The sequence below is a fragment of the Artibeus jamaicensis genome, unplaced genomic scaffold, assembly GCF_021234435.1.
Source record: "Artibeus jamaicensis isolate MK-2021 breed Jamaican fruit bat unplaced genomic scaffold, CSHL_Jam_final scaffold_847, whole genome shotgun sequence".
In the NCBI taxonomy this organism is placed as follows: Eukaryota; Metazoa; Chordata; class Mammalia; order Chiroptera; family Phyllostomidae; genus Artibeus; species Artibeus jamaicensis.
This window is the reverse complement of record NW_026522057.1, coordinates 6,782,961-6,852,902: the sequence shown is the minus strand read 5'-3', so window position 1 is coordinate 6,852,902 and position 69,942 is coordinate 6,782,961. Positions and strand designations below refer to the sequence as shown.

The window sequence follows — 69,942 nt, the reverse complement described above, 5'->3', positions numbered from 1 at the left end:
GCGTAGGGGAGGTGGGTGCTCAGGCCCCGACGCTGCCCACCTGTTTTGGCTCCTGAAGCTACCCCAGTTCGTTCTCCAGTGAAGGGGACAGTCCCCCAGGCTGGGAGTCTGCCCAAGCTGGAGCCTGGTGGGCTTGATGCAGACCCCCTGCCCTGTCCGGGGAGCTCGGGGCCTGGACAGCAGCTCCTCCCAGAGGACGCTGCGTTTATTATGTGCTCCGGCTCCCTCGCTGTGCAGGCAGGCAGCGGCCTTCATTAGCGCAGGAGCTGGGGTCTGTTTTGGCTGCCTCATCAGCATCAGTGAACTGCGTCCCTGCGAGATTTGATACAATTTAATTAACCTAATTAAAAGCTCTGATTGCAGAGATGATTGGGGTAGCGCCAGCAGCGACTGCATATTTATAATGAGCTGCAAGGTGTGGGACCGCAGCCAAACGCCACGCATCCTAATGAGCGGGAGCCGGGAGCCAGGGAGCAGCGGGAGAGGGAACGTTTATTTTTGGCAACAATGCCCAGTTCCTCCCTGCCAGGGAGTCAGAGACCCGGGGAGCAGAGGCGGACCTGCCCGCTGAGTTCTTCTGAGCAAGGTGGAAGCAGGAACGAGTGTGCGTTCCTCACAAATTCTTGTGCCTTTGGACGTCCGCATGGACGCGCAGTGCCCGTGTTCTCTGCCTGCAGAGTGGGGGCCAGGGCCCCAGCAACGCGCTTTTCCTGCCTCTCTCCCTCCCTGGGAGTCAGGGACTGCCTTCTGAACTAGGAGCCCTGGTATGAGGAAACAGCCCAGGGGAGCCACCTTGATTTCAAGACTCCCAGGTCTTTGGGCTGCTCTCTTGCCAAGGAAGATAAGAGACTGACAGGATAAAGCTGAAAGGCTGGGTGGGGCCAGAAAAGGGGCTGGGATGTCAGAGAGACCCTGGTGAGGCTCCGGGGCCTGAGACGGACGGGAGGAATGCGGGAGATGCGCCTCCTGCTCATCCCGGAGCCCCATCTCCTGTCTTTCTTCTGATGACCCTGCCCCAGAGAGGGCCGAGTTCCGTGGACTCTCCTCTCCTCTCCCACTCCCTCTGCCTGGGGAGTCTTGGTTTGTCTGACTAAGCGTTTCCGCTGCAAATCACATCTAATAATAACGAGAGTGAGAGCTGTGGCAGAGATGCTGTGGGTGAAGGGGGCACTGGTGAGAAGGGGCATGCTGCCCAGGTGCAGAGGGGTGTGAGGCGGGGTGGGAGCTCCGGGTTGGCAGGCATGAGGGCTGGGCTCTGGAAGCCACCCTCGGAGGCCTTGGGGGAAGAAGGTGGGAGCAGGCCTCCCCCCGCCCCCAATCCCTGCTGGGAACCCTGCTGGGAGCTTGTGTGGGTCATGAGCTGTCTTGCTGGCCTAGCCCCCCAATGCTCTGAGTGCTGCCGGGACAAGATGAGATTTGTCCCCAGCCCACCTTGCAGAGCTGCAGCTGCTTAGCTCCCTTATCAATCTTCTCTGTGGGTTTAATCATCTCTCTGTCATCCTGCTGGGGCAGCCCTCCCCCCACTGGAGCCCCGGCTTTCCTCCAATCCTCCTCCCCCAGACACAGCTATCTTTCCCCACCTGACTTCTCCTGTGGGAGACAGAGGGTGGGCTGGGCTGGCTGTGCCCCAGGTTTAGTGCCAGTGGCGGTGGTAGGGGAGTCCCTGCTTTTGAAAGGAATAAGTGTGGATTAGGGATGGGTAGAAGTGGCACCGCAGAAATCTGTTCTAGCTGGGTCCCCGAGATCTTTGACTCTACTCCAGGCCAGGTAGGACAGGCCTAGAGCCAGGCCATGGCAGCCATCAGCCCAGATTCGAGAGACTGTGGGGTAGGGGCAGCCTCTGTCCCTTCCTTCTTTTTCCCTCGTGCTGCCTCAGGGGAACTGTGTACATCCATGGCCACCCATCCAACCAGCTCTGGCCTCCTTCCCTGGGTGGGCCCTACGGGGCCCAGGGCCTGTGGGCAGGAACCACGGGCCCACGGCTTTGCGTGCATCTTGGGAAAGAGGGTGTCCAGGAGTCAATGGAGCCTGTGTTGTGGCCCAGGCCGGGAGCCAGGGTGCAAGGGGCTCTGGGCCCATCCCAGTGCTGACGTGGAAGGTGACCTTCAGGGCAGCTCCTTGACCCCCTCTGCTTTGCTCTCTTTCCCTCCAGAACATTTGGGGAATGGGCAGGGGCAGCTGGCATGGGATGGTGTGTATGCCCCTCAGAGGAACATGAAAAAGTGTGTCCTTCTGCTCCCTGCTCTTACTCCGGGTACTTTCAACATGAGTGGAAAGCTGCTCTTTCCCATTTTTCAGAAGGGGATAGAAAGTCCCAAGGAGGGATAAGATCCAGCTGAGCATCACCCAGCTTGTCCTCAAGGTGGGGCTGAGAGACCCCCTCAGCAGGTCCCTTAAGGCCCAGGGACCTTAGCGGCACTGACTAGCCCTGGGCTGGAGGGGGCTTGTTCCCTTCAGCACAAGGCTGGGCTCTGGAGGACAATGGTGTGTTGATGAGGCTTTGGTCCTGGTCTCACATGACCCGACGGGGGTGGATGGATTGCACGTGGCTGAGCTGCCTGGGCTGACCTTTGGTTGCTGGCTAGGGAAGAGAGGAAGCCATGGAGTCTCCTGCCCACTCAGTGCCCTGGGCACCCTGCCACCCCCACCCCAGGAACTGCCCTCTGGGCACAGACACTATCTTCCCCCACCTTCTTTTAGTCCTTCCCTTCCCTTCGTATGTGTGAATACGTGTGTACGTTGTGTGTGAGCATGTGTGTCTGTGTGAGTGTCAGAAAGGAGGCACCCAGGATGAGGACAATGAGAGAAGAAACTCCCTTGATCAGTTCTTTCCAGTCAAGGGTGAACCTAGCTTCTTCCACTGTAGGCACACCACCAGGGCAGGGCCACAGTATACGTGTGTGTGTGTGTGTGTGTGTGTGTATTCACCAGCAGGAGTTGGTATGTGTGCACAGTAGGGAGCTCTGCCTCCTACAGTGCCTTGACCTATGACCTGTGCTCTCCTCTGGTGGGAGGGGGTGACTTCCACGGTCAGCATCTTCCAGCTTGGCCTGGAGCCACGCCCCCTCTCTGGCACAGGGCCAGAGCATCACTTTCAAAAGAAAAAAGGACAACTTTTGAGGGTTGTGTTATTATTGTAATCAGTTGAATTAACAAAAAATTACCATTCAGCGGGGTGCACGCACATGCACACACACATAAGAGTTTCATACGAACACGGGCACACAGAGGGCTAGTCAAGATGGAGACAGGGATATATATATATACTCACAGCACACCAACGGCTCTTTTTTTAAAAATTGTTAAAAATTTATTGATTTGAGAGATAGAGAGAGAACATCGATTTGTTGTTCCACTTATTCACGCATTCATTGGTTGCTTCTTGTATGGGCCCTGAGCAGGGCTTGAACCTGCAACCTTGGCCTATTGGGAAGATGCTCAAACCAACTGAGCTACCTGACCGGGGCCTGATGATTCTTAAAGGGGGTAACTGGTCCTTCCTCCTATTCCTCACCAAGATGCTAAATAGCCACGGGGCGGGGGGGGGGGTTAATCTCAAGGGAATCTTTCCCTAACATGCCCTGGGGGTTGAGGACCCGGGCCTCTGAGATGAGGGGGGAGCTGGCACAAACGATACAGCACTTTGAAAGCCAGCCGGTGGCCTGACCTTGTTGTGTAACATGGCAAACGTGACATGAAGATTTTCAGTGAACTTTTCCTTGGGAGCCTGTATAGTTTTTTCACTAGGGCTAGTCACCCATACCACCCTTGGTGGCGCTGGGAGTATGTGGAGGGAAGTTAAATTCCCAGACCTGGGTCTGGATGGCGTGGGGAGGCCTCGGGCGAGAAGGGGAGTGCATGTGTGCCCTCAGACTTAGTCTCCAGGTGTCTCTCAAATGAATAGCTTCGAGAGGTTTGACCTTGGAGTATTTCTGGACAACACCCCCTCCTTCCCCAGATATAGTCCTAGTAATCCCATCGGATGCCGGGAAAAAGTACAGGAATGGTCCTCAGCACTGAAGCAGAGGGACGGAGCCTGGAGGGGCTGGGCTGGAGGCCGGGGCTGAGGATGACCGGGGGCGGGCGGGGGCTGGAGCCGAGCTTGGAGGTGAGGTCTAAAGTTGCAGCCAAGGTGAGCATGAACTGAAGAGGGGCTGTTGGAGGTTAGGTTGGCAGCGCATCTCTCAGTCTCGACAGGATCCCGAGAAGCCTATTTTTGGAGTCCAATAAAGAGAATGTTTGGTGTCTGCTCTTGCCTGGAAGCAGCAGGACAGGTCCCCTCCCCCTGCTCCCCTCAGCTGAGAGGAGTCATACATCACCAAGGGGCCGGGGACTCCCTAGATGTATTGCCCTAATACGTCGCTATAGCAACCCCATTCTAATCCTGCATTATTCTAATGTGGTCCCCCTCCCCACTGTGATGTATAGCTTGGGTCTCAAAGCTTCAAGGCCCCTTCTCTGAGTCTGCTCCCAGTACCCCAGGGATGGCTGGGTTGGAGGCCGGCTTGGCCTCCTTGGGTCCTGCCTTGCTTCTTCTCACCCTGTGGACGGTCCTTTGTGAGGCTGTGTGGTGGAGGTGGGGTCTGGCCCATCGGCCCACCAGCCTTCCCGCCCAGGGAAGGGAAACGGCAGGCCATGTGTCCTGGCCCTGGCACACGAGCGCCTGACGCACCGACCCACGCCAGCCGGCCCGGCCTGGGGACCTGAGGCCTTGGGGTTGGGGGCCAGGGCAGGACAATGGCTGCATTCCGGCTGTCAGCCACAGGCCCCCATTGTTCCTATGGACACTGCCTGCTTGAGGGCAGTGATTCTGGCCCTCACCCCGCAGGGGGCGTAGGATGCTCCCTGGACCACTCCCCCAGGGGACCATAGAGGGGTGATTCATGGGGTGGCCAGGGCAAAGCAAGCCCCAGCTGTGCCCAGATTCTGGGGGGCGGGAGGGGGAGGTGACTGAGGGTTGTTTGTGTCAGGGGAGGGAGGGTTGAATAGCCAGAGGACTCAGGGCCCTGGACACCGACCACGTCATCTCCTACCCCTCCTTGTGTGTGGGCCGGTCAGAGAGGCTCCATTGTCAGAGGGGCAGGCCCACCCAGGCTGGAAGGGATTTGAGAATCAAGAGGGGCTATCTCAGAGCTGGGAGGACCCACAGACCACCACTCACACTGCACTGGTGGGGAGATCGAGGTCCAGAGAACGGTGGGGACGTGGCTGGCGGTGACAGGCCTTGGACCGAACATTTCACCGCACCTCCCTTGTGCTGAGATGCTGCTGCCATTTCTGGCAGGAAAACCGAGTCCCAGTGGGGGTCTTCAGTCTCGGCAGAAGTTAGGCTCAAAAGCTCTTTCCTTTCCCCTACTTCCTTTCAAGTCCCTCTGGTTCAGGTCAGCACCTGGCATCTCTGGAGTGAGAAATTAGAGGCCAGGGCAGTCCTAGGCCATGCAGAGGCCATACTGACCACGTCCCCCGGAAGGCCCTGGAGAAACGAGCAGGGCGTGGAAGTCCCCAGGGCTCTGACCCACGAGAGTCATAGATGCGACAATAGACTTCATTGTTTCCTCCCAAACAATGGTCTTGCTGGGGCCCTCCCATGCCTACCCTACGTGACTGAGAAGTAGGGAGGGGAAGAAGCTAATCTAGGAGGGTTTTAAGGCTGGGGAACTAAAAGTTTTTATGTCTGTGTCTCTGCTGCTTGACATAGGTACTGACACACTGGCTGGCTGGATGGGGGATGATGGCGGGTGGCTGAAGAGGTAGTTGAGGGTTGCATGGATGAATGGGTGAGTGGATGGGTGAGCAGACGGATGAATGAATGGTTGTATGGATGGTGGGTGAGTTGATGAATGGATAAATGGATGGACGTAGGATGGACAGATGGATGTTTAAATGAGGGAAAGGCCATTTCATATATTGAGGTCCGATGACAGATGAGCCAACTTGGGTCAAACTAAGAACGAACAGCGGAGTGAGGCCTGGACCCAGGTAACTGGTCACCTCTCCCCTTGATGTCAGAATGCCCTGTAGCATGGTTTGGTGGTCAGTCCCAGGGTGGGGGTGCCGTAGAACCAGGAGTTGGTACCTGCAGGAATCGATAGTCAGACTTTGTATCATATTAGGTGGCCCATGGGGTCTAGAGCCTTGATCCTGAGTTGAATCTTCTGTGCTGAGATCAAAGGAGGGGGTGGAAGCCCACTGGTGGAAGGTCCTGAGCAGGGCAAGAAGAGGCGTGAAGGTTCAGGAAGGGGGAATGAGTGGGGTCTGAGGCCACTGGGGCTGTGTGGTTTTGCCTCCTTGGGATCGGGCCCTGAGCTGGGAGCCCCTGAGGCAAACCCCTACTCATTCTTCATGACCCAGCTTGGACCCACTGTCTGTAAGGGCTTCCTTGGCCGTCTGGGGACTGTTTCCCCAGCATCCAGCACAGAGCCTTGGGAGAGGCTCCGTGGGCATTACGGGGACACGAGGTTGCCCAAAAGAGGGAGGAGTAAGGAAGAGGTTGAAAGACCGCACCTGTCACCAACTTTCTGGGTCATTTTGGGCGAGTCCCTCAACATCCTGGGGCCTCCATTCCCTCTGTGAACCGTGGATGGACAGCTTGGCCTTTCCAGGGTGGTTTCAAGAATAATGAGAAACAATCTGGCGGGAGGGGGGAAAGCACCAGGTATTATTTTTCTGCACCGCTTCGGCCCAGCAAAAATGTAATAATATATGTTATACATGTAAAATTAATTTTATAGCTAACATTTAACGTGTAATTACAATCTAGCAGACTCTCCCGTAAGTGTTTATGTATATCATCTCTCGTCTAATCCTCACAGCAGTCCTACCAGGTACTATCTTTATTTTATTTTGACAGAAGAGGAAACTGAGGTATGGCAAGCATTTAATAGCTTGCCCAAGGTCCCACGGGTAGGTGGTGCAGTGACGACGAAAGCCTGGGCGGGGCCAGGACCAGCATTCTTGGCGAACGTCTGGGTTATTCAGTGTGCAGTACTCTGAATAGATGCATCAGAGGGTTTACTGACCTTCTTTTTAAGAAATAGAGTTATTTATTTTTTTAGAGAGGGAAAGGGAGGGAGAACAAGAGGGAGAGAAGCATCAATGTGTGGTTGCCTTGAGCATACCCACTACTGGGGACCTGGCCCGTGACCCAGGCACGTGCCCTGACTGGGAATCAAACCAGTGACCCTTTGGTTCACAGGCCTGCATTCAGTCCACTGAGCCACACCAGACAGGGCTTACTGACCTTGATGACCCCAAGCAAGTCATCAACTTCCTTGAACCTCATGGGATTTACCTGATGGCAGCGTGGTGGGGAGCGGGGCAGATCCTAGCCAATTAGCCCAACATCCTTGGTCTGCAGCTCTCTGCCCTGGCCCAGTCCTGAGTTCTGAGACCTTGTCTGCTTTGTGCGTATCCCCCAAGCACTGGGCACTGCTGCCTGCCTTGGGGGTCAGTGGGGGGGGAGTGTAAAAAGAACACTGTTTGGGGGGTCAGGTAAAATGAGTTTCATCCCAGGTTCTATCACTATCTAGCTTTGCAGCTCTGCACAGGTCACTAAAATGCTCTGGGCACGAACGTCCTTATTTGCAAAGTAGGAGTAACTAATGTGAGTTAATGAAACTAAAGAATAAGTAAGTGGTGGAGAGGTATTACATCTGCGTGACCGGGACAGAGTGGGGTCTGTGGTAAAAGTGCATTATATTTTGGTTCTCTTCCCTGTTCACCTGTTTTCATACAATGCCCTGCCCAGGGCCCACAATCAAACAGCTTTCGCCCATTCGTCACCTACTTATGCTAAGCACTCTCTGCACATCCTCCCACTTAACTCTCAAAATAGCTCTGTGGTCTAGGAACGGCCATGGTCACTGTATTAGGGAACTGAGGCAAGAGAGCACATCTGCCTGAAGTCGTAGAGTGGATAGGACATGGAGCCAGGATTTGCACCTGGGTCTGCCTGGTCTCACAGCCCTTGCATTTCACTATTCAGACCTCTGTCTCCCCCGAGACAGGAAGAGCTTCCCCAGGGACTTCGGTGACAATGGGAGAAGGCAGGTGACCCACAGTGGCTGGAGGGGGCCTTTTGTTGGACGGTCAGGTCTGTCTGTGAGCCACTGGGGTCAACTGTAGCAGCTTTTGCATGGAGGGAGCTGTCTGTCCGTCCCAGGCCAGCTGGCCCCAGGGAAAGGCTGAGGATGGGGACCATTTCCCACCCTAAGCCAGGGTAGCAGTAGCAGTGTGGGGTTCCGATTGCTCCTGTTCAGAGCTGAATAATCTGGAGCCTTTGAAGAAGGATTTCTGAAAAGCCATCAGGAGTGAATCATTGACTTAGGGAGGCGATGAATCAACGGGGAGTTCATAAAACGGCAAATGAATCGGGTGTGAGAGCGACGGAGCCACTGCTATTCCCCAGAACCCTCTGGGGACGGAGAGCCGAGAGAAAAGAAATAAAAATAACACGGGCCTTCCTTCTGCCTGCTACAAACCTGAGTCAGCCCCTCCTTCCATGTGGAAAGACAGAGGGGACAGAGGGATGAGACCCACTGGTGGGCGAGACCCTCCAGTGGGAGGCTCCCTGGGTCCAGGCTGCAGGTGCAATTAGCAAACGCTTTCCCCCCTTCTTTTCAGAAGCCCTCACAAGAAAGAACACTGATTTTGACGAACACCCAAAATAATGTGAGATCAGGCACCATGCATTATGCATGAGGTCTGATTTAACATGAACATTATTTCTTGTGTACGAGACCATATGCCTCCATGCTGTCTCCACAGCCTAATAATACCCAGACCCACCCTGGTCAGGCTCAGCCGGAGACACGTCCACTGGGTGTGTGCGCGCGGGGGGCCGTGAAACACAGCCCGCCCGGTACTCAGCTCATCTGAGGGGAGTCCTCTCAGATGACCTGGAGGTGGGTCGCGCCCCTGGAAAAACACCAGGGAGCTGGCGGTGGGTGTGACTGTGTGAAGTGCGTGTGTGAGAGAGAGACAGAGAGAGACAGACAGACATCAGGAGCCCGTGACTAGATGCTGCTGGGTGCATCACGTGGTGCAGTGGGGACGTGTGAGTAGCTGAGGTTTCACTGCACAAGAGGAACGATGGCAGGAACGGAGAGATCTAATTGCTGTGTGTGTTTGTATATATACACGCATATGTATGTGTGGGGGTGTGTGTTTAAAAAATAAGATCACACATACATACAAACACACAGCCCAACTTTAATTATCTGAAGGGAGTAGGAGCAAGCCGGGAGGAGCTGGGAACAATGACGGGCAGAGATGTGTTTGGAAAGCGGTTTGTGGGGTAAGTGCTTGGAAATCCTGGGAGTAGGGCAACCTCGACGGATGCTGCAAAGGAGGACGGTGCGTGCTTCGTCGAATGTTACAGGTGCCAGGTGCCCCGTGACCCTGGAGAGCCCAGCGCCAAAGCTCACAAAGCTGGTGCTGGACAGCCAACAAACGGTAGCATGGGTGTGACCACGCATGTGTTAGCCTGAGTAAGTGAGCAAGCTGGTGAGAGTGTGCATTGGGTTTCAGCTGGTTGACAGAAGTGGCGGGCATGGGTGTGAGTGGGAGACAGACAGAGGAGGCGGCTGCGAAGGCACATTCCAGAGAGTGGCCGTGGGAACGGCTGGGCTGATAGATGGAGTGAGAGGGGTCTCCGGCAGGCCTATGTGAAGTGTGACTGCACCCTTGGAGGTGACAGCTGCCTCTGTCTACCTGGTGCTCCCAAAGAGTAGGCAACTTGAAGCTGACTTTTTGAGGGGACATACAGCTGCGAGGTGGCCCTGGTGACTGTTGCCATGTCCCAGTTCAGGGACCAATAGAGGGCAGTCCTCCCACACGGAGGCCTCCCAGGCAGCAAGAAGAGTCCCGATCGGCTGGCCAAACGCTAAGGGTAAGGTTTTCAAATATGTCAGGCAAGGACAAGATTGACAGCTACTCTGGCTTCAGTCGCTAAGCCGGCAGTCTGAGTGAATCCTCTACTTAAGCTTAGGAGGAGCACCTGGGACAGATAACAAACCCTCCTCTTGCTCTTTCCTCCACTCAGGTGGGTCTCCTTTCTGGAGCTCAAGCTCTGCTGGGGGAAGCCTGGGCCTGGATACATCATCATTGGGGGCTGGACACTCCCACACGCAGGCCCAGAGCCTCTGCAGAGGAGGCTCTATTCCAAACAGCTCTAAGTGGGTAGCTGTGTTTGTGGGTCACTGGGGACATGCAGTCAAGTCCTGGGGTCGAGGGATGATCGCACCAGACCGAAGCCAGGGAACACATAAGCTAGTGCAAATTCCTGGTGCAGGAGGTGGGTGTCCTTGAGGTACTGCACAGGACACCTTCCGGGTTTGCCTGGACAACCCCAGGTGACCACGGCGGCTGCCTGCCTTTCTCCTGTTGTTGGCCAACCCCCACCCTGCAAATATTCTCCCAGATGAAAGCATTAGCAGTGTGGCATAGGCTTGCTTTCCCCGCTCCTACCTCTGGGAGCAGCTATGGATTTGCAGGCGCATGGCACACACAAATTCATACGCTGACACATGGAAGTTCACACGGGGAGAGTAGAGCTCTAACAGGACATGTGGCCACATGATCATAGAAAGTAATTTTGTTCAAATGGGGAAGGAAGATGGGATCAGAAAATTCCAAGCGAGCTAGGGAGAGCTTGGGCTTCCTCCGAGGACGATGCCGGGGACTTCTTCCTCTCTCGAACGAAAGGCAGTCCGACGCTCTCGGGAGCGAGCGGGTAGATCCGCACACACGTGGGGCCGGGGAACGGCTCTGTCAGGCTCACAGCTGACTGTGCTTTTTCCAAAGAGTAAGATTTCAGGGTAAAATACTTCTCTCCCTATGGCTTCTCCTTATATGGTCAAATGTGCTGCAGTTCCTACCCTCCATCCCAGCTGGAGTCTGGGGAAAGGAGCCCGAGGGGCCTTTGGTGACCAGAGGTTGGTTACTGGGTAGCTGTCCCCGGCTGGTGTCTCATTAAGCAAAATCCTCACAAAGTGGAAGATTTTCTTCCGTCCCCTTTTCTACTTTTTAAAAATCTTTTTGTTCCACTCGTCAGCTGCTGCTGGTTCTTGGGAGGCCACATTGTTTTGCTGTTTTTGAGTTGACTTGCTTAAATAATAAATCCACCCTCTTGTGCAGGATTAAGCAGATAATTAGGAAATCAATCAATCAATTGGTGTCAGCTGCAGGCAGAGGCCAGAGAAAGGCCCTGTCTTCCCAGTCGCCCGTTCCAACCTCTAAACCTGCTGAGGCTCAGGGCAGCGCGGGCCACAGGGAGCTGCTCTGAGCTTCGTGTGCTTTCATTTGGGGCACCAAGGCTGGGCCACATCCAGGAACGGGGATGGAAGGAGGGAGTGTGGGGCTGCTTTGAACAAAGTTTCGCACATTGTGGAGCAGGAAGTGAGAGGCCAAGGTAAGGTGGCCTGATGCTCTGGGACATGGTGTCACCCTGCTGGCCCGTAAATTCCTGACCTCCTCTGCAAGAAGCATGGGGAGGCTCACTGGCCTGCCAGTGTGGGGACTGGCTGGGACAGGGTGCCAATTACAAGGCTAATTGCTCACTAGGCTGGAGTGAAGGAGAGAGAGAGAAAAAAAAAAATAACGCAGTGAGTGAGAGGCTGAGCATTTGAGAACCGTGGTGGCTTTTGTACTGGCAGAGACAGTTCTCCCAAGACTGAAGGGCAGAGTCCAGAAAGTCACCGAAACTCTCAACATGGCACAATCACCCTGAGGCCCCAGGCTGGCCTGGGACCGCCAATGTGGGGATCTGGGAACACTCCTCTGAGCATTCTAGATGCCGTGGGCTGGAGCCAGGACCTCTCACAGGCCTGGGTGTGGGCAGCTTCCCTGGTGGCAGTGGGGCACACCTACACCCTCACTGGGACACAACTTTCTCCCCAATCAAGCAATTGTGCCTTCACGCATTGTCCCCATGCAGAGTAAAAGGAACCTCATGTGGTTTCTCCCGAGAAGGGAAAAGAATGAATCTACAGAGTAAACAGGGCTGTTCTAATAGTATTTTCAAGGAGAGTTGTTTTAAAGGCCGATCTTGGCTGGGACGCAGGTGGTTTGAGCTGCGGGCCTGGAACGCTGATCTGCCTCCACCGTGCTGACTCTGAGGAGGGTGTATGTTGCTGCAGATGGGGATGTCTTGAGGGGCCTGCATCCTCCACCCAGGTGACTACACAGCTGCGGGGCCCTTCCTCAGGCACAAGCTTCACTCCCTGGGGGAATGTGGTCCTTGAGTACCATCCCTAGAGAGGAGATGGCGGAGCTTTTGACGGTACGGTTGTTTACACCCCCGCTCCTCCACGGGAGAAGTTGAGGCAGGTGGGTTTTTTTGGCTGAGAAGTAGGACAGCCGTTGCTGAAGCAAATGGATAGGGCTCCCTCGCTAGACCCACTCATCTCCTGAAGGACCACTGTGGGAACTGCCAGTGCATCCAAGTAGGTTTAGCACCGCCTGCTTGAGGTTGGAGAACCAGCTGGGAAGGGCTGGTGGGGCCTAACCTCACTTCCTGCTGCCCCAGGACGTGGAATGGTGAAAACTGGCCCAGACCCCACATGAGGAGTGCAAAGTGAAACCAAAGGCAAGGGCTGGGGTGGCGGGTGGGGATACCAAGATGCCAAGCTTAGCGTGGTCCAGGTCAAGGCAGGCTCAGCAGTGGAGCTGTGCCTGAGGAACAGATGACCCACGTTCAGTGTGGTGTCTGCAGTTCACTATCCTGGCCCTCGTCTGGTCTTAGGATTGTCTGTTTATGGGAGTAGACCCGAGGCAGCTTCATCTTCCCTAAACTCGCCCATCAGAGGCAAGGGCCCAGCTGTTGCCCAAGTGAACAGGCTGTGCTGATACTGGCCTGGAAGGAGGTTTGTGTGGTCACCTTTCTCTCCAATAGTGAGGCTAGGGGAGGGGAGTCAGGAGACACTCTACCCACGATCCGCCCAGCCCTGGTAGTAAAGAGGACAGGAGACAGCCCTGGGGTACATGTTTATGTGAGTAATAAAATATTTACTATAACATAAATATAAAGGGAACTTCCCAGTCTACGTTATTATTATTTTTTTGCAATAAAGATACAAAGAGAATGCACCAAATCATTGTTCCAAAAAATAATAAAAATAACAAAATTTAAATTCAAACTGTAATAAACAAAACAAGAAACGGAGAAGGGGGAAGCTCCAAACACATCCAGAAATAAATAGAGATGGGTCAGAAATCTGGAAATCATATTAAAATATCTTTTTCGGATTAGTCGGTGTACAAAATCCTTTAGGATGGGGACAGAGGGCAACCCGGAAAACCAAAAATAAAAATCAAGCACAAAATGTTTCTTTCCCCCGCCAGTGTGTACATATCTCACATATTTACACGGTTCCCACCTCACCCCCAACTTGGGTAATTTCTCTCCCAGTCTCCCGCATCCCAAGGGGCTGCAAAGGGAGCAGACGGAAGCTGCTGGGACTCAGGCAGAAGGCTCTCAGGGAACGGCTTATTTCTACAGCTGGTTAAAAAATACCTCCAACTTTTCCAAGTTTCGTTTGTTTGTGGCCAGCAGGGCAGGGCCCCGCGGGGGGCAGGGGCCTGCTGCGCGGTGGTCGGTCTGCAGTGGAGCAGAACCCCCTTCCCCTCGGGGTGTGGGTGGGAGCGCAGACCCCTACAGCGCGGCCCGAACCGAGCTGAAGCTCGGATAAAACGAAACGAAAATGAGCACTCAAAATTTTTTTGTTAGGATTTTTTTTGTTGTTGTTTTTTTTGTTTTGTTTTGCTCTTTTTGGGGTAGGGTAGGGAAGGTAAGAGGAAAAAATAAATTAGGCTAGATTAAAGCTTTGGCTATTTCCTGCTTTTTATACACAGACGCGGCTCTCGCGGCCTCCCCTCCGGGGCCCCGATAAATACAGTATACAGCGATTTAAATTAAGGGCGCGGGCGGAGTTAGAAAGACCCCAGGACCCGAGGGGCTCCATGAATAAATAAAAACCGTAAAAAACCAAGCCCGGAGGAAGGGTAAGGGGGATGGGGACCAACCTTATGGGAGAGAAAAGGCATGGAGCGAATAAAGTGACAGTCCCCCACTCTCGATCCGCAGGCTCTAGTATCCGCGCGGGGGAGAGGGGACGGGAACCCTTCTCTCTTCGTCCTCTCTCCCTTTCTCCCGGGGAATTCCTAACCCCGTACCGCGTTACCTGTCGCTGTGGGGAGGCCGCTGCCGGGATCCGGCCCGAACAGCCCGGGGATCAGGGGCGGGGGTCGTCGAGGGAATGGGGGCAGGGAGCAGGCACCGGGCAGGATGCCCAGGGTGAGTTGGCGTGGTCCGGATCTTCCCTTCTTTCCCCCCGGGGTTCGGGCGACGCAGCCTATCCGTCGTCTTCGCCACTCGTTGGAGAAGGTCGTCCGGGTGTTTGGTTTTGTTCTAAAGTTTCTGGGCTTTTTGTAAAATCCAAAGCAACCGAACAAAAAGAGTACAGGCCGCGCTGCGCCTCGCCGCGCGCCGGCGGGGGCCCGGCCCGCAGGGTCACTGCACTGAGCCGGGCAGTGTGTGGTGGTGGTGGTGGTGCAGCGCTGCCGACGGGGGAGGCGGGGGTGCGGAGGGCGGCGACGCACTGCCCCCGCCTGGCCCCAGCTCTCCGGGTGCGTAAACGTCGTCCATGGGTGGGTGGCCCGCACCGGCAGCGGGGGTCATGCGCTTCTCCTTCTGCCGCCGGTTGCAGAACCAGACACGCACCACCTCCTTTTCCAGCTGCAGGCTGTCGGCCAGGCCAGTGATCTCGTGCGCCGAGGGCTTGGGGCACTTGAGAAAGTGGCTCTCGAGCGCGCCTTTGACTCCCACCTCGATGGATGTGCGCTTCTTGCGCTTGCGGCCCTGAGCCGCGATTTTGTCCAGGTTGGTGGGGCTACCGCTGGATGAGTCGGTCTCCTCCAGCCACTTGTTGAGCAGTGGCTTGAGCTTGCACATGTTTTTGAAGCTCAGCTGCAGGGCCTCGAAGCGGCAGATGGTGGTCTGCGAGAACACGTTACCGTAGAGCGTGCCCAGTGCCAGCCCCACATCGGCCTGCGTGAAGCCCAGCTTGATACGCCGCTGCTTGAATTGCTTGGCGAACTGCTCCAGGTCGTCGGAGCTGGGCGCGTCCTCGTCCGAGTGCTCGCCCACTGATGACCCACCACCGCCAGCTCCTGGGTGCAGGTGCGCTGCTGCCGCGTGCAGGCCGCCGGCGTGCGCATGTCCGTGTGCATGTCCGTGTGCACCCAGGTGGGGTGGAGGCGACGGCTCCAGCTGCGCCTCGTGGCCGTCTTCATGCAGCGCATGGTGCAGGCCCGGCCCTGCGCCGCCGCCTGCCGCCAGCATCCCAGCCAGGCTGCTGCCGCCGCCCCCCGGGTAGGCCGCTTGAGCGTACAGACCTAGCGGCTGGGGCTGGTGGCCCCCGCCGGCCCCTGGGGACGGCGACATAGCCGGGCCCAAGTGGTGCGCCGTGCCGCCCTGCGCCCATGCTGCGCCCGCGTGGGCCGCCCCCTGGTGCACCAGGCGTGCGTGGAAACCGCCACCGCCGCCGTCGTCGGCTCGACCAGTGCCGCCGCCTCCTGCCTTGCCGTGTTCCAGGTGCGGGCCGCCAGCCCAGTCGCCGCCACCGCCTCCTCCTGTGGGTAGCCACTGGGGGTGCGCTAGGCCCACGGGGTGGCCCGCGCCCGCGCCCAGCCACTCGTGGTGCATTAGCTTCTGTACTTCGCGGTACGCGGCCCCCGCGTGCAGCCGCTCGGCGGCTGCCGCCGCTGCCGCCGCTGCCGCCGCGTCTGGGTGCATGAGCGGTCCCGTGCCCCCAGCTCCGCCGCCAGGGCCCCGCGGCAGGTACTGCGCGGTGGTGGCCATACCGCCCCGCGCCCCGCGCTGCACCGCGCCGCCGCTCCGCTCAGCTCCGTCTGCGGGCCCTGCTACCGCGCTCCGCCGGCTTAAAGCCTAGACCCGCTCAGCGCTCCGGAGCTCCACCCCACCCGCTGCCCATTGGCTGCCCGCAGAGACACCTCCCACCCCCCAGCCCGGCCCCCCGCCCCCTGCCCCCGCCTGCTGCTCAGCCTGGCCGCCCAGAGCTCGCCATTGGGTTTCGCGCCTGGGGTCCCGTCCGCCGGCCTTGCTGATTGGCAGCTGGGACATCATTCAGAGACCCCCACCATCTGCGTACACACTCACGCCCTGGGGGCGCGGCCGCCCCGCCACGTGGGGAGTGCAGCGGGGGTGGCACTGGGACCGCGCCCCCTCTAGTCCTGGCTGCGTGGGCCCCTCTTTCCCCCTGCGCTGGTGGCTCGGAGCCCTTAGGGTACCACTCTACACGCCAGCTGAATTCTCCTCCGTCTTCTGCCCAAGCTCCCAGAGGCGGCAGCGATGATTGAGGGCTCCGGGAGGCGCTCGGCCTCCGAGAAGCAGTTCAGCCCCTCGCTCTTCCCTCCGCTGTGCCGCAGTCGGCGGGCCAGGAATCCTGCGTGTCTTGGCGGCTGCGAGCGGGAGGCAGCGTGAGTCCTCAACTCGGTTAAGGCGCGGCTGCTCACCTTGCCCGTCTTGCTCCCGCGGTTTACAGCGGGAATAGAGCTGCCATCTGTGCACCTCCCCGTGCGTCTCCTTTCCCTTCTCCTTTGCGCCGACCTCAGTTGCCCTGACAGCACGTCCAGCGCGGACAAAGTCGGACCCAAGGCGGCTTCATGCCTAGCACGGAATCCCCTTCTCCGGGGCACCGTGGCCCAGGTAAGTACCATGTGGAGGCTCGGGGTGGAACGGCCGCTGGCAGCGATGTGATCAGGCTGCGCGGGGTTTTCTGGTTTTAGAGTGAGAGGTATTTGACTGTGGCTTCCGGGATAACAACGTGGACGGGGGTGGTGGATACGCCGGGGTCATCGGTATCTGCCCCAAGCCACCTTCTCCCTCCTTTTTCTCCCTGCCTGACTGGCTCATTGGCCAGGGTCATGACGGGGTCACGCCCGGGGAAGCTTGCTGTGGGTGAGGAGTGGCAGGAACTTGGGGAAAGGCGTCTGCCACTTCAGAAATCTAGCGTGTCTTCAGTCCGGGAGCTGTCCAGCCTGCAATGAAGCCTTGGGACAGATCTAACTCGTTTTGCTTGGGGCTACCAAAAAAGGAATTGAGACAGAGTAGGCCTTATTGGCAGGGGGAGGAATGCAGTTCGGGTACCTCCTCATCCCTCCCCATTTGAGGACTCTGAAGGAGCCTGAGTGGCCTTGGACTTCAGCATTAGCTTGTCTGTGCCTCTAAACCCCACGTTGGGTTAGAGGCTGAGCAGAGTGAACTGTGGCCTCCACCTCTTTTTCACACTGAGGTTTGACTGGAACAGTCTTCTAGCGCTAGCCCACCTCTTTTCTGTCCCTGATGTTGTCTCTGATGCGTTCATAGATTCCAGGGTTCTGGGGTCCCAGGTCACAGGACTGAGCTGGGGGCCCAGCAAGGGCTCTACTGGGCGAGTCAGGACTGTGGAATAAAGCCACAGAGAGCGAAGAAGGGTGATGGAGATTTAGTGGTGGTGGCCATGGGGGTGGTCCCAGGGGTGGCTGGGGCACAGTCCAGAGCGACAAGGGTCATCTTGGGCATAGGTTTTGCGCACCCAGGCTCTAATACACTAGCACTAGCCTCTGGCTGGTTCCCAAGGGATAGAGTGGGACAGGGCAAGGTCCTTCTCTGGCCAGTTGCCACTGTCCTGAGCAGGCTCTTTAGTGATCACCCTTGCTGCAAGAGCTGTGTCTGAATCTAGCTAGGGATGGGGAGCTTCCTTGGACTCTGGTCCAGGAAGTGGTCACCTTGAATCACCTTTCCTTCATAAGATCATAAAGCAGCAGACCTCCTGGTCCACTTGCCTTCCTGGCCCCTCCCCCAAGCCCAGGAGGTAGGACCAAGGCTGGGAATCCTGTAATGAAGGCTCATTTCATGCCAGCCCTAACTAGACCTGCATGACCTTGAAGCTTGGGCTTTCCACCTGGACCTGCCACTCTCCTGGGCAAGAATAGCTTTGGTCCAGTGTCTCTAGCTCTTGCTTTTTCTACCTGTAAATTGGGAGTAATAGTACCATAGGTAGCCTACCTGTCTCACTAAGGTAAGTGGAAGGTGGTTCAAGACAATGGGGGTGAAAGAGTCCCAGAAAGGGCGTTTACTTTGCTTGTTTCTGTTGTTAGTACTCAGTGAGTAGGCAAGTTACTCCCCTGCTCTAACTAAATCTTGGTTTCCTCTTTTTTAGAGGGGCCTATAGAGTCTTGGGCCCGCCGACTCGCAAGGCCCTTCCAGCTCTGATGGTCTGATTCTATGAATTGGCTCAGTTTCTGTTGCAGGAAGGGAAATGCCTAGACGGTGGATGGGTGTTGTGATGTCCAGTCTTTAGAACTATCCCTGAGACGTGAATGATGATGGCACAGTGCTTCGCCAAGTGCTTTTCACCGTTGCTGTGCCTGTACCACTCAGCCCTGTGAAAGTGCACTGAGGCTGTGGTCACCCCGCACAGCTGAGAGAACCGAGGCTTGTCCGTGGGCACAGAACCCGAGAAGGCCTCCGCTCCTTACCCTTCTCCCAAGGGAATGGGCCAGGGTGCCTGTGGAGGCCGTGGCCTTGGCCACTGAAGCAGGGATAGCCCATTGCCCTACCTCTGGTGGCTCTCTGGGAGAAAGCCAGGGCGAGCTGGAGCCCCAAAGCTGGATTCCCAGGTCTGTGCTGAATTGAGGGGTGTCTGCAGCAAAGCCAGGCTCCTAAGCCGCCACCAGCTTGTCAGTCAGCAAATCTCAGTCCCAATTCCTTTACTCCTGTTAGCAGCCCTGCGACTTTGTGCTGGTGGCTTTGCCTGTTGGAGCCTCAGTTTCTTCATCATCAGACGAGAACAATAATGCCTGCTTCTCAGGATTGCTCTGATGCTCCGGAGATGAAGCGGTGCATGTCATTTAGATGTCCTCTTGATGTTAGGTGCCGACCCTGTGGTGAGCAGCAGTGTGACCTAGGGAGAATGACATCCCTTTCTCTGATTTGGGAGTTTCAGACCCTTTCCAATGATCAGGATTTGGGATTGAGTCAAAATTTTCTTGTATTTGGGAGTTTCATTCCCCAGGACATCGCCTCATCCTCTTGGCTCTTGCTTCAAAAGTTCTGTGTGGGACACAGTGGGGACTGAGGCATGGCCACTGGCAGAGACCCTGCTGCAGGACAACCCTTCCCTCCCGGAGCCCGAGCCTCCCAGACTCTGGGCAGAATTTGGCACACAGAAGTCAGACACCCAGCTGACCCACATGGACACAGAATGGGTTAGACATGTGAACAGATGTATGTGCACACACACATTCAGATACACACGTGCATTTTCACCCAGGGACAAACAGTAGGGACACAGACTTGCATATTAGGTCGGGCACTCACAGATACTCGTATTCACACAGACCAACACCCAGCGATAAATACAGGCATGTGTTTAAACAGGGACATATGCAGAGCCTACATACAGGCTGAAGTAGGCTCCAGTCGGCATTCCTTCTGCAGCGACACAGAAATACACGCGACCTACAGGCCCTTCGGGGCCCCAAGCATGGAGCCCCTCAATGGCGTGCCAGTTCACATAAATAGGCACACCCTCATGTTCGCACACGTGAACATAGAGCCAGCCACGTCCGATCACCACCCCCCTCACTGCACAGATACAGAGTCCCACTTCACACATCCGTAGACACACACACACATGCACCTACACCCTGTGGGAACGAATTCATCTGCGCAGGGGATCGGAAGCAGAGTTTGGGCCATGTGGTTTGGCAGCAGTGCTAGTCCCAAGGAAGCAGGAAAGCCCTTTCTTTTCCTGTTTTTTCACTCCCCTTGTCTGTGGGGGGCAGCTCCCAGCCAGGCTGCCGCCAGTCTCGGAGGCTCCCAGGCTTCTCTCCCCTGCGGGGCCCCTGCTCAGCCCACCCCCAGGCCAGGAGCTTCCAGGGTTTTCCCAGAGTGGCTGGGCCTCCCCCAGGCTCTGGAGTGTGACCGAGCGCCTGCTCATTTGACACAGGTCACCGAGCCTCCAGCAGATGGGGCCCTCTCTGTGGGGGGTCTCCAGGCGAGAGGGGTTGCAGGGGAAGGCTCTGCAGGGATGATGGCAACCACACAAGCTCCAGCCCTGCATCCTCTCCCTGCAGAGCCCCGAGTTACAGACACAAACCTCTGTCATCTGTGTTCGCACTCCCTCCTGAGAGATTCAGACCTGGCCTCTAGAACACAGCCACACTCCCCATCAGCACCCTTCAGCCACACATGCACTGTGGTATTCCACACCCACACCCCAGACAGGCGAGCCTGCACAATGGTACACCGAGCAAGGTTCGGGAAGGAAGAGGGAGCAGCTGGGTCTGGCTGCCTTTCCCCTCTGGACCGGGAGCCCCTGTGCTGTGTCTTGTCAGTTGGTCAGTGCGGACTCAGAGTCCAGGGATCGCTGAGAGCAGATGCAACTGCAGACCCAAGGGCTTTTTAGTTCTGGGGAGAGACAGGTTCTAGCATACTCCTCCTGGACTCTTTGAAGTCAGGAGTGTTGAGAAGAGGTAAAGGGAGGGAGATTGGGGCCCGTGGGGAAGGCTGCTGGAGGAGCTGGTATCTTTAGGATGTCCCGTGTGCCTCTGTCTTTGGCCAGGGCGGACCAGGCTTGGGCGGGGACAGGATGGCAACACTCGCAGCTCACCGCCTTTCCCTTCTGCCCGTCTTCTCCTCATGCCCTAGATCCTGTGTTTTCAGACTGTCAAGAGGTCTGGGTTCCATCCTGGCTCAGACTCAGCCCTGCTGGGTGACACTGGACCTGACTCAGCCTCGTTATCGCGGTGAACCTCAACATCCTCATCTGTAAGCTGGGCAGGACGGCTTCTGTTGGTTTCTTGTGAAGGCGGGGTGAGATCACTGCACAGATGGAAACTTGGAAGGGGAAAGTGTGGCTTGGTTTTTCTCCCCAGGTGCCTGGGGTGAGTAAGAGGCTCTGTGAGCAGGATCAGAACCTGCCTGCTCCCCCGACCAGTTCTTGCGAAGCGATGTCAGGGGTGACCACGCCTATACCCTCTTGTTTGGACTGGACTGTGTTTCTGACTGCAAGAGCCTGGTGGGGTCCTGGCCGTCACAGATTCCCACCTGGGGCAGCACCAGAGTCATCTTGTCCATCGGCTGCCTTGGTGCAGGTTGGTGTCAGCTAAACAGATTCGTAGTACTCACCATCATCCAGAAAGTTCTTCCACGTAGGATGTGATTGCTGTTCGGAGCTCTCAAGTCCCCGCCTGCTCTACCTGTGCACTCAGACCCTCCAGGTGTCTGCACCTCTTCCGTCCTTCCTGTGCTCAAAAGGGCCTGTAAGAGAGGAGCAGGGGTGAGGAAGGGCAGTGCTGCCTTTGAAGAGGAAAAAGGAGCTGTCTCCCTTCTGTAACCTAAAGTTCCCCATCTCTCAGCCCTGCTGAAGGCAAGGTGAGCTGGAAGGTAAAATATCTCCTAGGGTTGAACCATTCCTTGCATTTCTCCTCCCGGGCCTCTGTCCCTGGGCTATGGGTGGAGGTGGGGGTCCTCCCAGTGCATCAGTAGAATATTCTATTGAGGGGTGGCCAATTGCTCTTGAAATTTACTTTCATTTCTAGCAGAGTGGCAGCCTCTGAGCTGGTGTTAATGCGAACAATCCGGTTATGCAGAACACGCTTTCTGCAAATCGGTAAATCATTAGTGGGATTAATCACTCTGAAAGGCTGGGACTAGGTTTGAGGGCTTTTTTTAAAAAAAAAACAAAAAACTTTTTATCTAGATGCCTGCAAAATTCACCACCACAGGATGGGTGGGAGCAGCTAGTGATAATTTAAGTCCTCGTCGCCAATGTTAGAAGAGTGAGGTGCCTTCCTGGGCTGATGTTGACTTTGTGCCCAATAATTGGGGACGGCCTGGGCAGCTTGGGTTGGGTAGGATGGTGGGGGGGAGTTCTCTAGCTTTTGTGTGTGGTAGCGTTTATAGTTGTGTGTTGCGGGCTTGAGGTGCGTATATGGTGACTGTGTGTCAGCATGCTTGCATGGGTTCCTGTGTTTGTATTTCACAGATGCCCATAAGTATTTCAGGGTGTGTGTCCTTCATTTGTATCAATGTTTGCAGCTGTGTCTGACAGTGCTTCCTTCTGAGAGTCGTTTTAAAGGCCACAACTCACCTCCCTCAGCCTCCACATGGCTCTTGAGGAGACGTAGGTAGAAATAGAGGGAAGTCCCAATAGGACCTGCTGGGGAGGGGTGGGGAGTGGCTCAAGGTTAATTTACATATTCATGAGCCATGCCTCCCAGCTCCCCACCAGAAGAGACTGAGTCCAGTGGAGGCTCTCACTGTACCACCTCTGGTTCCCGAGATCCCAGGTCTAAAGGCTGCCTCCTCTATAAGCCAGAATATCCAGCAGCCCATGGTTTCTGAACCCCAGTTTCTGTGTAGTTCCTGACAGGAGCTGTGTAGCCATGAGGGGAAGGCTCTTTTTCCTTTCATGCTTAGGGTGCCCCTGTGAGGGCTCCTGGGGAAGGAAGGTCATTCTTCCAGCGAGGGCCACCCAGGGCCAGCCAGCCTCCTTATTCCTATTTCTCTCTAGCTTAATGCAGCCCAGCTTTAGAGCAGTAATTACCTTCGAATGACCCAGTGATGACATTCTTAGTTACTGACCAGAGGTATGACTCCTCTCCAGTCCCAGAGGACAGGGTTTCAGGTAGGACATAGTGCACTTGGCCCTTATATCAAACCACTCCTTTCTCTTATCAGCGGCCCCCACCTCCATGTCCCCTCGCCTCCCTGCAGAGTCAGTTCCAGGAGCCCAGGTGGCACGGTTGGCTAACTCTGCAGATGGTGCGGATGCCCGGCACTCCTGTTCACGCGCTTCACTCACTGCCCCACAGCGTGCGCCTTCTTCCTGTTCGTGCACTAGCCTGGAGTCGGGGAGAAGATCCAGCTCCTTGACTGTCACCAGTGGGGGGAGTCTGGAGAGAGCTGGCTGGGCTCCATGCTGGCTTTCCTCGGCTTTCTTGGGAAACAGGTGGAAGGTGAAAGTGGAAAAGGAAGATTTAGGAATTATGTTTTCCCAGGGACCTCTTAGCATCTTTATGTATCTCTGGTGGCAGACATCTGTCTGAGCTTAGGGTAGCATCTGCCTGGGCTGGAGACAACATCTGTTGGAGGCTGGGACACCTGGCTGAGCCCAGCACACTATCTGGCTCCGGGACAGCTTCTGTCTGGGCCCAGGACATGTGTCTGAACCTGACACAGCATCTGTCCGGGCCTGGTGCAGCATCTTCCTGGCTCGGGGGCAATGTCTGCCTGAGCCCTGGACATCTGTCTGACTTGGGGGTGTCTGCAGAGCCCGGAACAATACCTGTCTGAGCCTGGGGGTGGACTTGTCACTGCAGATACGATTACCCTTGAGTCTCAACTTCAGTATGTGGCTGAGAACAGAGCATGTGCCACACTCGCATCCCTGCCCCGCTTTCTACCAAGGAAGGGCTTTTAGGTAGAATGCCTCAGTTTACCTCTAGTTGTAGGCCCCTGGACCTGCTTGCTCTGGGCATTTCAAGGGACAGCCAGAGCCTACATTCCATCGGCCCCAGCAAACCAAAGTTAAAAGAGTGCTTCAGGGGAATGGCTAGGTCATGAAATCTAGGGGCTGGTTTAGGACAGTTCTCCCTTCTTCGGCCCCTTTGTTGAGTCAAGCCTGAATGCTCCCCTAAGACAACTGAGACATGTTGCTTGCCTCCTGGGAAGCCTTCCATTGCTTGCTACTGTGTATGTCATCGGGTCCAAAGCCCCCAGTGTCCCTGCCCCTGTCTACCCCTGGAATCCAGCAGCACGGAGCTCTTATTCCTGTGTACACACTGGGCCCTCACGACTCCCTGCCTTTGCACATGCAATTTCCTCTCCTGGGAATGCCCTGTTTCTCCCTATCACATCCTTAAAGTCCTAGTTCAAGGGACTTGAAAGTCCTTTTGCTCCCTGTCTGGACTATGCCACGACCTCTGCCCTACTCTCACACTGTGTTGTGAAGACACCTCAGTGTTGCCATTTATAGGCCTGGGTTGTCATTACCCTTTGTGTGTCTCTCTCCCATGGGACTGTGAGCTCTTGGGGGCAGCAGGCTCTGTCTTGTCTCTGCCTCCCGACACCTGGCCCAATTCCTGGTCTATAGTGGTACCGATAAAGAATACCTATTGATTGACCGTATGGTTGTGCCACTGTGATCTCATTTCCTTCTTCTTTTTGAAATGCATTGGGGGAGGTACTGGCTTTCAGTCTCAGAAGAAGTGAGCTTCAGAGAAGAGGGTGTGTCTTCTTATTCACACCTGGTGGGTTGACAAAAGCCAAAGGGAGCTGGGCAGTGGGCCCAGAGTGCCCTGGACAAGGGCCCTTTGGAGCCGGTCCTGCCCATGTTCTTTATTATCCGTGACCTGGATGGAGATGTACAGGATCCAGAGATCTTATACATTCATTGCTGACAGGAGCAGGGAAGAACAGTGAAGGTCGGGGGCAGCACTGAATCCAGACATAACAGCCTCTCTGCGGCCTGTGGGGATGGGACTAAATGTAGGCAAGAGAACTTCTACCTGGGTCCAAGCCCAACTCCTTGAGGGCCAGTATGAGAATCGAAGCTTGGCTTAGCTGGTGTGGAAGCGTTCCAGGGTTCCTAGGTTTGCTCTTCCTGCCGGAGAAGGAGAATCATATAGGTTGTTATTAATACTATAAATGTCATGTCCAGAGAAACCTGCTGTCCCTGATCAGGCCTGCTGGCACTTGGCCAGGTTTGGAGGAGCACGGGTCCCCAGGAGAGCATATGGAGACAGGGAAGGGTGCAGGACTGCAGGAGGTAGCTGAGACAGGAATGCTGCTGTTTATTCCCCAAATAGAATATCTTTATTGTTTTTGCTGATGATAAAAGCAGTACAAATTCCTATGTCAAAACTCTTTACCTCAGAAATGCATCTTAGATAAATCTTTATCTTAGAGACAGAGAGGAGAAGTCCTTCCTCACTCTCTCTGCCTCGCCCCTCCTGACTTCCTCCTATTGGCTGTGTCTACCCGGAACTTGTTTGTACGGACACATACAATTTAATAATAATGGCTAAGATTTATTGAGTGCTTACTATGTGCAGGAATCGTGCTAAGTGCTTCTACCTGGGTTTATAGGCCTTGCATCCTCACTGAAACGTGAGCAGTTAGATGGAACTATTGTTCCCATTTTACAAATGAAGGACCTGAGGCTCCGGGACGATATTAATAATAATAGTCCACATATATTGGGTGCTTACTATGTGCCAGGTACCATTCTAAGTACTTAACATGGTATTTCCTTTAATGCCTGTAGAAGCTAGTGGGTAAGAGGATGCCTGGCATGTAGCCGGCAGTCCGTAAGTGGAAGTTTGAGAATCTCAGGTGATGAGTCTGTGGTCATTCAGTGGGCCCCTAGATGGGGGCGGGGCCCTTGTCCCAAACCTGCCGAGCTACAAGCAGCCACCCCAGTAAGTGTCTGGAGATGCCAACTCAGCAGTGAAAGATGTAAATTCCTACCTTGGTTTGTATGTGATCTACACGTATTTATTTACGTGTGTCTCTGATTCATGTCAAAGCGCCTTGGTGATTTTTCTGCCAGGCTGCAGGGCCTTGCAGAGGGCATGGCTCGGGCGGATGGCCGCAGGCTCTGAGTGGGTACGCATGGGGATTGTTGGGTGGGGGGCACGTGACAGCGGTGGGTAGGTGGATTGTGGCCAGAGGGTTGAGTAGCGGGCAGACTGGAGCCTGGGACTCTGGAGTGGGTGGTTTGGGCAGCTGGTGCGAGAGAGGGGTGTCTGTCAGCGTATCACATGGTCCAGGTACATGGCTGGGACAGGGTCAGAGCTGCAGGGACAGGGTCAGAGCTGCAGGCACTGGGTGAGGGACTGTGGGGCCTCTAGGTGGCCATGATCTCGGAGAAGCAAGGATGCCAGTCAGACTTTCCAGGTAGGTGCTCAGACCCAAAGAACCAGCACAGGACCTGGGGTCCAGGTCAAGGCACGTGGTGAGGGTGAGGGCTTGGCAACCAGGGAGGAGCTCAGAGGCCAGAAGGGGCCGCCTCCCAGAGGCCGTCCCCCTGGCGCTGCCCAGGGCAGGAACCCCCTGCTTTGGCACTCGGGGAGAGGGCGTGCTCTCTGCAATTAAGGCCTTGGGAAAATTTGCCAATCAGCAAGAATATTCTGTGTGTGCTGACTGTGCCCAGCCCTGTGCCTGGCACCAAGGGGAGACCAGTCCCAGCCTGCAAACTTTGGCAGGGGCACTGGTGAGATAAGGAGGGAGGGGCAGGCTCCGACCTTGATTGAAGACTGCAGGCCTGGCACCACACAGCACTTTCATCCATAATCTCCTTTGATCCTCTCAAGGATCAAAGGCAGCGGCTGTCTTATCTTCTCCTTACAGAGAAGCAGCAGAGACTCAGAGAGCTGCAGTGACTTGCCCAAGGTCACACAGCAAGTGAGTGGAAGAGTCCAAATTTGAATGCAATTCTATCTCATCCCTTAACCCAAGCACTTGGCCAGTTTGTTCTGCCCTGGCCAAGGGTGAAATAAAAATAATACCTACCTTGCTTATTTGTTGTGAGGGTTAAATGAGCTCAAGCATTGTAGGCAGCTTGGCACAGTGTCTGGCACCCAGCAAATGCTCAATAGAAAGTTTTTTTCTCCTTCAGTGTTAGAGCTAAGATCCTTAAATCCTTGTCCAGTGGACTCTGCTGGTACAGAGGTTCTTGCCAGGCTAGTGGTGAGGGGGGATGGTTGGGGGTGGGGCGGGACAGCCCGTGTGGACTAGGCAAGCCCTTGTTGTTTGTGGACACAGATGCCGTCAGCCTGTGGGAGGAAACACTTGCCAGGCCAGAGCCCTGTTGGCTCAAGTGCTAGCCCTGGGTGGTCTAGTTAGAATTGTTTGTGTGTGTGTGTGTGTATACATACTTGGTAAGGGTCTTTGACTGGGGAAAGAGAGACGACTTGGGGGGGGTTGCTCTGTCAGCAGGCAGTGGTCAGGGCCCTTTCTCATGTCCAGTGGCAGAGATGTGAATCCAATAAGGGAGTGAACCATGTGAAAATGTGAGGGAAATCACTCCTGGCGGAGGGAACAGCAAGTGCAAAGGCCCTGGGGTAGGAATAAATTTAATGTCAATATGGTCTTAATAGAACTAATACTGATTTGTATCTTGTAGTGTTTGAAGTAGGGGAGCTAAGTGGGTTCAGGATTCATTCATTCAGTCAGCCAGTCATTCATACATCACTTCCACAAGTGTTCAGTGCCCAGTCGTGCTGGACATTATCCTAGGAGCTGATGGCTAACACTTACTGAGTGCTCACTAGGTTTCTAAACACATACATTACTTCATTTAATCTTCACAGTAATGCCAGGGGTTGGGAAGCCTGGGTAGACAGCTGGACTCCCTTTGATTGCTCCAGTCTCTTTCTGTTTCCCAGCCACCTTGGGATACTCAGTGCCTGCCACCCACAAAGACCAGGACCCCCACAATGGGGAGGTGGGGTGGTCCCAAGAATATCACAGTTCCACAGTCTTTCATGTCCTGTCTCGGCTTTGCCCAGGGTCAGGCCCTGAGCCTCTTAGGAGCCACGAGTAGACTGAAGCTGGAGAGGGTGGTGTGCCCAGGTTGGTCCCATCCAGCCACGCCTGCCTCAAAGCGTCCTCTTCCTGGGTGTTTCCAGCTACAGCTTCCCTGTCCATTCTCCTCCATTTAGCTCTGGCCCCTGCGTAGCTCAGTCCTAAGGGCTCTGTTCAGAGAGAGTCTAGTCACAGCTCAGGGCAGAGGCTCCTGGCAAGGGGAAAAGAAGGGTCCATACCCGTTGTCTGACGAGACTGTCTCAACACACTCCCTGTGCTTCGTAACTGCTGGAGGCAGCAGGGCCGGTACTTCCGCTGCCTGGCTGCCTCTGACCTTTCCTTAAGGGCGTCAGTCACAGGTTTCAGCTGGGGTGGGCGTCTCGGTTTAGACCGACCAGCCATGCCTGTGATCTGGACTTTTCACTCTCTCCTGCAGGACGAGGGATGGAGAAGAAGCAGAAAAGTTGTTAAAAATTCAGGGGCCAGGGAAGGAGTCTGGCTCTTCAGTCAGTCTTTGGTGAATAAAGAAACCCAGCAAAGGGTGTTTTCTGGGTGGGATGAAGGAAAAGGAAGATCTTGTACTGATGGGGTGTGCGAACCTGGAAACTGTGACTCCATCTTTCCTTCCTTCCTTCCTTCCTTCCTTCCTTCCTTCCTTCCTTCCTTCCTTCCTTCCTCCCTCCCTCCCTCCCTCCCTCCCTCCCTCCCTCCCTCCCTCCCTCCCTTCCTTCCTTCCTCTGACTGAATGCTTAGCAGGACCACCAGTTAAGTTATACTTACAGAGTATGTATGTTGAAGAGCTGGTCAGTGTTTATACATTTGAACTCTCCGGTTCATGTATTTCCTCTCTCTACCCGGTTCTTAGAGAAGCTCCCCAGAAGTGGGGACCCCTCCCTATAGAGCTAAGTTTCTGACTTTGCTGTGGGGTTGTCAGCAGTTGCCCTGCTTGAACACCCCGGGGGGCCAGGGTCATGGGGATCTGGCCTGCTGCTCCCACCCCTGCTGGGCCCAGCCGGGAACCCTCCCAGTGACCCAGCCAGGAGGATGCCCCGCTGCCGCAGGGGCAGGGCCCGACTGCCTGGCAGCCTGCCTGCACGCCTGCAGGGGCTCCTGGCCCCTTGCCAGCACCAAGCTTCAGAGCGGAGCGGTGGAGTCGAGTCACTGCAGAGCCTCCCCTCGCTGCTGTAGTAAACAAACCGGCTGGGAGCTGGGGTCAAGGGGCTGCTGTGTTGGCAACAGCAGCCGCCTCCTGGGGGGGGCGGTTGGGGGGGTGGCTGGGCAAACTTGGAGCTGAGCCGCTGCTGTGCCCTCCGCCCTGCCCAGGACAGACCTGAGGTGGCTCTGAGCTGCCCTGGCTGGAGGTGAAACTCAGGAGGGGCCGTAGACAAAGACCCAGAGAGAGGGGGCGGGGGTGGGAGGAGGAGAGAGACACACAGACAGAGAGACAGACACACACATGGAGAGAAGTAGGGAGGTGAGAGAAGGAAGATTCAAAGGGCTAAGAAGAGAAGGGGGGCGGTCCAGGGCAAGGGGAGAAAGCAGCTCTTCCAAAGGCAGGAAGTCTGGAGCTTAATAACAGCCCCCTTCTATGTGGATGGCACCCCACAGTGAACAAAACTTTTCCACTTGCTTAGGCTCATTCAAACCTCACAATAGCCCGGCTGAGCTGGGACTGGAGTCCTCCAGCAGGATGGGGGCGGGGATGGGCCCCTTCGTGAGGAGCAGTGGGGGGAGGGAGAGCTGCAAAGCTGGCACTGGCCTCGGAGGGCTGGCTGAGAGATGGGTCCACCTTGTGGGGGCGGAGAGTGCTGTGGAGACAGAGCCCCCGGGCGGGCCTGAGCGCCTCCCGGGATGGAAACTTCCCCGCCCGCCGGCCTGCGCTTGATGCTCCTGCTGCCGGGACATCGTTGCTCCTCTTCCTTGGAAAAAGGAAGTGGTTCCCGTGCGGAGGCCTCTCTCCTGTCCCCCTTGTCCTGTCCCCCTGGCTGCCTGATCATAGGAGTGCGGGCTGCTGACAGCTTTCATCCATCTCCAGGAATTGCCTTTGGTAGAAATGAGGTGGAAGCCTTTCCCGGTGCTGTGCCTGCTTCCTGAGGGCAGCCTGCACCCAGTGGGGCGTTTGGCGTGGCCGTGTTGCCATCAGTTTCTCTAGTGCCCAGTGTTGCTTCCCTCGCTTTGCTGCTGTTCTGGAAAGTGCTCACCAGTGAGCCTCCTCCACGCAAGTCTCACGGTGTCCAAGTCTCGCGGTGTCCAAGTCTCACGGTGTCCAAGTCTCGCGGTGTCGTAGGGTGTTTCCAGGGGCTCTGACCTGTGACACTGACTGACCCTCGGGCTGGGGTTCAGGGCAGCTCCCCTCACCCCCATCCCTCTTTGCTTCCTAATCCTCCTCCCCATCTCTAACTCTAAGCCTCTTTTTTCTGCTCCTGGCAACTGCCTCTTCCCCATCTTCCTGTTCTGCCTCCTGCCCCTCGGCGCTGTGCCGTCCAATGCAGTAACCACGGTAGCCAGTGGGCACTTGAAATGTGGTCCAAACCAGGATGAGCTGCAGGTTTAACATGGGCACTGGATTTGGAAGACTTGGCATGAAAAAAAAGAATGTAAGATATCTCTAATATAGATGGCATATTGAAATGATAATATATTGGGTGAAATAAAATACATTATTAAGATTGATTTAAATGATTTCTTCACCTTTAAAAAGAATCCTCTCCTGAGGATATGTTTATTGATTTTAGAGAGAGAGGAAGGGAGGGGAAGAGAGAGAGAGAAAGAAATGTCAGTGTGAGAGAGAAACAACAATCAGTTGCCTCCCATACGTACCCCGACCAGGGATCGAACCCACGACCCAGGCACGTGCTCTGACTGTGGATCGAACCTGAAACCTTTTCATGTATAGGATGACACTCCAACTAACGGAGCCACCTGGCCAGGGCTCTTTACCTTTTCTGATGTGACCATTGGAAAACTTTCAAAGTAAATTGCGTGTGTGGCTTGTATGGTATTTCCGTTGGACAGCGCTGTCCTAGGGTCCACGGTTCGCCCAGCAGCCAGAGGCAGCCCACCAAATCTTGCTTGGCTCATGAGTCTCTCTAGCTCACCCTCCTTTCAATGCTCCCGTCTCACACAGTTGGTAAAAGCCAAGTCCTTACCATGGCTTTTAAGGCCCCGCGTCATCCACTCTCTTGTTTTCTTCTGATCTCCCCTCCTACCATCCTCGTCCTGGTTCTCTTGTTCCAGCCACACTGACTACCCTGGAACTCTTTAAACTTGCTAAGGTCGTCCCTCCCTCAGGGACTCTGCGCTTGCTGTTTGCTCCACCAGGAGTGGTCCCCCCACCTCTCCACATGCTCACTGCCTCATATGATTCAGATTTCTTCTAAAATGGCCCCTGCGCAGGGTGGCCTTTTCTGTCTATCTTGCTAAAATAGATGCCTCACTTCCATACCTTCACTTCCTGTCAATCTCTTGGGCAGACAGCATTCATCCTCGTGCAACACTGCATTATCTATCAATTGTTTAATTTTGTTGTGTCCCCCGTTAAAATGGAAACTTCAGGAATCTAAGACTTGGTCTGTCTTATTCACTGAAATAGTTCTGGTGCCTAGAACGTGAACTGGGATAGAACAGGTGGTCAATAAATACTGGTCCAGTGACTGAATCTTACAGATGACAAAGCTGAGATCCAGAAAGATGAACTTGGACCCAGGGTTACACAGCTAGGCAGGGGCAGGGCTGGAAATAGCTCAGCTCTGCCTCAGGCCAGAATAGGTACCTGCCGCTATAGGGACTGTCTGCAGCCGCTTCCCTTCCTCTTGGTCCCATCACTTGGGCAACACATGTGTCACCTCGGGCAGAGGGGACCTGGCTGAGAAGAGGCAGTTGCCTCTGTCTTTCTGGCATCTCTGATTTTCTGAGTGCTGGAGCCTTCCATGCAGAGGGCCTCAGATGCCAGTGGGTTCTTCATTCCTCTGTGCACCCCGACTCCCCAGCCAGAAGAGGAGACCTGGGGCGGGGGTGTATGGGAACAGGGTGACTGTAGGAGAAAAGGCACGTGAGCCTTCCCAGGCTCAGGCAAGGACACTCTCTGCCTAATGTTGAGTTTAGGGCACAGAGGGGAGGTCATGGCCATGAGTAAGGAGACCAAACTTCACAGAAGACAATGACAGGGAGAGGAAAGAACCCTGGAAACCTCATGTGGGGTCTGGAGCAAATGGCAGAGTCCTCTGCCCAGAAAGCCCCCCTAAGGGTCTCTGCTGCTTGGCATGTAGGGCAGCTCAGGCTTTGTCGAGTTTGCCTTTCACCCACCCGCCCGCCCACTTGCCTAACACGATGGGGGCAGGTGTGCTTTCTGGGCTCTCACCAGATTCCCTCCCCATCCTGGTGCTTGGATGAGCCACCTTGTTCAGAACGAGCAGGGCTTTCGGGCCCAGGATGCTTGTCTGTCTTTTCTCTGCTTGGCAAACTCCCATGCGTCTCTCGGCCCAGCTGTCCTCTCCCTCCCTCTGACTCTTCCAAGAGCCCTCCGACTCTCAGGTAGAGTTAGTCCCACCCTCCTCTGAACACCCAACAGCCCCACTGTTCCTGCAAGTATATAAGCATTTATTGCTGGCTTTATAGTTATTGTATCACAGCCTGTCCTGCTAGACTGCAAACTTCTTGCGGGCAGATGTGTCTTAGTCATTTCTGTGTTTCCAGCTTGGTAGTGAATGGACCTTTCGCCTCCATCATCATCTTAACCACCATCACCACCACCACCATCATTATCATTGTCATTGCACTTGGCGTTTATGGATGTGTTCCTGGCATGTCCTAAACGCTTCCCTGGAAGCAGATCATTTAATTCCCACGGTGACCCTACACTGTGGGGCGTGTGTTTCATCCTCCCCATGTTACCAATGAGGAAACCTAGGCTCAGTGAGACTCCCAGGGCAGCTCGGCTGAAAGTGCAGAGCTAGAGCTTGGACCCTGATCTTCTGACTCTAAGGCCAGAATTTCCTTTGCTTTATGTGACCAAGAGATGAAATGACCTTCTCTTCTGTATGGGCAACAGTCCCGGTGAGTCTGCAGGCAGCCAGAGGGAGGCGGGTGGCAGAGGAAAGAGCCCAGTGGTTCCTGTGGCAGAAGCTCAGGGAGTGTGCAGGGGTCAGAGGTGGTGGAGGTGCAACAGTCCGAGGGACCAGATCAGGGAGGGTCTGGGGCAGATGGTGAGTGGGACCTGGGCCTCAGTGAGTTTGAGATGCCTATGAGGCATCCACACGAAGATGCTCTGTGGTCAGTTGGACTCATGGGTCTGGACCTTGAGGACTCAGAGGGGTAAAGTGATTTGTCTGAAGTCACACAGTAGATGGGCCTGGGACAGGATTCGGACCCAAATCCGTTTGACACCAAAGCTGGGGTCCTTCCTCTGCCCTCTGTGGCCTCCCAAGCCCCCAGGTCTCCTGCATCCCCGGTCAGGTTTTCCACACCGGCCACAGCTTCTGCGGGACCCAGGCAGTGGTGGCGGAGGGAAATGACAGTGAGTGAAATGGAGGGAGCACCAGGGTCTGGCCTTGAGTGCTGGGTGTGCACGAAGTGAATGGGAGAAGGAAGAGAGCCCCCCCCCCCCCAATACCTGCCCTACAACCTAGCCAGGCAGGCCCCCAGCAGCCTGGCTTTCTCTCTCCCTGGGGGCTGGAGCTGCCTCCCCGCCTCTGCCTGCCCGCCAGATCAGGGGCAGAGCTGGCTTCATGTATTATTAATAGCACTGCCAGCCTTCCTGTTTTCACGCTGATAACCTGCTGGGGAGGGCAGGTGGGAGGGAGGGAGCAAGGTGGCAAACCCTGGAGCTCCAAGCTCCCCCCCTAGCAGAGCAGCTCTGCGGGGGCTGGCCCAGCCCCAAGTCTCTGAAGCTGGTTTCTGGAGCCTCCCTCATCTGAGCCCCCAGGAAGGGGTCAGAGCCCTCAGAAGGGAATTCGTGTGGGAGGTTGGAACACGGGGCTCTGGGAAGGACCCTTCCCTCCCTTCTCCATCTAGGATACCCAGGGCTCAGACCACCCTGGCCTTTCTAGAGGCAGATGTGCTCACATCCTGAAGGCCATAGGAATCAGGACTGGGGTGTGTGTGTGTGTGTGTGTGTGTGTGAGAGAGAGAGAGAGAGAGAGAGCGAGAGCGAGCAAGCTTGGCTCCCAAGATTCCCTGGGACAGGGGTGTCTGGGGTCCAGCCACACATGGACCTCAGGCCACAGCCGAGCTAGGCTCTCCCTGACCCCTACCCCATGCCCAATCTTTTAGCCTTCTAAGGCCCAGTTTGAGGGCCCAGGACAGGGTAGAGGTGGAGCTATTCCTATCAGGGATTGGGGTGGTTTGGGATGGATAGAGGCCATCCCTTTTGAGCCCATCTACAGGCTGGAGGACACTTATATGGGCTACAAGTGCCCGCTTGTACGTCTCTTGACAATTTTTTTGTTCAGTGGTGTCACTGCGGTTCGAAATTGGCCTTGGTGGGAGTCTTCACTGCACAGAAACTGGCAAATGCTGCAAATCGGGGTCCCCCCACTACAGAGCCCATTGTTAGAGTTTTACTAGCACAGTCCTGAGACTGCTGTGCTCTGACCTTGAACATGCCTGTATTTATTCTGCCTTAACTGCTGCCCAGGCTGTTCCCTGGAATTCTTTTCTCTTCCCCTTTGCCCATCAATTTTCATCAATAATAATAAAAGCAATAGTAATAGTAGCTAACATTTACTGTATGCTTATTGATTCTGTTCTGGGTCAATTTGAAGAGCTTTGCAAATTCAATCGATGTCATCTCACAGCCATCTGATGAGTAGACTATATGATTTCCATTTTGCAGATGAAGTAACTGAGGCACAGAGAGGTTGAGGAACATCTGAGGCCACACAGCTGGTAAGTGGCAGAGTTGAGACCCACATGTGGCTCCATGGACCTCTGCTGCCAGCTCCTATGTTGCCTCTGCGTGGCTGCAAGGGCCACTTGGGGGGTTCCCCCTGCAGGAGGCTTTCTGGTGGTCCTGGCATCCCGGCCTCCCTGGCTGACTTCCGCTCTCATCTCCCAGGGGCTGGGCATTGAACACATGAAATTCTTCTTCCCAAGTCTGGACTTTCCTGGCCTCTGGCCTGGGGGCTCCTTGAGTGCAGTGCTTGGGTCTCATCCATCTGGTGCCCCCAGCACCTGGCCCAGGAGCAAGCACTGAGGGTGCCGCTCACAGAGGTAATCACGGGAAGCCTTTGGTGTAGTGCCTGGCACATTGCGCATGCTCATGGGGACGCTGCTTCATAAGGGGTGGGATGGTTGTCAGAGACGAGCTCAGTCACCACAAAGTGCATCAGTGCCTTCGTGTGCCAGGCCCTGTGCTAGGAGCTGTGGGTTACAGTCCCAAACAAAACAGACCCCAATCTTAGCCCCTTTGGAGCTTATGTTCTAGTGGTGGAATCATACAACAAGATAAGGAAATAAAATATAAAGCGTTTAGTGACTTGCATTAAGGAGAAACAAGTAAAGCAGGGAAGGGGGATAGGAAGTCTCCAGGGGAGGTTGAAGTTTTGCTGGGTGGAGAACCTGTCAGAATTCTCTGAGAAGGTGACATTTGAGGAAGTGAGGGAGCGAGCTGTGCTGCTTATTGGGGAAGAGCCTTCTAGGCCGTGCAAAGGTCCTGAGGCAGGGACTTGCTGGGCATGTTGGAGCAACAACAGGAAGCCAGTGTGCTGGCAACAGGAGTTGAATGGAGGGAAAAATGTCAAAGGGTTATTGGGGTCAAGAGAAGCAGGTGGAGGAAAAGAAAGGGCTAGTGGGAGCAGTGGGGGAGGAGGCATGGAGAGGGTTAGGCAGGTCCGCAGCTTTTCGCTCTGCCCGGGGGAGGGACAGCTGTGAGGGGAGGAGCAGAAGAAGGCTCCGCTTTCTGTAGCTAAAAACACTCTTGCAGCTCTTGGCTTAGTCCTTGGCCACCTGTGCACTCAGGCGAAACATAGAATTGCCTCAATTTCTCCTCTAGGCTCCCGCCAGCTGCCCTCCTGTCCTGACCACAAGAAGGTCTTGACCTCGGGGAACTACTGGGCTGGGTTTCTGCTGCCCTCTCTGCCTGCCACCCTGCACCACAGGGGCCACTTACTCCATGGGCTCAGGTTTGTGAGGTGCCAGCCCCTGAACTGGCTGCCCCCGAAGCTCCTGCTTTCTACCTGTTCCCCTCTCTGTTCCTGAGGTCCAGCTTCCAGCCACGGCCTGCCCGAGAATGATGCAGCTGCCTTCCCAAAGGCAGTGAGACCCAGGGTCTGGAGAGACTGGCGGTGCGGCATGAGGCGGCAAAGAAAGAAGGAACCTGGCTGAGAGGGTGGTAGTGGGGCTGTGGGTTGAATGAGCACAGGGGAGGCCGCAGGGGTCTCCTGCCGATCAGGAGTCTGGGGCACCCGAGTGGAGGTAGTGCCTGTGCAGGTGACATGGACTGGATTTATTTGTCTAGTGCTGCACCCTACCCTGGAGCCCTAAGTGCTCAGCATCATAAATAAAACCCACCTAATAAATCTCCCCTGTAAATTTTCTGCGTAGAATTTCATTACTCGTCTCGTTTCTAGTCACTAGGTTTTAGTCCAATTTGGAGTTGTCCTGATGACTCTCTAAATCACGCCTGTGCTTTGGGGAGCGTGAACTCCAGGGAGAAATCACGCCTGGGCTGTCGGGGTGACAGCTCGAGCCTGAAGAGCTGGCCCCCGAGTGGTCGCCTGTGCGGTGTCGGCTGCTTGCACGGAGCTCCTGCTATGCCCCTCGCCCTGGAAAAGGGAACGGAGCTAACAGTAACGGAGCACCTTGTGTGTGCCAGGAACTGACACAGATTCAGAGTCTTCACACAAGCCCCACAAAGTAGGAGTTACTGTCTCTATCATAAAGAATGGGGCTGAGGCTCAGAGAGAGAAAGTCACTTGCCCAAGGCTACACAGCTTAGCTGGTTTGTAACTGGCTAGTTTGGCTTTGAGCCCGGGTTTATCTGACTCCAAATGTACTGCATTCACTGTCTCCCAGCTTCATGGGTGGAGGAGACCATGGAGAACTTAGCACAGTGCCACCTCTTCTGCAAAGCAAAGCACTCCTTGATCACTGGCTGTAGTCAACCCCTCTGTCATCCAGTGGCCTTCTGTGACCCCTTGTCTGCTGTGCTCCCTCACATGTGGCTTCCTGGGCCTTCCCTCACATTCATGGCCATTTGCCTGCCTGTGATTGTGCATCTAGTTTTGTGATTGTGGGGTTATTATCTTTCTTCCCTGTTAAAACGTAAGCTCCGTGAGAGTAGCAGCCACATCTCCTTGGCTTACCAGTGTGTTTCCAGTGCCTGGTATGGTATTCGGCACCTGGTAGGTGATTGATAGATTTTTCTTTTTATTGAATGGATGAATGAAATAATAAATGAACGAAGTAGTCATGCCAGAGTGGGGAGGCGTTGGAGGAGATGTCACTATGTCAATACCTCCACCGTGCGGGCCGGTTAGCCTCTCGAAGGCCGGGAGGTCTGAGTGGGCAGGGAGGGTTCTGGACCTTCACCTTCAGGCTCAGGGTCAGTGCTGATCTCAGCTTCCATCCTAACTTCAGCCCGTAACCCCAGACCCAACTCAACCCCAACCCCAGCCTCAACCTCTTGACCCACCTCTAATGCTGATTTCAGCTCCTGCCTTAAACCCTTTCCATCTCTGCCCTCAGCCTCAGTTCCAACCCACCATAAGGTCCACCTTCATCTTAGCCCCAACCCTCCTTCCATCTCGAAATCAGCGCCAGTCTCAGCCCCAACTTGAATGCAGGTCCAGCTCCCACCTTTGCCTCCATACCAGACCTCAACCGAACTTTAGCACCAACCCCAGCCTCGGCCCCATCCTAAATCTGATCTCAGTGTGAGTTTCAACCACTGTCTCATGGCCAATTTCAGCTCAGTTCTAGCTCCGACCTCTCCCTCAGTAGCACTAGCCCGTCCTTCGGAAAGCACTGGCTCCTCTCGCGTGTGGGGCAGGGCTCAGCCACCGTCACAGGTGTTGGGTGTCCCGCAGGCCTGCCGTCCCTTCCCTCACCTGCCTCAGAAAGACATGTTGGTTCCCTGTGGGAACTCAGTAACCACTTCTCACACGTGTCATGGTTACAGTTCACAAACCACATCCCCGTCCACCAGCCCCCAGCTCCTCTAGAAAAGATGCATGTGTTTCCTTAAGTTATAGAGGAGGAAATGGAGGTGACTTAATGCTTTAGCTGGTTCGTGGCAGAGGGGGTGCTATAACCCAGCTCTTCTGACTCCAAGTTCCAAGCTGTCCTCCTTCTTCCCGACCTGCGAGGAAGATGCAAGGGCTCCTGATTCCGTGGTTTGTGTGTGACAGCAGTGGACCCCCACTGCTGCCCCCAGCACCCCAGGGAGGTCTCTGTTAAGGGACATGACAGAAGCAATCTCAATGTTTCCGACCCTGAGTTCAGGAGAACCTGTAAGGGAGAGAAGGTGAGAGAGAGATGGAGGAAGCCAGAGTGTGTGGGTGGGGTTGAGGAGTTAGGGATTAGGGTCTTGGCAGGAAACAGAATTCACCTCAGATGGTTTACCTGCAGAGACTGTAATGGATCTGTTACTTACAAGGCGTGGGTGGAGTTTGGGGAGCAACAAGAGAGGCTGCCTGGCGATAGTTGGAAGCCCTCACCACACTCTGTAGGGCTGGCAGGCAAGGGGCAGGGAGGGTGTTGCTGCAGCCCGGTGAGGGCCGTGCAGCACAGGGAGGACTTGGGATGCCGGTGCAAGTGAGTCATGGACAAACACGGCGCGACTAACAATGTTGCCCCGGAGAGAAGGAGGGGGGAAGGAGTCCCTGACCTCCCACCCCTCCCTTCCTGCAGTCTCCCCCAGCGCCTGCCACCAGCTGAACCGAACCCCACACACAGGGCCTGCGGTCCTCTGGGGTCAGCCTCCCGGGGCATGGAGCAGGGCTGAGAAGGGCAGGGACGGAATCTGGAGCAGGGGATCAAGTGGGGAATAAACAGCAGGAGGAGAAAAGAGCCAGAGAAGCAGGTGGTCAAGGAGAGAGGGACAAAGAGGAACAGCGAGAGGAGGAGAGTGTGTGAGAGAGGCGGTGAGAAAGAGCTCAGCCTGTTTGTCCGGGCAGGTCTGCTGAACCCAAATCCGGCTCGTCTGCATCTACTCAAATAAACTTCTGGGAAGCGCATGCCCGGAGCTGGCAGAGTGCAGAGAAGTCAGCAAATATGTGCACGGTGGATTCCAAGCCTTCTGTTCCCAGCTCCTGGGAGGAGCAGCCGGGCCTTGGGCGTCCCCCCCTCTCCCCTCTTGGCCGGTCTCACGGCTCCAATCCTGGGGAGCAGCCTCCACCACGGGCACATGGAGACATGGGGAGACTCTCCCGGGCAGGCCTGAGGTCCAGGGGAATACGAGTAACCCTGAGAGGTGAAGCTGGTCTCCGAGGCCCACACAAGTCTTCACATGCACGGCTGGATGGTGCCCTCCCCGCACCTCCAGGAGGCGTGCTGGGTGGGACTGTTTTCCCTGTTATAGGTGAGGAAGCCCAGACTGATAGGGAAGGACTTTCCCAAGGCTGGGTTCTGAGTCAGCAGTAGAGCTCTGATTGGGCCCAAGCTGAGCTTGAACTCTGACCTCACATGGAGCCCCACCCCGGTCCCTGGCCCTGAACATGGCCTCCAACGGAGCCTCACAGTACCTGGGCCCGGAGGTTAGAGGGGCCCAGGTCAGAGGCTGCCCTTGAGTACTTCCATGGTCACGCTGCTGTGGACCGACTCCTCGAACACCCTTGAGGCTTGGAATTTTTCCTAAAGAAACTTTTATTAAAGGAAGATTTATGAGACTGCTTCTTCCTGAAACCCTTGTTCTGCTCTGGGCACCATGCGAAGCCCTTTGTGTGAATTGTCTCGTTGAAGCCCCTCGACAACTTGTAATTTCCAAACTGTCTTCCTCCTTGTAAACAGAGGGCCTGGGTCTGAGAGGTGGAACAGCTTTTCCGGTGTCCCCCAGCCAGTACGTGGCGGAGCCCAAATTCAAACCCAGGTCTCTCTGACTGTAGGTTTCCAGGGTTATGCCGCACTCCCTAACAGAGGGCACCATTTGTGGTTCTTCCCTCTTCTTTTAAAAACAAACACTCCACAGATCTTCAGCTCAGAGAGGTCAAGGTCGGCTTGGAGGGCCCAGCTCCCAGGTCTTCTGCCCTGGCCTGGGCTGCTTCTGGCAAGTCCCAGCTGTGGCCTGTGATAGAAGAGCCTGGAGAGAGTGGCCTTCCTCGACCCCCAGGGGAAGGAAAGGGACATAGAGGACCTGTGGGTTATGGAAGTAACATTCCCAGTCTTGTACAGGACAAGATATCTGTAGTCATGTACAACTGGGCACAGTCCACCACCCATGGCCATGTGTACAATGAGGGACCCCCAAAACCTGGAATTATCTTCTGGAAGGCAGGCACCTGTAGCACAGGCTTCTCCTGCTAGGTAAGTGTTCTAGGAACCCATCTGTATCAGTGTGCCAGCTGGTGTTGTTGTGAGAGGCTGTGTTCGGCTTCAGTGAATTTTTGTTCGAAGACTCTTTCAAAGCATTTGTCCATTTCACAGTGGTGATTTATGAGCGCACTTGCCTACACCTCACTGAGTGCTCAGCACATTTTGACTCAAAACAGCGTGATTCTCATGACCCACCCTCCCTATTCACCTGATTTTCTTTAGAGCAACTTTTTTTTTTGTTTCCTCAGATGAAGAAAGTCCTCAAAGGGAAACATTTTGCCAATGCGGAAGAGGCAAAATAAAAAATGGCAGAAATCACTAAAAGGCATCAAAACTGACAAGTTCAAAAACTGTTTCGAGGGGTGGAAGGGAGTGGCGGGGGTGAAATGCAGACAACTGTAACTGAACAACAATAAAATAATTATTTAAAAAACTGTTTTGAGCCCTGGCTGGTGTAGCTCAGTGGATTGAGCGCGGGCCTGCAAACCAGACAATTGTGGTTCGATTCCCAGTCAGGGCACATGCCTGGGTTGCAGACCGGTTCCCTGCAGGCCAGTTCCCAGCAGGGGACGCACAAAAGGCAACCATACATTGATGTTTCTCTCCCTCTCTCCTTCCCTTCCCCCCTAAAGATAAATAAATAAAATCTTAAAAAAAAAAACTAACTGTTTTGAGCAGCAGAAAAAACATCTAGACAGGTGTATTACATCACATGGACAGTACTTGGAAGATGACTGAAGTTTAAACATGTAAGAATAAGTATGCAATCTTTAATAAATAAATTCCATTTTTTGGGTCCCCCCTCATGTTAGTCAGGGTTCTCCAGGAAAACGAAACAATGTGGAATCAGACTCAGGCTGAGGTGCTGGCTCATGTGATCACGGAGGCTGAAAGGTCCCACGACGCACCCTCTGCATGCTGGAGGCCCAGGGGAGCCTGTGGCGCGGTCCCACTCGGTGTCTGGAGGCCCAGGAGCCAGGAGCGGCGGGGTCTGAAGGCAGGAGGAGGCGGATGTCTGAGCCCTGGCAGAGAGCAAGTCCACCCTTCCTCTGCTCCTTTGTCCTACCCAGGGCCCCAGTGGATTGGGTGATGCCGCCTGCATTGGTGAGGGTCACCCTTGTTACTCTGTCCACCAACTCAAATGCTAATCTCTCTGGAAGTGCCCTCAGAGACATAGCTAGAAACAGTCACCAGCTGCCTAGGCGTCCATCCCTAAGCCCAGTCTAGTGGACACATACAATTAACCATCACAGCACGCTACACGCCTATGAGAAGGCGCTGGGTGAGTATAAGGAGCCTTTTCCTGCCCTCCCAGTGCCATGCGCAGTGCTAGGCACATGAATGACTGATGAAAGCCTCAGCTCAGAACTGTGGGGTAAAAAGAGAGGCAAAGGGCACTTTCAGGAATTTTGGGCTAGGGCTGAGCCCCCAGGGAGAGCCCAGGTCTCCTGCAGCATCTATACCCCCAGGCAGCCCCTTCCTGGGTCTCCCTGTTCATTCATAACTCTCTTCTTGTGTCCCTTGCCCTAGAGGTTTCCAGAAAGGAGAAGGGGACTCAAAATCCTCACCTCTGCATCTGTAGGACAGCCTGAGATGTGGAGATGCTGAGCCCAGAGACCTGGCATCTTTGTGATGTGCGGAAGCCCCTTGCCCTCTCTGGGCCTGCTTCCTCCTGTGCAAAGGGAAGCAGTGGGCCTCAGAGATCCCCAGGGTCCCTTCACACTGATTTTCCCACTTGCCCTCCAGCTCTGAGCCATGCAGCGTCTTCTGGACCCAGTCCTCCCCTCCCACCTCCAACCTTCAGGCAGAGACTCTGGCCATGGTGCTGAAGGTGTCCACGGTCTCCACAGGGGCTGGGAGCCCTGGAGGTGAGCAACATACCCACCTCAGGATTTGTGATGGCAGAAAAAAAACTACCCTAATTGAACATGTATTATGTACCAAGTTTTCTGCTATTCCCTTTACATGTATTGTCACAGTGACTGACTATAGAGAAGGGGATTATTACGGGGAAACTGAGTTTCAGGAGCCATGGGTCCCACGCCTTCCAGGAAGCAGAAGGCTGCTCTTCTGGCTTTGGGTTTCAAGTAGCCCTGGTTCCCAGAGATGGTCCTGGGACACTTAAGGGCAGCTGAGAAAACAGTGACATGCAGAAATGGTTGGTAAAACTGTGAAGGAACGTCTGTTGGCATTGGTTCTGAGCCTGCGGCCAGAGATGAATGATTGAAACACCAGGCTTGTTAAAGCGAGAGCACATTTGATTTCTCTCTCCTGCACTGCATGCGATTTCGCTGGAGGGAAGTTAGCAATCAGCTAATTGACATTGAATTAACCATGAAACTCAGCCGTGTCTTCTCTCTGAAGCGCTCTCCAGCAAGACTTTATCAAGGCTTTGAATTATTGATTATTACTTATAGCTCTGATGGGGTGATTTCCTTTTTATTTGTTTTCATGTTGGGTGTCCTTCATAAGTGTCCCTGAGAGCGGGAGGCACCCAGACGGCGGGGTTTCTTACCAGGGGTGTGGGGCAGGGGCGAGGGGACGGGGTCCAGAGAGGACAGGTCTGAACCGTCCATCCCACCCCAGAAAAATAAGCCTGTATTTGTTAAAGCAACGGGTTTTGTGTTTTGTTTTTGCTGCTGTAACTGTAGCAAAGCCTGGCCTAACCTGACTAATTGAGGTCCTGAGGGTTGAAGTCCTTCCCGATACCTCACAGAACCAAGTTATAGCCTGAATGAACTGTGCTCCCCCCCCCCCCCCATCTGAACTCTAACTGTAAGGACTCTTACCGGATGTCTGTTGCAGTGCCGTTAGGTACCTGAGTTCTTCCACAACATCCAAACCAAGAGCTTTTTGGACTCTGCTTGCACATTCTTTCAACAGGAAAATCAGTCTGTCCTGAGGCATTCTTTTAAAAAGTGCTTGGTTTTGACTTTCACCCTTGGAAGCGTCTGTGTACTTGTCCACTGGTCTGGGCTCTCTCTGCCCCATGGACCTTCACGGAGCGGTTTTGTTCTTCTTGTCCCATGAGAGTCATTTAAGAATCTGAAATTAGATATCTGAGACCTCATCTCTTCTAGGCCAAACATCTTTTCAACTCCTCCTTGTAAGTCTAGATTTCAAGTCCCCTCTTTAACTTGGTCTCTTTTGTTGGGAATTCAATATGTTCAGGAGTATCTAAAAATGCAGTACCTAGAACTGGATATAGCCTTACAGGCATGGCTTGAGAATGGTAGAACTAAACAGAAACATCACCTTCTTCAGGTTGGACATTAGATCTTTAATGATGTAGCCCAGGCTGGAGTGAATAGCTTCATTCTATAGCAGATACACGTACTTCTTACTGAATTCATATGCTCATATTTCCTAGCTTCCTCGTGGCTGTGCAGGGCCATGTGATCAATCTGGCCAGTGGTCTGTGAGCTGCACTTATATGTGACACTCTGGAATGAAATGCTGAAGAGCTGCTGAGTGACATTCCAGCTCTGTTTGCTTACCATAATGACCTGGAAGCTATGTGCTTCAGACAGTGTTGCTCTAAGACAAGCAGCCTGGATCTCTGAGCCACCACTGGAAAGGGAGCTGCCCTGAAGAGTTGCTGGACCCACAGTGGACTTCCTATGAGCCGGAATAGACTTTCATGTGTTAGGTCGCTGATATTTTTGCTGTAGTGGTTGTCATTACTGTAGCACTGCCTAGCCAAACCTGACTAACAGGCCCACGGTGCTGCTCGCTAACATCGGGCCTTAAGTCTCCCTCATCACCTATGTAACACAGCAGGTGAAACCTGTCCTTCTTCAACCAGACCTTGCAGTGATTCATATCTATCCACTTTGAGCTCCTTCAGGTTAGAGAGCATGTTCTATGCTTTGTATCTCTCCCAGGGCTGGCTGGCCACACAGAGGGCATTAATCTTTGCAGAAGGAAGAGAATAAGAAAAGGAGTTCTGGGCCCATCAAGATGGAGGCAGAAAATATCCTCTTTGGAATGAGGCAGTGCAGAATGAAACCTCTACTTTCCCACTGACCAGCTGTGTGCCTCTTGACTAGTTACTTACACTCTGTGCAGATCTACCAAACAGAGGAGGTAGTCCCAGTCTTTCAGAATTTGAGTATGTAATACCATATTTTATTAAATGTGCCTGGCACACAGTGTAAGTTTTAAGTGCCAGTAGTCATCATCACTGTTATCATCACTGTCATCGTCAGTGAGATCAGGGGCAGTTGTAGCCCCCTCCATCCAGGTGGGAAGCAGAGAGGAGAGTCATCCGGGAAGGATCTTAGCTCAAGGTGGTAATAGGCAGAGATTTTGCAGGTGCAAGATCAAGGAGACCCTCGTGGGTTCAGGGTCAGACATCCCTCTGCAGATGCTCACCCGCCCCCTCCCCTTCCTCACTGGACTTTCACTCAACCAGTATGTTTGGCCTGGGGTGCAGCTTGTCACATCTCTCTGGTTGGTTCCTCCAGGACAATTGTGCTTGGTTCTGGCCGAAACCTGGGTGGGATAGTGAAGAACCACGTCTCTCTTCTGGCAGGTGCTCAGGTTGCAGGGGAGGGTGGGAGGCCTCTGGACAGATGCCACATTAGAGATGGACTGCATGCATGGGCAGATGTCATCTATAGATGATGTTGGTGTGCCATACACACAGGTCACCCCAGACAAACGTCACCACACACGCACATCATTCCGAATGCCCAGTGACCTTGTGGGTGAAGAGAAGAGAGGGAGATTATATTTTTGTCACATGTCCAAGCTTTAACTTATATCTTAACCCTCACAATGCCATGCAATAAGGGTTATTATTCACATCTGAGAGAGAGGGAGAGTGAGGCGTAGTATGTGTTTCAGTGGGGATCGAGTCCAGGTTTGCTTAATTTCAAAGTCTGTCCCCTTTTTAATCACCAATACCTCCCAAGACTTGTCCTCTGCTCAGTCTTTCACTGCCCTTCACCTTGACAAATGTGCAATTTCCTTTGCTTCCCTAAAAGAGTTCAGAATCACCTGGCACTGTGGTATGTTCTGATCCTCAGTTTCCCATCCTGAAAATGGGGATTAATAATAGCACCTATCTCTCAGGGTTGCTCTGAGGATTAATTGGGTTCACATACATAGACCATTTAGCACAGAGTGAGCATTACTGAAGTATTAGTCATTAATATAATACTGGCTAACACGTATGGAGCACTACGTTTACTATGTCCCAGGTATGGTGCTAAGTGCTTGCTGCATTTTATTTCGCCCTCAAAATGACCCCGGGACAGGTGTCAGTACCCTCAGTTTCTGTTGGGGAGACTGAGGCGTAAGGGAAGTTAAATGAGTTATCCAAGTTCAGACACTGAGGAAAACAGCAGTGTGGGAGTCTGATTCCTGGGCGTTTGAGGCTGTGCTGTGTGAGGTCGGAGCAAGGAACGATAGCAGCATAGGGGTGACTTCCATGTGGTTATCATGTGCCAGGCACAGGGCTAATGCATATACAGTCTCTGCCTTCAAAAGTTCTACAAGGTGCTGGATTTTGCACACATGAGAATTGGAGTACATATAAGTAGGTAATTTACTCAAGATCTCAATACCAGGAAGCTGCAGTATGGGGATCTGAGCCCGGGCTGTTGAAAACCCTGCACTCAGCCATGTAACTGCCTTAATGTCTGGGAAGATGTGGCTGATATATGTCTTGCAACGACATTGTGTTACTTGGATTACAAACTGTTTGCAAAATGCATACTGGAAACAAAAGGACTCAGGGAGTTTTACGAGGAAGGGAGACATGAAGATGTATTAGGCAGAGGCCAATGCGAAAGAGGTAGGTGGTGAATCGCTGGCCCTCCAATGGCTCCAGGTGGTTTGAGCAGGTCACAACCAGTTTGATTCAGCTTCATCCAGTCTTGGCCAGCTCCATACATTTGAGCTGGTCCCAACAGGCCTGGCTTGATCTGAGCCAGCTTGAATCAGTTAGATCTAGTGGCAGCCGCTTGGGATCAGCCTGAACTGGATTGACCTAGTTTAAGCTTGTTTGTCTCTTCAGGTCGACTTCCCGTTCAGCCTGAGTTTTGACTCCCTGTGGACGTTCTTCTTTTGGACTCCCTGGTTGGATGGCTTTGGTTGGGACACTAGTGAGAGAGAACGTGTAAGTAAATTATTAACCTTACAGGGGCCAGCTCTCGGGCGCTTGGGGGTCTGCTGCTGGAAGTCGTCAGCTGGTGGGCTCCGCTGGGCCGACTCGGTCAGGGCACCCCCCCCTTCCATTTCTCTTCTCACCCTGGCCCTGTGGAATCCCCTTCCCGCATGCTCTCCCCATACCGTCCTGTCCTCGAAGTTGACTTTTCCTTCTTTTTTGTTTTGAAGTTGCAGACCCAGGGCATCCGAATGTCCCTGAGCGGTGGGGCTTATCACGTGTGGGTGGCACCCCCTGTATTGGGTGACTGAGGGTGTTACTCACTTCATTCTCAGACGCTGAAACAGATGTGACTTGCGCCACTACACTGGCAATTCAATTAAGCGTTGATGTGCGTGGGGGCTGGGGGAGGAAGGTGGGCAGCAAGGGCAGGTGCTGGCTAATGAGATGCCACATCGCATTAGCATCCTGCAGGAGCCATGCCCCTTCGGGGAGTGAGCAGCAAACAGGTCTGGGGCGCGGGGACTCCATGCAGGCCGGACCCCTGTCCTGGGCTTGCTGCTCTGTTCCCAGCTGTACTGGGTGGCGATGGGGCCGAGGGACCGGTCAGGCTGAGGAAGAGCTGGAAATCCAGCTCCCTTGGGACTGGCCACCTCCGCCTTCCCTGTGAGCGCTGCGCCTCGGGCTGTGAGTGTGTTGGTTGGAGAACAGGGACGGCCACCTGGTTGGGAATTTGTATCCTCAGAATTAAAAGGAACTTGTCTAACACACTTACCCACAGTCCTGCAGAGGAGCCAGCCCTTGCCCCTCCCACAGACCCGTGGGGCCCATTCTATGTGTAGAGAGGGAGTAGGGTAGGGAGAAGGAGGGCCTTCTGCCTCCAGGCCAGGGCTTCTCTACCTTGCTTTGCACACCGCACCCCACACTGAGGGCGGACTCTGCTCCTGCTCCTGAGAAGCGGTCCTGCAGTTCGCTCCCCCACGGCTCTGCTCTGCCCCCTCCACTTGTCATGAGACAGGGAATGCCAGGGCTCTTGGGACCCCAGAAGACACTTCCTGTCCTTTCTTTTGGGTCCAGAGGACCTCCAGGTCCTCTGAGGAGGGATGGGAGCCACAGAGAAGGGGGTGATGGGTTTACCCATGTTAATCAGGGGAGGGTCTGAATGAACTATGTCAGGGGTCTACTTTGTCCTGAGGTCAAGGCTGACCTTAGGTGCCCAGGGACCCAGCTGAGCTCAGAAATGATGGTGTGCAGTGACTGTTGACCATGCCCAGGGACCAAGTGTGTGCAGGAATCAGCCGTCCAACGAATGGCTGTGCCTGTGCAGTGAGTGTGCCCAGGTATCCGCTGTGCCCAAGGGCTGACTGTGCCCAGGAACGCCTGTTCTCAGGGACCCCGTGAGGCCACGCTGTGTTTGGAGGGGGCCCGTCTGTGCCCAGGGAGCGACTTTGCTTACTGTGACCTGGGACTGATTATGCCAGAGAACAGCTCTGCCCAGAGGCTGACTGCGTGTGGCCCGACTGTGCTCAGAGTCTGTTTCAGGGACCAGCTGTGCCCAGAGATTAGCACTGCCTAGTGACCTGCCATGTTCAAGGGCAGCTGTACCTGGTGAACCAGCTGAGCCCAGGGACTGGCCCTGCACAGGGCTTGACTAGACCCAACGAGGAACTAACCGAATTTGGAGTTGTAAGCCCCACTGTGCCCAGGTACCAACAGTGTCAGGAAACCAGCTGTGTCCAGGGACTATCGGGGGGCAGAGCCTCTTCTGTGTGGAAGCAGAGTGCTGCCCGGCACCGTGTGTGGGATCCCTTGCCTTCACTGCAGGCAACCCCAGCTCCCCATTTGGTGGGGACTAGAGAAGGAGAGGACACAGAGCTACTGAGCCCCTATTATGTGTCATCACATGCTGGGTCCTTCCTTCTCGTTACGTCGTTTCACCTCCCAGACGACAGCAGGAATGGGGGTTCACGGAGGTGGAAGTTCTTTTCTGGTCTCTCTGACTCCAGAACTCTCAGCCGAGCTGCTCTTCTGCCCATAAGGCTGTGGGCTTCCCGTAAACCACATCGCCTCCCTGGGAGGAGGGAGAAATGGAGGCCTCTCCCATCTTACAGAAGAGGAACCCGAAAAGGAGCAGACCCAGACGATCAGTCGCGGTTGGCAAGTGGACCCTGCTCATGCCGGTGGCCCTGACTCTGCAGGCAGGAGAGGGGCACTTGGCAGGCCTGGGAGGAAGGGCTTCCTGCAGGCTGCATTCCTGGTTGCTGTCTTGGAGGCGGGCAGGCCGGGGTGCGGAGGCCGGCTGCCTCTTCACAAGCCCCCTTTCATGATGCTCAACAAGGCTGCTTCAGAGCCCAGGCTCGGCTGTGCAAACACGCACATCTGGGCCGCTGGCCGGAGCAGAGCAGCGGAACTCCCCACAGCTGGCCAGCTGCTCCTGACCTTCTGGACAAAGGGAGCTTTGGCCCTGTGGGGGCTCCCAGGGAACTTGGGGCTCTGGAGGGTACAGCCCTTGTCTAGCCCTCCATGGGGGGCAGCCCTCTGGCTGCCGCCTGTTATTTTCATTGGAACTGGAACTCCGAAGCTGCCAGCATTTCCTGCGTAGGTCATGCCCTCCTTTTCCCTCTCAGGCCAGCACCCAGCCAGGCCAGGGCAGAGCAGACCACTGGCTGCAGGCAGAAAGGGATGGAGGTGCGGGCAGAGAGCCTCTGAGCCGCCATCCCAGTCTGACCCCCCTAATCATGAAAACCACTTCGGAATAGCAACAAACTCTCGCGTCGTGTTTTTCAGGTTCCAGGCCCTGTTTTTGGTGCTTTACATATTTTAACTCATTTCATCCTTATTAACAGTCCTATGAGGGGGGGGCACTATTATTATTCCCATTTTACAGATTAGACGGTTGAGGCACTCAGAGGCTAAGTAACTTCCCCAAGGTCACAGAGCTTGGAAGTGGCAGAGCCAGAATTTGAACTCCAGCAGTGTGCATTCTTGACAATGACACGTATTTACAAATCACTACAAGGGCAGTGACAGGGGGTCGGGGTGGGGAGTGGGGGTGTCATGGTGGGGATAGCAGTTGAGCTTAGGAAGACTGCTTTGGCTGTGGGCGTAGACTAGAGGTCTCCACACAGAGAGATGATGGCAACGGAGCCTCGATTAGGGCAGGGCCATGTGCATGGGGGGAAGAAGACGGTTTGGGAGAACGGTGGTCCCAGGCAGTGGAGTGGATGTGAGGGTGAGGGTGAAGGTGGAGTTGAGGACTACATCCCGTGTTTGGGGAGGGACCGGTTCGGTTCTAGGTGCCCTCTTCACCTGCCCGGCCGGACCACCTTGCCTCTCCTGCCTTGGGGACGGGAGGGGGGATGGGGCGGGCCCGTGGGGCATGCTTCCAACCTTCCATCACTGTTGTGCTCCAGCTGCCGGGAGCAGCCCTGAGGTTCAGGGGGAGAGAGGGTCAGTGGTCAGTGCCGGGAGCCCCGGATTGGCATCAAAGGTGATGTAGATCCTGGCTCCTCCTCTGATAGGCTGTGAGGCTTTGGGAGAATCACCTGTGTCTCCGAACCCCAGTTTCTTCTGAGATTGTGGGATGGTGCCTCCCTCACAGGGCCCGTGTTAGAGGGGGCATGTGGAAGTCGACAGCAAAGGGACAGGGCCGAGGAGCAGTTCTTGCTGCTGTTGCATAGCATCGTTTGAGGCTCCCTTTCACGTGGTGGGGAGGACTCGGGGGGCCTGGCACTAGTCTCTAAGACGTTACGTGATGCCTGAGAAGCCCTTTGCACGGGGCCTCCATCTCCTGCTCTGGGCTGTGCGCCTCCATGGGAGGTGGAAGAGCTGGGTTCATCCTGCCAGGCAGGTGGAGAGAGCACCCCTGTCTGAAGTTAGCACCTGGGATGGAGCTGGACAGAAAGGGCATCTCTTGTTCATTCTAGTTCTTTCTCTCACTTAACAAACGTTTAACTGGACATTTACTAAGTGCTAGACCCTGCCAGGGGGCTGCGACAAAGGTCTGCAAAGTTCCCCCAAAGCTCACTTTACAGTGGGGGCTGAGGGTGCAGTACCAAGTAAAACAAATCAACAAAGAGGACTGCAGCAAGGAATGCTATGAAGACAAAATCCAGTGATGTAAGAGAGAGACGGGGAAGGGGCTTTCTTAGGCGGGGTGTCCAGAGGCAGGCAGGGGGAGCCCCCCCAACATGGCGACAGGTGAGACCTGGCCAATGGGAAGAAGCAGCCAGCCCAGAGAAGCTGAGGGACCACTGGCCAGTGGAGACTCTCGAGGAAGGAGGAGTGCGGCCGCAGAGGCAGGGAGAGGTAGGGGAAAGGCCAGCTCTTGTTGGGCTTTGCAGGCCCTTTTAAGGAGTGTGAACTTTACTTTAAGAGCGATGGGAAGCCTTTGAAAGGATTAGTCAGGGCATGACATAATCCGGTGCTCTGGTTTAAAGGTTACTGCAGCTGCTGTGCAGAGGACGGACTGAATGGGGAGAAGAAACGTGCTGGCTGTCCATCCACCCTGGCTCCCACTTCTGCCCCAGTTACCGCTCCCCCCACCCCCCCAGGGACCACCCCTCGTCAGCTGAGGCGTTACCTGCTCTCCACGTGCCCCTATCCCTCTTCCAGACCAGGGGTTCCTGTGTGCCACAGCCCCCAGAGAGCACCCGGACCCCGGAGGCCGAGGTCCTGCTGGCTGACCCAGGCAGGCTGGGTTGGAAGCCTGCAGGTAGGGACAGTGGGCGTGGCCTGGCTGCCCTACCAGCTCCCACCAGCGTAGGGCAGGCCCCCCACCCCCACCCCACATGGGGCTTTTGAATTAGAAAGTCTTAACTTTTTCTTTTAAATGGCAGCTCTGTGTACTGTACATGGTAATTAATACATTAGCATTTATGCAAAATACCATCACAGCCGGGCTGGTATGTCAGCTGCCTTCCTGAGCTGCAAAAATGTGAGCGCCCCGAGGTACCTCAGACAGGCCCCCGCCCCTAGCAGACAGCTCCGTTTGACCCGCTCCGTTCGCTAGCATGTCTTGGGGAACGCGTCTGCATGTGTGTGCCTGTGTACGCCGGCTGGTATGTGTGCTGCTTGTGAGGGTCGGTGGGCACGTCTCTGTTCTCATGTGTTCACGCTCGTGTGCTGCCCGTGTTCATATTAGTGTGTGCCTGCGTCTGTGTTGCTGCCTGTTAGTCTGGGTACGGCTGCATAGGAGTGTGGTTTCATACATGTACATCTCTGCACTGTGCATATGTGCATTTCTGTGTGCCTATGGGCATGTCCATGAGTGGGTGCAGTTGGAACAGTGGTGTGTGCATGGAGCTACATGTCTGCACATGTATGTGCACACTTGTGTACGCATGCCTGGGTACAGGTTCGTGTGTGTTGGTGTGCATCCATGTGGGTTATGCATGTGTGTGCATACATGCACAAAGTATTTAAGTTCTTATGTGTACATAGGTGCTCCGTGGGGTCTGCTATTTGTGTGTGCATCTGTGTGTTAGTGGGGTGATGTGCGTTTCTGCACACATTTGGATATTCTCATGCTCATTCCTACAGATGTGGAAGTGTGTGTGTTTGTTGTATGAAGTGCTTGCTCAGGTGGTTCTGAAGTGAAGTTGTGATGCAGTGGAAAGAACAGCCGCCGGAAACAGTGACATCAGTGACATCCGGGCTAAACCCTGCCTCCGCCCTTTGCTCTGTGACCTGGGGACAGTCTCTCTACCTCTTCGCCCCTCAGTTCACCCGTCTGTGAACCGGGACTGATGAAACCTGCCTTTCCTGTAATAACAATGTAAACGTTCACCGGGCACTGGATGCCCTGCACCTGAGGAGCTCCCAGAGCAGTGGGAGAGACGGACCCACAGACAGGCAGTGACCAGCAAGGTTAACAGGGTGAAAACACAGGGTGTTTCGGGGACCGTTGTTCAGCTCCAAGGAGTTGATAGGGGTGGCGAGGAGCTAGGGACAGTGTCTCTGAGGAGGCGGTGGTTGGACGGAATCCTGGAGGATGAGTCGGACAGTGAAGCAGATGAAGAAGCTGAGGAGGGTGAGCCAGCGAGGGGGCGCAGACACGGAGTCGTGGCACAGCCTGACCCATGGGAAGTGGCTGGGGACCAGGAGCGAGTTGCTGGAAAGGGGGAGGCTGGAGTGGGTTGTCTGTGCGTATCCAGGGCAGTGGGGAGCCAGCGAAGGCCTTTACGGAGGGGAGGGCCAGCATCAGAGCGAAAGCATCGCTCTACCTTCTGCAGGGAGGCAGGACAGAGGCCGTATCACAAAAGGCTCTGAGTGTCAGGCTCAGGAGCACAGATTCCCTCATCTGCTTTTAAGCAGAGGAAGGGCTGGTGACTTTTGTGTTTTATAGAACTCCCCCTGGATTCAGTACCCCCTGGGTACTGAAGGCTGGATCTTGACTGAGGGAGGCCGGGGCTAAGAGAGGCCAGGGATGTGGTCTCTTGTGGCTTAGTTTGGGGTAACGGCTGTGTCGCAGATACCTCTCAGATGCATCTTAAGGAAGGGGTACCGAGCCTTTTTAAACTAAGGCATGTGCAGAGCAGGCAGAAGGGGCCCTGGCTTCGATCCTGTGCCCTGCTGTGTCTTGCCCTGTGACCTTGGCTTGGCCAAGTCAGTTAGTTTCCAGGGCTTCAGGTGGTGCTTGGGTAAGGAGACCCGCAGGATGCGATCCAGAAAGAAAAGGGGGATGTTGGGAAGGACTCTGTTTCACTCACCTCCGTGGGGGAGAGTCCCCTCAGGTCACAGGAGGGCCAGGAAGGGGGGTAACATTCTCCCTCCTTCCCTCTTCTTGTCGGGAGGGTGAGGACGAGGACAAGGACGAGCTCATGTATTTTCATGCTCAGCCTCACAGTCCCGGCTCACAGAGGCTGGGAGGCTGCTCAGGGGTGGGCTGACCTCGCCTGCGAGCAGACACTCCGCTATTGTTCAAGATGGAATTGGTCCCAGGAAGCTTGGAGCCTGCGAAAACTGCTATGAATTTTGCAAAACAGCTCAGAGGCGGTAAAACATGTCAGAAGAATCAAATTCGGAAACCCCTGTTTAGAAGCTGCGCTCTGGACAGGGTGCCTGGAGAAAGGGCGACAGGGCAGGCAGCCCGGAGTGTCCCTCCCTGGTTGCGTGGGGCGGGGGGTGCCCAGCCCGTGCAGATGGGAGAGGGCCCTGCGGCCCCCAGGCTCAGCTTCTGTCCTGGTCATCTGGCATCCCCATCTTTCCCCAATGTATGTCTACTTTTTTTTCTCTTTGAAAGCAGCTTTACCATTTTGTAAAAAAAGGATACATATGCTCATTGCAAAAAATTCAGACAATGTGGAAAAGTTCAAAGAAAAATGTGAAAATCACCTCAGAATTTGCCATCCAGAGCTAACCACGTACCATTTCGGTGAATGTCCTTCCAGACGTCTCTCTGAGCGTAAAGATGCACAGACAGGCTCCACGCTTGCAACGCCGCCCGGAGCAGGATCGGCCGGCACCTGCCGCGCGTCCCCTGTCTGGTCCCCTGCTCAGCAGCACGTCACGGGTCCCTTCCTGTCAGTGCGTCTAGATCCACCTTGTGGATTTGACGCCCGAGTTACACGTATGGCTGACCCTCCCTTTGCCTGCCCAGTCCCCCGCTGATTGCTCTGCTCTTGTAAACATCCCTGCAGTCCACGTCAGTGTACATATATCTTTGTGCCTGCCTTCCTTCCTTCCTTCCTTCCTTCCTTCCTTCCTTCCTTCCTGCGACAAATGCTTATAGAGTGTATTCTATGTACCATCCCGGGGATGGAAATGATGAATAAAACAACATGGTCAGTCCCTGCTTTAATCGTGATTCTGATGCAGTGGGAAGGCAGGACATCCAGCCCACCCCCCCAGCAGGGCAGACAGCAACTTTCTGCAATGGGTTTATGGCTGAAGCATTTACCCACATAACTATCCAATGAATAGGGGACACAATGACAAAGGAAAAGTACCCATAGTATGAAAGACATGTATAGGCTATGAGAGAAAAGGAAGGTATCTTAGACTTGAGAGGCAAGGAGGACTTCTCTGAGGAGGTGACACTGAGGTTGTCAGATGAGCGTCCAAGAGGCAGGGGGTGGAGGCAGAATGGGCAGGCATAAGGAGGAACTGAAAGGATTTCACTCAGAGGGAGAAGTACTTGGATTATTAACATACAGAAAATTCCTAAAAATGAAATTGTTGGGCCAGGGTAAGCAGAGTTTGCATTTAGTCATTCATATATTGTAAATTGCTCTCCACAAATATTTTACGAATTTGTGATCCCATAAGGAATAAACGGGGGGTTGTCACGAAGACTCAGTAAGAGTAGTGTGGAGGGCTGGTCGCTGCTGTTGCCATTATTATTATTATAGTTATCTTTGCCAATCTAATTGGTGAAAAATGATATCTCATCTTTGTTTTTAACCAATGTGTCTCTTTTTGACTCTGCAGGAAATTGAGCTGTTGCAGGGAAATGAATTATCTTTCTTTCTCAAGTCACCTTTGACAGACACCTTCCTGTGCCCCTTGGAGAGGCAGGAGATATCCAGCATCCCTGACTGGTAGTCCCATTCGCCCAGCAAAAGCCCTGGGACTCAGAGGTGGCTCCTAATCCTGCCTGGCTCTGGGTTTCCAAAGGCAGCTGCCAATCAGAGAGTAGTATGGCTTAAAAATCTGTGTAAGATGGGTATCCTGCCTGTGGGGAGGGACTGACAGGGAGGTGGGGGCCCTGGAAGCAGAATCCACATGCCATTAGGGGTGTTTAGAGATCCCAGGTGCTCCTGGACGATATTAATGCAGCTATATGAATATTAACAGCATACCATTAATATTAATGACAATAATAAACAAGTGTGAGGATTATTTTTAAAGAGGGCTGCTGCTCCAGCTGTTGCCTCCCTTCATTAAAAGGCTTCTGAGATCCTCTGCCTTCCTCTCCCCAGACCAAGTGCAAGACTCAGTGGCATCTTCATGACCTCCGCTTGGGCAGGGACTGAACTAAAGGGCACTTCTGGCGCTTTGGATCGACGGAGAATCAGTGCAGAAGACCCCAACCCGTGCAAGGTGCTTTGGGCCCTGTGAGCGGTAGCGGCCAAGGAGGGATGAATCAGCTCGTGTGTGGGCAGCCAGCTGTGAAGACTCCACTTCTGACCCTCTCTCTTGGGCATAAGGCCCAGCTGTTTACATCCCCAGTGGAGTGTGGAGGGGGCTTGAAAGGGGCCAATCTCTTGCAAAGGTGGCTGGAGGAATTACCCTGCTAAAGTGGTCATGAATTATAGAAAGGAAGAGGGGGGAGGAAGGCCCAGAATATCATATGTGTAAATAAACCGGAGTGGCGGCCAGACGGAGCAGCCAGCCACGGAGCCTCCGTGCCCACAGCGCCCCTTCTCCTGCTGACCCACTCGTCCCAAGTACTACAGCCGGTCGCTCACAACCTCCTTCTTCAAAGGGTTTGTTAATAAGTCAATGACGGAACATCTAAAGGGGGAAAATATTTCTCTTTATAGTAGGAGATAATTGTCCCAGGGAAAAAAAAAACAACAAACCTTTAATTACAACTCACATGGAGAAAGCCTGATTTGTGGGCCGAGCCCAAATGCTGAGGAGCTGGATGTAAAATATTTGTAATATTTAGGGAACCTAGAGTTTTACATAAAAGTAAACAGCATTGCCCGAAGGCACAATTTCCAGCAACACAATAAAATGTGCAGTGAATTTATGGCGGCCATCCATTAGCTCTTACCAAGGCAACGCCGCCCCTATCTGTCGTCCATCATTATAATAGAGGGTTAATGCACCGAATTTACATAAAAAAGTCATATTGTCTGCATGAATTATTTACACTCGAAGCTGTTTTTACAGCTTGGTTTCAAGCTGGATTCTGGGAGAGATTCTGCCAGTAAATTACTCTGTGGAGACCTGGTTCTATAACTGTGCGGAGCCGGCAATGAAAAGAAAGGAAAATGGGCAGGCCCTGGCGGGTCGTTGGTGCTGACGCCTCTCGGGCGGGGGCTGGAGGCAGCCGTGGAGGCTTTGGGAGGCCGTGGGACCTTGCTGCAGGTGGGGCTCCATCTCTGGGCCTGTGGCTTCCCGGTGGCTGCCCAGCAGTACATGTGGGCAAAGCTGGTTTGGGCCCAGGGAACCAGAGAGATCTCCAAAGGTGGCCGAGGGCTCTTGGTGGCTGAAGCCAGAGGTCTTTTAGGGATCATGGTCCTAGGGAGGGAGAGGAGCTGTTGTGTTTGTTAGAGCAGGAGCCTAGCTCAGCAGTGTGAGCATTGTAACCTCCTCATCCCCATTGTGCAGATGGGAAGACTGAGATCTCAAGAAGCACCTACTCAAGAAGCAGGAAGCCGGTGCACCCAGTGGGCCTGGGGAATGTGAAATGTGTAGACACTTCCGACTTGGGCATCCTGTCTGTGGGGGAGGGTGGGGTTAGGATGGGGTGTCCCTAGGAGGACATCCCGAGTCCTGTCTCAGTTCTCGTGTTTTCTAGGACCTCGAGTTGAAGGCAGTTTTAGTGGTGGGGCTGGGATGCGCTGTTTTGTGGCACTGGGTTCTTATATTCTTTTCCCTTTGGAAGGGGGTCCTGGGGAGAACTGCTCCTGCTTGTAGGTGACAGGGAATTATGGGAGGCTGGTCATTGCAGGGGAAACGCATCCGGATTTTTAATTCCATGCCAGCTGTGTAGACCTGGGCAACCCTTCTGGGCACTCAGCTTCCTCATCCATCAAATGGGATTTCTATTCCCTCCTCTCCCAGACTCTTTCTGTCCCTCAAAATGATGAGAGGCTCAGAGGTGATAACATGTCTGGGAGGTGTATGACGTGTTACCAACAAGGTTACGGGTGACAGGGCAGCAAAGGGAAGTCTTGAGGTTAGGGTGGATAAAGAGACTTGGAGTGCAAGACAGACAGATGGAGAGAGAAGGCCAGGCATTCAGACACAAAGACATAAAGGAATCCCAGACAGAGACAGGGAGAGACAAAGAGCAAACACACAGAAACACAGAAACGAGAAGAAAGGAAAAGAGACGGAGAGGAGGGCGGAGGTGGCTGTCACAGGGAGAAACGTCAGGCAAACTCGGGGTGCCAAAGGCTCTGACTTCCTGGAGTTCCGAGGGTATTTCCCTGGCCACTGAATAGCTTGGCAGGGCAGGGTCTGCCTTGGGGCCAGGGCTACCTCTTGCCTGGACCCTCTGTCTCTATCCAGGCCAAGAAGTGCTCAGGCTTCCTTCTGGCCTGTGGGTTCCTCTGCTTTTCTGTAGATGAGGAAGCCGAGCTGGGTGCCAGCCCCCTCCCTGCCCCCACCCCCAGCACTGGGACAGGCACGTGACTGCTGCTGCACTCTGGGGTCTCCAGCTCCTGGAACAGTCCTCGCGGGTCCCAGGGGCCTGGAGACAACAAATGACTCCCCACTGACGGGTTGCTGGCTGCACAGCGCAGATAATCACGTAAGGCCAGGGAACCCCTCCTGCCCGTGCTGGCGTGATTTAAACCAGAACTTTGCTTTCATCCCCTGGAGAAGCCAGATTTAGATGATAAATTTCCCTGTCTTCCTGGGAGCATGCACACACACACACAGACACACACCTGCGTACGCACATGGAGGTGCTCACACCTGGCAAAGTCCCCTGTGTGAATACCCGCATACGTGAGTGTCTGGCCCATCTGCAGACCACATGTGTACACACTCACATGTGATTCTCTTGCATGCATGTACATGCCACCCAAGGAACTCCCGGCTGCAGGTTAGGGCGGAAGGAAAACGTGGTGGTGGCCAGAGCAGCTGGGACCTGTGGGGTGGGTGGGGAAGGGTGATGTGGACAAGCAATGCCGAAATTTGAAGAAGCCCTTCAAACCTCACTGCACTGTGTTGCCTGGAAGATGGGAATGAGTGAATGAGCGAATGTGTGTCTGCATGTGAGTTCCTGCGCGCAAGGCTGTGTGCTTATCTGTGGGTGTTCACAAGCGTGGGCGCCTTTGCTGGGTGCCGAGGGTGATGGTCTGTGGGCGGGGCCGGCCTGGAGTTAGGCCCACCGTCAGCGGCCTGCTGCTGGCCTTGGGGGGGGCTGGTGTCTCTCCAGTTCAGTTCCTTCTGGCTGCCGAGGGTCCTGCCAGCTCTGACTCTCCAGTCTCTGTGTGTCATCTGGAGGGTGGGTTTCTCTTACGTCCGAGTGAGCTGGGCTTGGGTGTGTGTGTGTGTGTGCCGAGTGTGCCTACATGCATGCTCATGCCTAGGTGTGGTGTGTGTATCTGTGTGTACAGGTGTGGGTGTGTTTGTGTGAGTGTACTCTTCATAGCAGAGAGGATGTGCATGTGCCCATGTTGGTGTTGAGTCTAGTGTGTGTGTGATGGTATGTGTGGGGACCATCCTGTGGGTGTGTTTTGCTCAGTGACAAAATTCAAGAAGACAGGAGGCCATCCTTGCTTAAAATCGCGCCCCTCCCCACTTCTTACTCCCTCTCGGCTTCAATCTTCTCCGTCACGTTGACCACCACGAACACACTGTTTTTTCAGAGTGGACCCCCTTGTCCAGGGGGCCACATTCCAAGGTCCCAGCGGGCGCCTGATGCCCCGGGCAGCACCGAAGCCTGTGTGTGCTGTGTCTTTTCCTGCACGCAGGTACGCACTGTGGCTTGCCCTTGGCCTGTCTGAACTGCCAGCATTGCTCCTCTTCCACTTTGGGGCCACCGTGAGGTAGAAGAGTGTGACTTGAACACGAGCACCACGGTGACCAGTTGGTCTGCTGACCGCAGCTACTGGCAGCGCGTGCGTGCAGCGTGGGTATGCAGGGCAAAGACAGGGGAGATTCAAAACACCATGCAATTTGAAACGTGTAAGTTGTTTATTTCCGGAATTTTCCATTAAATACTTTTGGGCCATGACTGACCACGAATAACTGAACCTGTGGAAAGCAAAACCTCAGATAAGCCGGCGCGGGGGGCGGGTACTGTATCTATTTTGCTCAAGGTTTCTTTTTCCCTGCCAGGGTGTGAGCTCTGTGCGGGCAGGAATCGCAGCTGTGTTGTCCGTGCCTGGACCCCGCCCAGGGAACCGCCTCCGGCGCACAGCACAGCGGCATGGCGGATGTTCGGTAAATGCTTATGAATGAGTGAGCAAATGAATGAGTGAGTAACTTTAGCACCTTCTTCAAGAGTTCCCTTAAGTGCTGCTGTTTTCCCCTAAAAAATGTGGTTAGTCATAAAACACCATTTGTGGACCGGGGGAGTTGATCTCACCAGCGTGCAGAGGAAGTAGGGAAAACGAGGTGAAAGGGAAGGTGACCTTTAAAGAGAGAGAGTGCTGCTTACCTTCCGTGGCGTTCTGAGGGTGGGAGAGTAGACTTTAGAGTGTCAGGAAGGGAGGTGGAGTCGGTAGAGTAGAGATAGGAGGGTTAGACGGTCCTTGGGGCGGGAAGAAAAAATCGCACTGGATGGAAGAGGCGGTGGGGTCCCGTGATCATTCCGCTGACTTGGTGCCATTTGTCAGCCTCCCTGTCATGAGTGCCGAGTCCATGGCGTTTGGAATCTTCAGTGGGTCTTCGGGTGTTTGCGCCAGGGAGTATCTGACTTGATGCAGGAATCCATGGAGAGCCGGGCCGCCCCATACGGCGGGGGCTGTCGGCCACACACCCGAGGCTGTCCTGCACCCTAAGTGTCACTTTCTTAGTGAGGCCTCAGCCGCCCTACTTAAAATTGCTACCTGCCCCTCCCAAGTGCTCTACCCCCTTACCTTGTGGTATGGTTTCTTTTGCCCTTACCCCCCTTCAGCGCACTAAATGATTTAGTGATTCACGTCTATTTTGTGCTGTTTTCTCCCTGTCGGAATGAGAGGCTTCACCAGGGGTCGAGCCATCGTCTGGTTTGGCCACTGGTGAGTCCCGCGTGCCTAGAAGTGTGTCTGGCATGTAGCAGGTGCTTAATCAGTATTTATCGCATGAGTGGGTGGGTTTCTGTCTGTGGAGCGAGGGCATGAGGGGACTTTTGAATTTTTATTTTTTAATGAACGGCCTTGTAAAGCGAGTGCTCGTGGTGGTGCGACTGGCGAGGGCTGTGTTTTGACTGTGGGGTGACTGCGTTTGGGAAGAGAGCGAGTGTGCTCCGCAGCCCTGTCCTCTGAGGCCCGGGAGCAGTTCTCTGATCGGGGCTTCAGGGACTGGGCTCCCTGCCCGGACGTGGTTGAGGGTTTGCGAACAGATCCACGGGTGGCTTCCTTCGGAGTCGTTGGGAATCCTTTCCTTGGCTGGCTGCCCCCTTGGTGGCCACAGGCCTGAGCCCCAGCCCTGGCAGCTCCGTGGGGTCACTCCCTCCTTTCCCCACGGGCAGACCTGGGCCCCAGGCTTGGGAAAGGGTGAAGACTGGTGGTCAGTGGTGGGCAGCCATGCTGGGTGGCTGGATGTGTACTCCAAATACTCTGGACGCACAGTCTTGATTGAGAGGAGGCTTTGGGTGCTTCTTGGGCGGGTGGGGAGCCTGGCAACTGGGGGTCTAGGAGGCAGTGGGTGGTTCAGAGGCATCAGGGTCTGCAGCTGGTCACTGGGTCTGATGAAGGGCTGGGTCCAGGGTGGCCTGCTGCTCAGGAGTCAAGGGCCCAGGTGTCAAGAAGCTTAGGACATGGCTTCAGAGGTCAGCCCCCTGATCCCAGTCTTCAGGGAGCAGTGGGGTCCGTGCCTCAGTCCAGTCCCTTTCTATGTGGAGGCGGTGGTCACAGAGCTGCTGGGGGATGGGGAGTGGCCATCCCTGCAGATCACAGTATCGGGACCCAAAGGTGCTCCACCAAGTGGACTTCGGGCTGAGGTCCGTAAGGCAGGTGCAGGAGGGCCAGAGGCAGAGGCCCCTCTAGGCCAATATTTAGGAAATAATGCCTAAGGTTGAGAGTTTGGTGTTCAGGGTCAGACAGAGCTCTCATTTAGCTTCTACCTTTTCAGCTGTGTGACCTTGGAAAGGCTATTTAACCTTTGAACCCCAGTGTCCTCCTAGGCAAAATGGGCTACTTTTTATTTCATAGTGGGACTGAAAGGATTAAACTGTTATTACTATTGTTAGTATTTTACTTAAAAAACCCCACACTGATCCAGGAAAGGAAGACTGCCTTGACAGGAATCCACATACTAAGGACCCAGGGTTGTGGCTGATGTCGAAGTTGTGTGGCACCCGTGATGCTTGGAGGAGAAGACAGTGACCCCTGGAGCTAACGTGGGCTGACCGAGGCCAGGTGCCTCTTCTCTGTCCTCAACAGCCACGGGTGGTGGGTGAAGAAACTGAGCTTGAGTGGAGAGGAGCAGAATCGATTTATTGAGCACCTACTGTGTGCTGGATATACTTCGATACATTGTCTAATCTTCACAAGTTTGTGCATTAAACCTGACTGTCTTCATTTTGCAGATGAGCAGTTGAATCTCTGGGAAGTCAAGTGACTGGCCCAAGACCAGTGCAGCCGGGATCCCAGCCTGGGCTTATTGGATCCTCTCTGTGATATCATGCTGCCTCCTAAGACACAGGACAGGGTTTCTCATGACTCCTGAGGACATGATAGTGGCCCTTAGGGTGCAGAGGGGCCTCCCATCTGGCTGAACAGTAGCCATGGAGTATTCACATAAGTGGAACCAGGTCAGTCTGTGAAGGGCTTTAGCAGCTGCTGCGGGGCTCTGCCTTCTACGCTGTTCTGACCAATACATGCCAAGTTTCCAGGAGAAGACATAAGGAGTGGGGGCAGGCCTATAATAGTAGGACATGGTAGGACAGAGAAAAAGTCAGAGGGCAGAATGAGGACCCAGAAGGATCTCAATGGGCTGGATTGACAAAGTGCTGAAACGTCACAGGGATAAATGGTGGGACCCATCTTGGCTACAGGAAAAATTGTAGAGAGGAACAGCAGCTCATGAGAGAAAGATTTAGTAGTCATGGCCCATTAAGTTCAGTATGAGTCAGTGGGATACATCAATAGAGGTATGAGGTTTTCCACAAAGGAGTGGGGCCACCATCCTGGCCTGGCCTGCTCTCTGCCATGGGGTAGTCACTATTGTTTGTATTTGAAGGTCATGTGCACTTCTGTTTTTTTCAGTTCTTCCTCTGTTTTTTTTTTTTTCTCTTTTGGTGGGGGGTAGTTCTTAGAGGAGCAGAGCCCTTCTGCAGTTCGACCCTTGGATTCCATCCAGAGCAGCCCTCTAACATGACATCATCGAAGGAGAGAAAGAGGTTGCAGATTTTCAGAACTTTTGTTTGAGCAGCAAGCCCTGGATCCAATCTTTATGTCACACTGCCCTTATTTGGGGGAGATGGAAGTGCTGGTCCCTGAATATTCTGAAACTGGGAGAGGTCCTGGTCCCCTTGGCCACCACTGGCTAGGTGTATCCCACACCGCCCCCCAACCCCGTCTCAGTGCCCTTAACCCGGTGGTCAGTGGTTGGCCAGGGCCTGGCAGGGCTGCTTCTCCCGTGTTGGAGACCGGTAGGCACAGCAGGCCTTGCAGTTGCTCCCAGTGGGGCTGGATCCCCACATGAGCTGGGGTGTCACCTGCCAAGCTGCATTCAGCACAGGAAGCGAGTGCCTGGCTCAAAGGTGTACTGCTTAATTGGGAGGTTCTCTTCCCCCTGAAACGCACTTCTGGCAGCTGCAGTGAAGGGAAGCTGTTGAGCTTCCCTCTCGTGCCAGAATCACAGCCACTTCTTCCTGAGAAAGAAGCAGGGCTGAAGACAGTTTTACTCGTTAAATACTTCCTTTCCTCTTAAATCTGTTTTTGCAATTTTTTTTCACAAACGGAGAAGTAAACGGATGATACTGAAATAAGCGAGGCATTTGTGATAGGAAGGTTAAAGCATGTTGCTGGGGGTGAGGACTGGGGTTGGATGCGCCCCCTGCTTCTGCACACAGGCTGCTCACAGCCTGCTGAGGGTGGGAGTAAGGGAAGTGGTCACGCCTCTGTCACTTCCCAGCCCACAGCGGCTGTCATCTCCAAGTGCGTTGGGGATGCTGTTGGGAAGGGAACGAATATATGTTTATTAAGAGCCTACTAAGTGCTGGGCCTGAGATATAGGTGAACTCATTCAGTCCTCATAACAACGCTGGTGGGGACTGAACTCATTCAGTCCATTTTTCAGATAAGGAAAATTGAGGCTCAAATGGATTCAGGTCAACCAGTCAGGGCTGTACAGAACTGGGATTTGAACCTCCATTGACTGGGCCTCAGACGTCACCCTCTTTTCACTATACTTTGTTACCCTGAGCAGTTATGTATGGAGCTGGGGGTGTGAAAGGAGGAGGAGGCAGAGGAAAACAAAGAAGATGTGGAGACATCAGCCAGCTCTGAGGAGTGGACATCCTACCTGGAGAGATGAAACAAGGTCCTGATGGCTGTGAGTGAACTGAGCCCCAGTTACTGGGTTCTAATAAATATGGGGGGTTTGGGGAAGGGTGTGGGGCATGGATGGGTTTGGTTTGATAACCAGGATGGGCTCCCTGGAGGTGGAGGGCCCTGGCAGTTGAATAAAGGTGAGGGAATGGCCTCACTGCAGCCATGGCAAAGGCAGGAAAGGCGAGAGCCTGGCTTGCGTGTGAGGAGATAAGTCAGGGTGGGCAGGGCTGGTTGTGGTGAGGATGTAAGTGTTGCAGTGGGCGGGTGGGTGGGAAGGTGCGGGGGTTGTCAGGTTGAAGAGCGTGTTGCAGAGAAAGAGCCCCGAGCTGGAAGGCAGGTGTCTGGGTCCTGTCCTGGCACTGCCACTGACTTGCTGCGCAATTTGGGGCAGGTCCCTTTCCCTCTCCGGGCTTTAGATTTTCTGTCTATAAAATGATGAAGTACAGGATTCCTGATCATCCTTACAGGGTCCCATGAAGAGAGAAGGTGACCGTCAAATCCAGAAGGCCTTCTTAGCATTAGAATAATGAAATGTTAGTGCTAAAAGGAATCATCTATTGAACCATCTTAATTTACATCTTAGAGGATATGCAGGGAAGGGAGATGGGAGAGGGGAGAAAAGGCATTTCAGGCAAAGGCTATACAGCAAGAGCAAAGGCACAAGTGGAGGCAAGACACTTGTTTGCTGGTGTTGAAGAATAAATAACGTGGGTGGAGGGAGAGCTAAGTGATTGAACAGGCGAGGGAGGTGCAGCCAGACCCGGGAGGACCAAGGGGCTTCGATTCCATCCTCTGGGGCGTGGGAAGCCATTGAAGGGATGGGATGCACTCAGAGGGGCAGTTCTGAAAGATGACTTTGGCAGCTTCTTTGATGATGAACTTGACAGGGTCTAGAGATGGGTCCCTGTGCAGGGACGAGTGCGGGAAGACCAGTTAGGCAGCTCTGGTGTCAGCATGGCGAGAGCTGGTGACCGTCCGAGGCGGGCAGCAGAGTGGGTATGCGGAGGACAGCATGGGTTCCAGGGGAGCCAGGAAGGGGAATAGCTAGCACCTGGTGATTGATTGAATGTGGGGGGTGAGGGGCGGGGGGAGTCAAGGACGCCCAGGTTTCTGGCTTGGTGATATTCGCCAAGACAAGAAACACAGGAGGAGGGCTAGGTTTTGTGGGGGGCAAGCTGATGAATTCAGTTATGGATTTGGTGAGTTTGAGGCATCAGTGGAACATGTACGCGATGTTTTTTTCTTTCATTTAGTCATTCATTATTTATTGAGCACCTACTATGTGCCATACACAGCTGGACCCCGCCCTCCTAGAGCTGTCCATTTGGAGGGCATTCAGAAAATCTGCCTGAGCTGAACCCCAATCTGCTGAATGCCTACCCACTGGTTTTCTTCTGCCCTGTAGGACCTCTCGGGGGTCTCCGGTCCTTCAGAGATTAGAAATCAGTGACTGTGTTTCCCACAACGCCTCTGGTTCAGGGAATATGGAGCTGTGGAGAGAATGGGAACTTCAGGAAATTGCGAAGAAATGCAGTTCCGCCCGAGTGCCTTTCTGTGTGGTCGTGTTTGTAAGTGGGTTTAATAAAGCCTCTCTTCCAGGCGGTGGTGTGCTGGAGTGGGTGCCTGCTGGCTTTTCGTTTGGACATTCCATGTTAACATTGGTTTGAAGTGTACGGCATAGTGTCAGGCATGATTGTCACCCACAACATGATTCCCCTGTTACGTCTTGTACCCCACCCGGCACCATACGTCATGATTACTGTGCTATTAACTGCACTCCCTCTGCTGTAGTCCTGTAGAACTGACTGAGGGCATCCCTTCGCAGCGCCGTGTCCAGTGACATCCCGGCGGTAGCTCGCAGTTGGCCGAGGTGGGAGGATCGGCACCACAGACAATGGCAAGTGCTGTCCGTCAGGGCTCGCTGCTTCCTTCAGATTCTGGCCGGTGAGCGTTTGCTGGCAGGCCGCCGTGTGCACAGTTAGGATTAGCACCGGGGGTGTTGAGCGCCTGCGTATGCACACACAGTAGGTACATCGTCGTGCGACCACCTTCTCCTTCGACATTTTCCTTGTATGCAAAAAAACTCTATTGTCTCATTTGTTCAGAGAAACAACTTCCCTTCAGCCAGGGACTGTCCCCTCTCTTTCCTCAGATGACGTGGTTCCAGCGAAAGCTGCCATCTTTTCACTTTCTTTGGCCTCGACAGAGGGCCGAAGTCAAAAGCACGAGGATTTTGGAGTCTTACGAATGCAGGCTTGAATCTTGGCTCTGCCTCCTGCTGCCTATGTAATAACCCTGGGCAAGTTATTTAATCACTCCGAGCCTCAATTAAGCCACCTGTAAACAGAGGATGGCCATGCCTCCCTCATTAAGTTGCCATGAAGATGAAGTGAGGTAATGGGTATGTGGGTGGGCAAGGACCTGGCATTGAGGTGGCAGTTTCAGTGAAAGCTTGACCAGTGTTGGCCTCCTCCTAAAAAGTCCGGCGTGGCCTTGGGAGACAGCTCTGACGATGCGGAGGGCGGTGTGGGGGAGGGAGGAATTAGGGCTGCATCCTTGGGAGAGATGTTTCCTGGTGGAACATGTAGGCCGGGAGAGGCTGTGGGCTACAGGACCCTCCAAATGTATTCTGAGTGCGGTGGAGGGGAACTCCCCAGGCCGCAGTTCACCTGCAGATCAGCAGATAGACTCCTCTCATCAGCTCGGCTTGTGGCTTTCTGGGGCGGCCGCGGCAGCCGGGGCTGAGCTGATTTACCACCCCAGCCCCAAGCAGATTAAATCACCCAGAGTCATTTGAATTTTACCCGGCCTTGTCACACAAATCTTAGAAACTGCTGTCTGGCAAGAAAACTTTGTACTTTTTGGAGGAAGTATCAGAGCTCTGGAAATTGAGGTGAAGTAGGAAAAAGAAGGTGGTGCTGGGGGTGGGGTTCTGCACCTTCAGGTCAGGCCTGAGTTGGGGAGTGGACAAGGAGCAGGGAGAGAGAGAGAGGACTTGAGAGAACTTGTAGAGGCCTCTGGGGCAAAGTCATCATGTTGTCTCTGGCTGTGTGACAAAGGGCAAGTCGCTTAACCTCTCTGAGTCTCAGACAATTGTGACGGTCAAAAGGACTGGCTTGTATAAAATGTTTTAATCAGTTCTGTGATTACTAATTGGGCAGAATAGACAAATTATTATGTAAAGAAGTTACATATGGCCGTGGTTACCATGCGTTGAGCAGAGAGTAAGATCTCTGGAGCTAAAGGGAGCAAACAGGTTGTCGGAGGTCTGGGGCTTGACTCGGGGCTTAGAGACAGCCTAACTCTTAGGAAAGTGAAGCAGGAGGGATTGTAGTGTAACTGAGGTTGTCAGTGTCCCATCCAGCTCCAGCAGTGAGTGTGTGTGGCTCCGGGGAGGAGTCTTGATTGGTTCAGCCTGTCAAAATAATCCACCCCCCTCCACCTTGGCACCTTGGTTGATTGTAAACCAATCGGTATGCAGATTCCCCTGGTCATAGGGATTGGTGTAGATTGGCCCAATCAGACAGAAGCTCAAACTTCTGTTGGATGGCCGGAGAAAGACACCCAATCTCTGTCTATATCTGAATGAAGAAGCATGTGGTCCTAATTCCTGGCAGGCACTGAGTGACTAGGACACAATATAAAATTACTGTCAACACAGGGAGGCGGGGAGAGCCCGGGAAAGCACAGAAGCCTGGCATCCCAGTCCTGTTCAACCTGCACCTGGAGCCTGTCGCATCTGGACTATTTAGTTAAGGGAGTTAGTAAATCCACTTTTAAAACCAGTTAGGACTTCATTTTTGTGTTCATTGCAATAAAAAGTTGGTAGAAGGGCTGATGAGGGCTCTGTGACCGTGAGCAGGGGAGGGAGACCTGCGAGGTATCAGGTGGCCATTAGTGAGGAGAGACTATCTCGGCTGCAGGAAGGGGCAGGTAGGGGTGTGTGATGGGCAGGTGCAGCGGGCGGCTACAGGAAGTAAGGCTAGAAGGAAGTCTGTGGTTGAGTGACGAAGGGCTCAGACGCAAGCTTGAGAATTTGGACTTGATTCTGTCGGTAATGGGGGATAATCAAAGATGGTGAGCAGCAGACAGGGAGGGATAGAGCAATGTGAACAGAAGTATTTTGGGAAGATCAACCTAAGAGTAGGATATAGATTGAGTTGGAAGTAGAACTGGGGGATGAAACTTAAATATTATCATTTACTGAGACTGTGCATAGTGTATGCATTATCTCAATCCTTACAACAGCTCTGCTTCTTATTTTTTAAAACTGTGTTTCAAAGGCCTTGAGTAATGTGACCAGATCATACAGTTAGTAAATGCTGGTCAGGACTAGTAAACACAGATCCTCTGACTTCAAACGCCTGTATTCCAACTCCTCACATCTGTGATAAAACAGGTGACAAATCGTCATGGGCCGGAACAGTGGTCACAGGAGTGGACAGGTGATTGGAATAGGAGTGATTAGAATAGTGGTCACAGGAGTGGAAAGATGGATGACAGACAGTGGGCTGGAGAACCCCTAGTTGTATTATTATTAGAGTAAGAAACTAGACCGGGGTCACTGTTGTTATCAATACTTAAAAAAGACTTTTCCTAAAGGGCTAGATGTTGCAATTGGACAAGAAGATGAAATAGAAAGTGTAAATATTGGGGGGAGAACAGCAAATAATCATAGGTTTTTGATAAGATGATTATTTGTCTAGAAAACCCAATTTCCCAAAAACAATTAAAAAAGTTTTATGAAATGGCCAGTAACAAAACAGTGAACAAAAACAAATAGCTTTTTTATTTATAAAATGACTCTCTAAATGGTAGAAGAAAGGGCCTCATCCACGGTATCAAGAGTAAAACAATAAATAGCCCCAAATACCTGCAAATACACTTTATAATAAATGTATAAAATTTACATGAAGAAAACCAGAAAATTTTTCTGAGGTATGTGAAAGACTTGAATAAGTCTGACACACACCTAGTTCTTGGGTGGAAAGATTGAATACTATAAGGATGTCAATTCTCCTTAAATGAACAAGATTAAGCAACCTAATCAAGACCCAACAGGATTCTTTTTTTTTTTTGAATTTGACAAAATTATTATAAAACTAATCTAGAAGAATAAAAAATGAGAGTAATCAGGAAAGTTCTGAAAAAAGTGATGAATATTTACTCTATCAGATAGAAAAATGTTTTATAAAGGGACAATAATTAAAATTCTGTGTAAGAATGACAGATCATTGGGACAAAACAGAGTCCTAGAGACGGATCCAAGCATTTAAGGGAACTTTATGTAGGAGACAATGGGGTTTCTGTTGAGTTGGGGAAATACGGGCTATTTCATAGGTGGGTTGGGGTAATGGGCCCACATTACAGCACAAGCTGGCTTTCTCCCGCACTCCAGTAAGACCAAGCCACAAAGACCACGGAGATATAAATGAGTGAATATTTTGGTCATCTTAAGATGGGAAAGGTCCTTTTAAGTGTGATGTGATATCTAGAAACCATAAAAGACTGACAGACTTGTATATATCAAAATGAAAAATGCAATACCTGAAAGACCATTAAAATGAAAGTGAAAAAGAGAGAGAGGAAACACACATGATAGGCAAATGTTCACTCTGCTCTTGAATGTACAAAGACCTTTTACAGATCATTCAGAAAAATACAATGATCTCAGAGAAATGGGTAAAGGACATGAACAGGCTACTCATAGAGAAAGTCATTACAGTCCTGGCTGGTGTGGGTCAGTGGATTGAATGTCTGCCTTCGAACTAAATGGTCACTGGTTTGATTCCTAGTCAGGGTACATGCCTGGGTTGTGGGCCGGGTCCCCACTTAGGGGTACTTGAAAAACAACCACACATTGATGTTTCTCTCCCTCTCTTTCCCCCTTCCCTTCCTCTCTCTCTCTAAAAAAAAAAAAAAAAAGCCCTGGCTGGTGTAGCTCAGTGGATTGAGCGCAGGCCTGTGAATCAAAGGATCACAGTTTGATTCCCAGTCAGGTCACATGCCTGGGTTGCAGGCCAGTTCCCATCAGGGGACACACAAGAGGCAACCATACATGGATATTTCTCTACCTCTCTTCATCCTTTCCCCTCTAAAGATAAATAAATAAAATCTTAAAAAAAATATTTTTAAAAAAGTCATTACAGATGACCCAAACACATGAAGAGCTATTCAGTTACTCTCACTGATCTCAGCAATGCCAATAAAAACGGGTGTCATTTGCCTTCTGTTGATTGGGCCAAACATTAACACCCAGGGGTGTGGGTGGACAGGTGCCAGACCACCGAGGGTGGGAAGCACATTGCTGTTCGTTCCCTGAAGGGCGTACCGACAAAACGAGAAACAGCACACCCTTACTGTGCCCTCTCACTTGTGGGACTTCATTCCAAGGAGATAATTGCAAAAATGAGCAAGGAGACATACACATGGCTGTT

The 69,942-nt window shown here is 53.8% G+C and overlaps 1 protein-coding gene and 1 long non-coding RNA gene across 2 annotated transcripts; one reads left to right on the top strand and one right to left on the bottom strand.

Annotated features, from left to right (window-relative positions):
• Positions 1-13,172: 13,172 nt before the first annotated feature.
• On the bottom strand, positions 13,173-15,888 carry POU3F1 (POU class 3 homeobox 1). Its single transcript, XM_037149617.2, has one exon. The coding sequence runs from the start codon at positions 15,857-15,859 to the stop codon at positions 14,510-14,512; it is 1,350 nt and encodes a 449-aa protein (XP_037005512.2). The 5' UTR covers positions 15,860-15,888; the 3' UTR covers positions 13,173-14,509.
• A 38,729-nt stretch (positions 15,889-54,617) lies between these two features.
• Positions 54,618-63,499, top strand: LOC128626649 (uncharacterized). Its single transcript, XR_008390634.1, has 4 exons — positions 54,618-54,831; positions 55,097-55,217; positions 61,537-61,761; positions 63,381-63,499. It is a non-coding gene; the product is annotated as an uncharacterized LOC128626649 (long non-coding RNA).
• Positions 63,500-69,942: the final 6,443 nt, after the last annotated feature.

Excerpts from the sequence above, each read along its gene's own strand:
- POU3F1 (XM_037149617.2), bottom strand. The coding sequence starts at position 15,859 with ATGGCCACCACCGCGCAGTACCTGCCGCGGGGCCCTGGCGGCGGAGCT.